Raw genomic sequence first — 61,179 nt, forward strand, 5'->3', positions numbered from 1 at the left:
CTGCAGGTGGAACAAAAAGCACAAAGACAATGAATTGAAAAAATTATTCAGTAAGAGTTCAAAGCCTGCATGTGGGATGAAAGCTGGCTTATGCTTAATAATTCTAAGAAATGATTCAGTAATACTTCATCCTGTGCAATGGGTTCTCAGTAATGAATGCAAACAGCATCCATGAAAGCCAATAAAAATTATGTATCAGTCATTCAGATCAGCTTTCTCTGCCTTTGGGTAGTTATGTATCCAAGTAGGAACTTTCAACTGGGAGAAAAGTCCTTCTCAATGATCACATGCTAGTTTAGTTCACCCAAGATACAGGTCTGCTGTTGAGGGATTTGGAGCATGGCACCACAGCTCGCTCACATGTTACCACTGCTTCTCCAGCTAAAACACATGAGATCCCATTGACAGAACAGATTTCCCTCTTTGAATGCTTGAAATCCATATGCAAAACAGTGTTCAAAGAAAACTGAATAGCTTTCAAATTTCTTGCTTTGAGGCATTTACATCATCTGATTTAGAATCTGTCTGAAGTGCCCCAGAATAGTTACTGTCCCTTGTATATTTATGTCCTTCTGCCTTAGGGCTTAATACTCCTTTCTCTGAACCCAGTGGCCAACTTTACTTTTAGAGACCCTTAATATTTATGGAAGTTAAATCTCCTATGTTTTGAAAGTTTTGATTCTATTGCTTTTCAGCTTGGTGGTGAGGAACACTGCCTAGGATCCACTGGGAGCCTGTGGTACCTTGTTGAAATTTTGAAGATATTTCTGGATTCACCAGCTTTAAAATGCACTGACATACAGAAGGCTTTCAAAAAAGAGCAGGAAGATTGTTCAGAGAATGCATAGTAGAGGGAAGGCTGGAGGCATAGATGCTGCCAAAATCTTGGGACAGCCTTGTCCTGGGGATTTCTGAGCTGTGTTCAGAGATTCAAGCACACCTGAACTCTGAGCAAGCCTGCAGGCCAGTTCAAATTCTTGTCTTAGCCAAGAAGCAGAAAATTGGACCTGTGGGAGTAACACAAGCTCATAAAGTAGAACTTGGTTGTTTCTGTACAAGCACCTTACACAATAACAGCTCCTTAAGCCCATCTAGTTCTTCTGCCTGTTCTGTATCTTGAAGTTAGTTGTAGATGCCCTAAAATGCATTACTCAATACAGTGAGCTAGATGAAGTGATACACAAAGTAAGCCAGAAGTAGGGGTGTCCCAAATCCAGAAGCTCCAAGGCTTCCTGTGATTAAGAAATCATTTCCACTTAGCTGCTATTTGTTACTTGTCACCAAATTCCAACTACACTAGGGGAAAAAAGCATTGATAATAATTTTCATTCCAAAATTGTTTGGCTGTTAAAACTTAACAGCTAAAGACAGACTAAAAAAATGAAGAGGTTGTCTATGAGTGGCTGGTTGACCCCAGCTGGACACCAGATGCCCCAAAGCTCCTCTATCACTGCCCTCCTCAGCTGGACAGGGAAGAGAAAATATAACTAGAGGTGTCAAAAACATGCCTGCATAGGAGAGAAGATTAAAAGGGTTCAGACAGCCCAGCACTTTATCCCTTGGGATTAGATAGTGCCCAAATATCTAAGCCAGAATTTCAAATGTTGCAGGGGAGGGGGAGCAGCAGAATCAGATAAAAAGTTTTAAAGACTTTACATTACCTGACCAGCTGTACCAGCCTTGCCATGCTGGCTGGAGAAATCCAGTTTTTAAAAGACCCTGAAGTGCAAGAAGCCACACCAGGTCAGTACAGAACTGCACCTTCTAAGGGAAAATGGCAATAAAATTAAACACTGAAAGGTTTCACTGAAAACCCTAAATCAGAGCAGATTAGTTTCAGCTCTTGAAAATTTGACATTTACATTGATAAGCTCTTTTTTTAATTGGAACATGTTTTGAGAGAAACATTTGGCCAAATCTAAAATGATTTTCCATTCCAGCTGCTTTACTGCCTTACTAAACAGTGACTTTTTCCAAGTTATTTCTTTCTATGAGAAACTCCTTCAGTTTCATGGGAGGTGGCCTCTTTGAAGGAAAGATCTTTGATTCTCCAGATCTTCAGAGGCAAGGGAAAACAGTGTGTCATAACTGACACCAGAGGTCAATTATTTTCTGTGATAAAGAGGAAGCATGTAAACATCACTAAAGGCCAAGGCAGACATCCACTTTTGAGCATTGTTTTCTAGAAATCATTTCAGTAGACATCATGTACACATCATTTAAGAAGGTTAAGAGATCCTCTGGAGGGAAGGAGCCACCTGCCTTGTTTGGTCATTTCATCCTGTAGCACCCTGAGGTGATCTCTACTTGAGAGTAAATCCTCCCTGCTTTGGTCACATTACACATCCATCATATCCTTGCAGCCCTGCCCTCACATCTATCCCAAAAGCCATCACAGAAGCAAGCTTTTGTTCCCACCACTCCAGGGATGACAAGCATTTCTTGAATACCTGACATAGAATTGTGCCTCACCTCTGCAGAAATTTCCATCTTCTTCCTGTTTTTAACTGTAACCTTTCACAGTTTGGGAGAAGGAATTGCAGGAATAAAGGATTGTTACCTTTGCATTCTCCTGGAATAACTGCCTCTAAAGTTACCAATCATTCTAATGTCTTCCCTTAGTACCTAAGTTGCATATGGGTGTAGTGAGAATCCTATGTATTGAATAAGTGGGTCCTAGTTGCTCTAAATGAGCCACAGCTGTGAAGTCCTTAGTTGGGCAGCAGCTGTGGCTTGCAAAGATAGCTGGGATGAAAGGGGTTGGGTCGAGAGGCCAGGAGGAGCCCCTGTGAAGCCATGAGGAACTGCACAGCAGAGGAGCTGCATGGTAGAAAACCAGCTAGAAGGTATGGACTTTAAGATGGGACTCCAGAAATATGAAATACAATAAGGTAACAACAATAATTGGTGACCCTGACGTGAGGGAGGTATGCAGCCTGAAGAGCTGTGGAAAATAGGACAGCCTGAGAGCTGTAGCAGCCTGAAGAGCTGTGGAAGATTGTGTGTATTGTACTTGTGTGGTTTGTGAGGCCTTTGAGTCTTGGGATAAAACATGTATAGTAAAGGAAATGAATATATTGTACTTGAATATCTATATTGTATTTGAATACATCTGTTAGTAATAGAAAAAAGGGGGAAATGTAGTGAGAGTCCTATGTATTGGATAAGTGGGTCCTAGTTGCTCTAAATGAGCCACAGCTGTGAAGTCCTTAGTTGGGCAGCAGCTGTGGCTCGTGAAGATAGCTGGGATAAAAGGGGTTGGGTTGAGAGCCCAGGAGGAGCCCCTGTGAAGCCATGAGGAACTGCACAGCAGAGAGGAGCTGCATGGTAGAAAACCAGCTAGAAGGTATGGACTTTAAGATGGGACTCCAGAAATATGAAATACAATAAGATAACAACAATAAATGGGTGACACCAATCCCCAACTACAGGCACATGTGAGATGTTACACAATGTTCTTGGTTGTGTCTGTACTTGTAAACTGAACAGCGTCAGGCCTCGTCCTAACAACTGGAGAATGATCATCTACACTCCTTCTTCTGGTGTTACTTGAATTGCAGCAATGCAGTTACCATGGCATTGTGCAAAAGTGATTTGTTGAAACCTGCCTAAAATATCTCCGATAGAGGATATTTATTTGCTGTGGAGATCTGTTTAAAATATTGCCTCATTTTCAGTGCAACAGTGTCACAGTCCCATTGGGCAATCTACAATTTACATCTGGGAAAGGAGAAAAAGTACCTATGATGAAACTTCCCTTTTGATTCAGTTTACAAGAATATCAGCAGAACCCCAACAGACAAGATAATTACTCTTCACAACACTGTCACTTGCATAAGATGATTAAATCCTCACAGGTAGGCATGTGGTCTTTTATGACCCATGCTGTATGGCCTCCGCTTGTGGCATATTATAAAGGTTAAAAAACAGAAGAAAATGTGTTTACAGAAGAAATGCTGATAAATGGAAAGGACATATATTCATGTTTGAAATCAGAAAATATATTATTCAGATGCTTTTGAATGCTAAATGTTTTGTGTAATTGTACATAATGTACAAGGTATATATGTATATAATGTATACAATATACATGTATATACAATGTACATGTATATAATGCACATTGCAATTATACTAATGCTGCAGGTAAAATTCTTTTAAAAAAATCTAAAACACACCAGTCCCAGTCAAAGCACCCAGACCTTAGTGAAGGAGAGCTAGCACAGCAGTACACATACATACAGAGCAGAAGTGGATTTTGGGGGGATTTAAAGCAACACTGCTGCCTATTGCCAGTAACATATACAGGAGTATGCCCCAGCTCTCTGAGTCCCCTCCAGTGCCACAGCTCTCTGTATCTCCAAGCTCACACAAATCCTTTCTGCTCAAGATATACTCAAACACAGCCAGTCTACGATTACCATTTTAGTGCTCATTCTCAAATCTCTGCTGTACCTTACAAATTTGTACCAGAGATCCTGATAGTAACAGAAAAAAGTGGAGTGTAGAGAGAGGCACTCCAGAAGAAAGAGCCAGATGTTCAAACGAGATAATAAGCAGGAGAGAGAGAAAGCAGCTTTGGCAGAAACTGCTGTAGGGAAGGGAAGGGTGGTTCCAGGAATTGGGAGTATAAATTCTGATTAGGGCTGGGCTGGTATTTCCCACTTCAACTGCCTAGTTTTCTCTTTAATGAGGAAATGGAATTTTTACTTTTGCCCCCACTCAATGAAGAATTAACTGGGAAAAAGGACTTGCCTTCATGATTAAGCTGAACCAAATCTCTATAGGTAAGCATAACCCCACTGAATGAGAGCATTTCAACTTGTACCTGATCTTACTACAAAATTATTGTCCTTCAACTCTAATTAAATATATTTATCAAGGGAAGTGCAGTGATCAATCCTTTTCAAAGAGTAAGATAAAAACTTCTCCTTTCTGAACATGCTCAAGGTAGATCTTCTCTTCTTCTATGCTACATAGTCTAAAACACTAAGCAAAGAACAGAAGATGGGAGATCTTGAAAAACAGCCAGCAACAGGCAGACACATTTCTGAATTTACACTAATATGGATGGTTTAGTTGTTGTGGTTTCCATTCACTTGTTCAAAAACTACTTATTTTAGCTCTGCTGATACATGAATGCAAACCAGTCTGTACCAGGGGATACTCACAAGTACTTTGTGTGGAAATGCCACTAAGAGGACAAACACAAAGTAACATGTCACTTTATCAATAGAAATTGCAACTACAGCCCATGTGGATTAAGGATCTGGGTCAAATTAAAAAACAAAGGAGAGCCACTAATTTGATCACAGAGCTGGAACATCTCTTATGAAGCGAGGCTGAGAACTGGGGCTGTTGAGCCTGGAGACAGAAGGGTTAGGGTGATTTTAGACCACCTCCCAATAGCTACAGGAGGCCTTCAACAGAGCTGCAGAGGGACTTTGCACATGGGCATGTACTGAGTTACAAAAATAGGACAAGGGAGAATGGCCTTAAACTGAAAGGGGTGGCTTTAGGTTAGATATTAGGAAGAAATTCTTTACTGTGAGGGTGGTGAGCCACTGGCACAGGCTGCCCAGAGCATATGCAGACTCCCCATCCCTGGCACTGCTCAGGGCCAGGCAGGATAGGGCTCTGAGCAACTTATTCTAGTGGAAAGTGTCCCTGCCCATGGCAGGGGGCTTGGAACGAGATCATCTTTAAGGTCCCTTCCACCCCAAATGGAACAATGATTCTATGACCTAGAGATCCCTTAAAATTCAGGAATTCCTTTTCTTCCAGTTGCATAAACTATAAGTGGTGCTAAATCTTATTATTTCCTGCAGGTTTTACTATAAATTGTTCCTTTTGGTGACAGAACTATTTCAAGTTCAACACAAAGAGCCAGTTGTTGAGTAAAATGGGCTTTGAAATACAGAGATAATGATCAAGAGGTAAAATTTATTAATAGATTTATGTGCTTTCATTCAGTTTAAAATCCCCATACTTCTCAAGATCAGACAAAATATATTAGCTATGGACACATGCCAAAAGAAGTACTTAATCTTTAAGAAAGAGATAAAAAGATAAAACTAGTGAGTGATTCAGGGGAAGGATGAGACAAAGGGGAAAAATTACTCTAGTCAATTAATGATACATGTTTCCTCCTTATGCCCTGCAACATTCATAGAGTAATCAGGCTGGAGAGGTCCTCTAGAGTTCATGATACCATTCCTCATCCTCAGAGAAGGTTCCACTACACCTGAAGATACACAGACATCTATACCTGCAGATGTTTAATCCAACATCACAAGACTTTTCGTGGACATTGCACAACCTCCCCAGGCAAGGAGCTGCACTGCTTCACTGTATTCCTGCATCTGCAATATGGTCCTTTCTTCCTGGAATTAAATTATACTCCCCATTTTCAAACCTGGAAACATGAAGAATACAAATTTAAAAGGCTGCTGCAAAACAAGATGGAATAATCTGAAAACTATTTCATTCTCTCTCACAACTCTCCCTAAAGCCTGACAATCTCAAATCTGCTTTAAACTCCATAAATAAACCCCATGAGTACAAAAATGTGCATATACATATACATTTTACACACACTTGCTACGTATGAGGGGTAATATTTTAAAATCACGTTTCTTTAGTTCAGATATTAAAAACAAGCAGTGTGGGGTACAGTAAATTTATTTTCAGTTTTGTTTAAATTGTAGATGCTCCTCATTTCAGACAATATACCAGCCACAGGAACACAGAATGATTCTTGGCTTGGTAACAGAATTTTGGAAAGAACATTAGATAATTAGTTTTGGTTCAATGTTTGTTGAATGAGTAATAGCCTAACTGATATAAATCATATTACCTGTGGAGTAAAAAAGTGGTGAAGTACAGGTGAGACATCAGACCTAGGTCATTCCTTTATCTCACCAGCATTTCACTCACATTTAACCACTATCTGTACATTTATTTACAGTGAGTTTTTAACACTGATTCTCACCACTGAGCTCTCACAGGTATGAAACAATCATACATGAGTTTCCATGAGATTACTCTTTACCTTAAGAGTATGAACCTCAAATGTCACAAAGGATCCCAGCAGCTGCTCAGCTTCTAGGAAATGCAATTCTGGATAAAGACTGATTCCTGCAGTACAGAAAATGAAGTAACAGCAGACTGAAAAATGTTAATGAAACCCAGGCCAACACTTAAAAAATGCCTGCTTTGGTTGCATGATGAAGTTAATTCATTTGCAATGATGTTGCATTAATGTACCAGATTCTACTGAAACTTCCAAACTTCCCCAGAGAGCTGTTCAAGAACAACTTTAACCGTCAGTTTTCCTAATCGATCTCAGCAATCTAATCATGTTTCATGCCAGGTGCCTATGTGAACAGTGATGTGCATTGAGAACTGGCCGAATGGCAGATCCCAGGGGGTCATAAGCAGTGGCACAGAGTCTAGTTGGAGGCCTGTCACTAGTGGTGTCCCCAAGGTTCAATATTGTTTAACTTATTAATGACCTGGATGAAGGGGCAGAAGCCTCCTCAGCAAGTTCCCCAATGACACAAAGCTGGGAGGAGCAGCCAGTACCCCAGAGGGCTGTGCAGCCCTTCAGAAGGAACTCAGTGGGTTTGAGAGGGGCAGAGAGGAACAGTTTCAAATGTAACAAAGGCAAATGCAGGGCCCTGCACCTGGGCAGGAAAAACCCTGGCAGGAATAACCCTGGTACCAGGCTGGGGCTGGCCTGCTGGGAAGCAGCTCTGTGGAGAAGCACCTGGGGGACAGCAAGCTGTCCATGGGCTGGCAGTGCCCTTGTGGCCAAGCAGGCCAAAGGTGTCCTGGAGTGCATTAGGGAGAGCGTTGCCAGCAGGTCAAAGGAGGTGTGTAAAGTGTATCCCAACTTCCTCTGAGGTGAAATAAACAGCATGCTAAGGGCAGTTTACATGTGCCTTCCATCTAATAGTACAAAGCACACTCCTTTAATCATATCGGCTAAAACCTAAATACGTGATCAATACTATCACAATACTTACATTATGAATCTAAGTGCATGAAAAGCAAAACACTGACTTAAACCAGTCCATCAGAAGAATCTCAAAACACAAGAAATACACTCATTTTAAGCTGAAAGTTAACCATTTCAAACTCAGTGCATTACCACTCTGCAGATCAACCACATTTAGTTTTTTACTGCTCTTGACAGCCCACAAAATCATTGTAAAATACAGATGCCTTCAACCATAAATGCAGCTCTAGATCAATATAATGAGGTTTAGACCCACCATGAGAAGGAGCAAGCTTGGCCAAATTCCTGCTCTTAAAATGCCAGTTCTGTCCACCCAGTCCCCAACTCTCCCTGTATCAACCATGATGGAGGCCAGTTTCCACTGTTAACCTCTCCCCATTCCTACAGCCCTGTGTATAATGTAAGCACACCCAAATTGCACACAGATAGTTTCTAAGAGATAACATAATGCTCCAGGGGGAAGATGCAAAAATAAAAAGCATGAGAAACTTATGGACAATACAGAAATTTGACAGCTTGAGGTAAAAAGTAGGCATTGAGAGACTTATCATTTAGTTGTATGCAAGGGCAGAGGTGATGACTACAATGTAAGTTTTTGAAGATGAAAATATCAGGAGAAAAATGCCTTTTTAAACTAAAGGCAGCAACATAATCAAAACCATTAATTAAAGCAGGTAAAATTAAGTCAGAGAGGAAAAAAGTTATCCATGTGGCTAACTTTTCTATCATCTAACAACAAACAAAAAAAAAAATCAGGCTATGAGAAACCAAGGCTTTTTACTGAAGTAATCGCAAATATTCTACAAATACAGAAACCTGATCAGATTAATACCTCTCTGGTTTATAAAACAAAGTACTTATGAACCTATGAGTCTCTTAAAAAGATTTACAGTTACAGGGAGATTCACTGATTTTAGCTGAACCAAAGTTCAGGTTCTTTTATCTAGCAAAAAGGTAATTTATAAAGGCTTTTAAAAAGCAATAAAAGGTTCCTTTAGGATCAAAGGTAACAACTAATTTATTTGCTAAATAATGACCTACTTAGGTTCAAGGGTTTTTTAAAGTTATTTAACTAAACTCTTTTTTTGAAGCATAGGAGACTACTGGCATGGCCTTAAAGTGCTTGTTATATGAAGATAAACTACTTGATCTATGATGAAACATGGTTGGCTTTCCAAAACAGAAACATCAGGATCAGGTTTTGTACTTACAAATTCTAAGTTAATAGGACTACCCTTCTGAGCTTCCTCTTTGTACAGTGGTGTGGCAAGAGAGGTTTCCTTACAGAATGACTCAGAGGAACCCAAATCAGCATTCTCAATTGTCCCAACAACAATTTGTACCATTTGCTATTAAGGCAACCCAAGAATATAAAGCCAAAGTCAGTTTTTGAAAAATACAACTGTGTGTCATCCTTCAAGAATCAGAAAAATTTGTTGTGTCCTTGTAAAGATAAGCTTTTAGACAAAACAACTTACCTCTGATCTTTTATCTAAGCAGTCACAAAGATTTCAGAAACTGAAACTCACAGTTCTTAAGTTAAATAAAAGACAGGCAGCCTTGTTGTATACTAAATTCTTATATAGAAAACATCCAGGGTTACACAATAACCAATTGCTGGTGATTTCTGAACAAATACAGTTCACAATGGACCATATTCATATTGTCCTTTGGTCAGTACTTTAACTTTCATAAACTTTTCAGTAATTAACACAAGGTTTAGGAGGTTCTGACTTTGTGTTCACCAATGAATCAAAATACAAATCCATTGGTACTGTGTCCCAATTTGAAAAGGCCCCTTTTTCAAATGAAAGTGAGGTAAAAGGTTTCTTGAAAAAAGCCAACATAAATCAATGAAATAGTCGTCCTCTTCCACGTCTGCTCTTGAGATGACTGGCAGAGCGCCGGAGGGTTTTCCTCTCCTGACGATGTCGTTTCTCAGCTTCCTGCTGTTTCCTTTGCTGCTCTGACTGGAATATTAAAACAAAAACAGACTCAGGTTCCTGTAAATTTATACATCACCTCATTGTCCCAGTATCAAATATATCAAGTCAGAATTCCACTAAGCAAATCTGGAAATGTTACAGTTTGTTGCTTTGTGCTATCTTGTGTCAGATTGTAGCTGTTAATTCTAGGTATCCTTAGGCATTACCATTCCAAGCTTTTCAAAGCGAATGTTTAACATAGAGATATAAAAACACAGTGAATAATGTATTTCAGATAAAAAAAACAATGCTTAACAATACAGTCCATAATTTATGTTTAAATACTCTTAAGAACATCGATCCAAATTTGTGGTTACTTAGTATCTACTTTGGTTAACTAGTGTTTTCAAGCTTAATCACAGAATCACAAAATAGAATAAGTTGAGTTGGAAGGGACTCACAAGTATCACTGAATCCAACCCCTGGCCCTACAGCAGCCTCCCTGGCCAGAACCACACTATGCGCCCAAGAGTATAGTCCCAATGCTTCTTGAAATCTGTCAGGCTTAATATTGCTTAATAATTCTAGAAGGAATTTCTACATAAAAGTAATCTCTGCTCCTGTGGCACATGATCTATTAATGTTTCTTTCCTTAATCAAAAACATGGTGGAAGATATTTTGATGTACCATGTAGATAAAATGGTTCGTAGAGCCACAAACTATTATTTTCTTTGGAAGACTAAAGCTTGTCTTTAAACTGTGCATAAACTGTAACTAGCAAACTTGAACTAGCCAAGCTCAGGAAACTGCCCATGTCAAAAAGTACTTCAGCACTTAGAGCAATTTCAAGCAGCCCTAGGATAACTGCACTGAGAGTGTGACAGAATTACCACTGTGGATGCAGCTGCATCCCCACTGCACCTCTTTCTGTAACCAACAGCATTCACATCAGTTCATCTCCCCCAGTCTCCCATGCACACACCACTTAAACTAAGCTAGAGGTTTGCTTGCATGGACAACATTTTGGCTGAGATGCAAACCAGTTTAACAAATATAGCAATCAGCCCATACTGGTATCAAGGCAGAAAAAGCTACTGGTTTTAGACTTTGATGAAATTTATGAACTTCCATTTTCACTGCAAGTACAGCAACAAGAAACCCCCTATTTGAAAATACAAGTAGTTTCTCCCTGTCTCCAGACCTCTTCTGAAAGAGTCTTGATGAATCTTACTTAAGCTCATGTCGACAGCTACTTATAGTATACTGAAACTGAATGACCTTGATCTGCATCAGAAATTTTAAGGTTTGGGGTTTTTAAAGGTCTTCCATACTGTCCCAGCAGTGTAAGTACTTTGGTATTTTAGAATCACACTATTTTGTTAGATCTATTTGCTATTGAAATTGAAAAATAAGCTGCCACATTGTAGGAACCATATTCCAATTCCCTGAAAACTAAACTGTGAAATATCAATGACAAATAGTTTCATCACTGGATGTGTCACTGGTAGCTGGGCATCAGGGGGCTGCCAACATACCACACCTGCAGGAGCCAAGTTCAGCCTCAGTTCCACTGACTTAGGGGTTGAAGTGACACCAACCCCATGGAAGGACAATTCTCTCCCCTACTAAATCTTTCCACCTACTCCTAAATACACTTGCCCTTTGAGGAAAGGGCAACACAAAGCAGAAGCTGACATTTCAAGTGACATTAAAATCCCTTTTATGCCTTGTTAATTCTAACTCTTCATCCTCTGAAAAGGAGTGCCAAGACCACATAGCGTGACTTCCTCCTAGTTCTCCCTGGCTCATTCCTTAGGACTTCAGAAGATATACACAAAGTCTGTTTATTTAAGAGAAGACTTGTTAAGTCTTACTTTGTTATTTTTTTGATAGGAGAAAATATCTTCACTGCAGATGCACTATTTTTCTTTAAATTAGATTTTTAAAAATCATTTCAATGCAGATGACGACTTTGTACATATTTCAATAAAGCAATATCAGTAAAAAGTCAGGAAAAGAAAATCCATACATGTTAGAAGCACTATAATTGAAGAAAACCCTCAAAGCTGTATCTTATCTGATGGAATCAAGTAAATTTGGCATTCTGAACCGCTGCAGTGTCTGTCTTCTTTCTGCAAGGTCTGTCTACTTTGCTCTCAAATCTCTGTCAGTAAAAGGTGACAGTTCAGCGTGCATCACCAACTGCAAGAAACCTTGTGGCTTTGCACTTTGTAAGTTCAAGCTACTGTAAAAAAGACCTTCTTTGAAGCCCTGCAAACCCCATTTAATGAGCTACAAGACACCAGCAGTTACAGAGTTGATAAAATTGCCAGAAAGATTACCCTACAAGGCCCTGCAGAGGAATTTGCAACTTATTCCAGAGTCACCACATTTTAAATTCCAGCAATATAGGAATAAAAAATAGATGAAAAAGGACATCTGCCAACAGATAATAATCAATAAACTAAGTAAGGTAGAAACAGTCAATAATTCTGGGGTGTTTTTTTTCCCCTTCAGGCATATCCAACATGACAATTAAATAACTACTTAGCCATTTTTGTGTTAGCCATTTCTGTTTTACCACTGAGAACAGTATTTGACCAGTGGTAAGGAGAAATGTGTTATAGCAAAGATGTTTACCTGAGGAAAACCAATTTTAACCAAAGGAAATTTTGTCAGGTCAAGTATCAATACATATGGGTTTTCAGCTTTTAAACTGGATCCTCTCTTAGTTCTTAAGTAATTTTCCAGTACAAAAATCCCTAAGTGTACTGCAGCAGTAGCACATGCACAGAGGCATTTATTTAACTGTCTCCACACTATAAATCACCTGTATGCAATCTACAAAATTCTTTAGAATGGAAAATCAAAACCCTTGGGCAAGGTAAATAGGCAGCAGTCAACTACACACTCCATATGGAATTTGACAACCAGTATAGGACCAGAGCTCATTCCTGTGACCTGCGTTACATAAGGTCAATAATAAAGGTGGTTTAGAGCTCTGTTTCCATCGTGCTGAGACCTCTCAATGTGCTGAACCAAGAGAAAGCCTAAATTGCAGCACCCTAAGTTGTGTTTGGATCTGCAGACTGAGATCTGATCGGTGCTGGCACTGAAGTCAGGCAACGCCACAAACTTGTGGTGGTACCTCTGCAAATAAACTATTAAAAGAGGCAAGCCATTATTTTCCACCAGAACATAAGATTTTATGAGTGTTGCCTGAGTTACACAGGATAAACACAGAGTCCTACCGGAGGCTTTCATTTTCTTGGCAAGAACCTGAGGAGTTGGCAGCTTATAAAGAAATGAAGAGGGACATTTGCTTGACGGTTTTACGTTCCTGTTCTTTCATGCAAAAACTTAAGTTACTTGTGTATTACCTTAAAAATTACACAGACACACACATAGATATATACACACATATAGCTCACCTTCTTTAATTTGAATGTTGCCTGTTTGCTGCCTACTGTGGTATCAGACACATTGAGTGTGCCAAGTTTTTCTTCAAGCTTTAAACGATCTTCAAGAGTTTTCCTGCAGAGAAAAACTAACATTAGTCCCTATTTTTGCCATCTTTTTACTTATCTTTTAAATAAAAGTTGATAATGCAGTCAAAACTAATCTCAATTTCTCTGAAAACTTGAAATGTCATAACTAAAAAAAAAAAACAACTCAGGAAACAGAAAGAAAGATAAATTCAAATCATTCCCTCCAGACACTGCTTTCAATAGAAACACTTTTAAAATCTATGTAAAGTTCATTGTTTTTGCTGCTAAAAATTAACATGATTCTAGTTGAGAAAGAAACCACACCCTTCTATTGCTATAGTTTTCTCTGAAATATCCAATAAAGTTGGTGATATTAAACTGCACAAATAAAAAAAGTAATGCTAGATATATTCCGTTTTCTTAAAATCTTATGATTTCTGAATTGGAAACACTTTTGAGGGAAGGAAATAAGCTTGACTATACACCTGAACGAATTAATCTCCAAACGAATCACTTCACTATTTAATCCAAGCACAAATGCCTGTTTGGACACTGTGCCCAAAACAGTCTAAGTAGTCTGCTGAATAAAAGAACAATACAAATAAGAGAATGTGATAAAGACAGACCCTGGGCCCAGACAGGAGCTCAACAGAAGCACATGCCTTCAAGCCCAGTTTATCACTGAGTTTCTGTAAGGAAACTGGTGTAGAGCCTCTCCCTAAGGCACCAAATTCCAGCATTTCTGCAGACAAGGGGGTAGGTGCTGTGGACAAAAGTGACAATTTTCAGCTCTCCTCCACTGAAAATGCCCTGCAAAAGCAAGCCACATGGATGTGCCCCAGTGGCTCCAGGTTGTGAGCTGATATTTAGTATCATGGTTGCCAACATCAGTTAAGCTGAGCTGTAAACTGCAACAGCTGAGGAGTAGAAAAACACCTTGTTCCCACACAGCCTCCAGCTCAGGGGGAAGCAGGCAGACAGGGACAGTGCTGCCTTCAGCCAGCCTCCCTAAAGGCACCTGGGAGTCCTAACATGGCTCATCCTTCTCCTGTAATGTAGGTCCTATGAGTTAAGTAGCACCCTCTGAGAATATGACATGGCTTCTATGATCACACTCTGTGCATGTGCTTAGAAAACATTCCCCTTACTGTACACAAAATTAGTTTCTTCAATTTGAGGTTCTATTAGTGTCTCATTAGCTACCTCTGAAGAGGTCCAAGAGACCTTTTCTGTACAATTTCTAAAGCAGAAAATAAATCATCACAAAAACAGAGATCATATATAAAAAAGAGTAGCCACCAAAGTTAAGGGCATTTACTGTGTATGAAGAACTCATGGCTGTGGCCTATGCATGAAGTCTCTGAAGTCCACTGAATTTTGGTTAATGAGCCATTTTATGTAACAAAGACTTTTCAGATTAACAATGAAAAATTACTGTCAAGAACTACTTTATTTCTCATGACTAGGTACTTTGTATTTTTTTCTGTAGTATATTTTTCATTGAGTACATGTAAAAACTTGTTCCATCTGTGTGAATCGGAAAGACAAGCTAAGCCTTAGAGCTAACTGTGGCAGAAGATCAGTCACTAACATTGTGGTGGGATTTCTACATTCAAGTGAAGCCCCATTTTCTCCCCTTTGAAAGTGAACTGGAGAAATATGGCTACTACCCAGCAATTATTGAGCATGACTGCCTAGACATTGCTTCAGTCAGGAGAAAAATTAAAATGAGTAGGTACTAGCAACATGCTGTGGGGTTGTGATCTTACTGAAAAAAAACCATAGGTATGGCTCTATTTATCTGAAAGTGTGCAGACCTCAAATGATAGTGAATTGTACATACTGATATACAAACAACAGCTGGGTTCTTTGTTTTGGTTTTTTTACGTCTTCCTGAACAAATTAATTCAAGGGATACATTCACACTATTATGGGAAGCGAATTCCCCTGCCCTAATGTAAAAACCAAACAAAAAAATTACCCATGCAATTTTTTTTTTCCTCATTAGAGGACAGTTTTTCAGGACATCTCCTGCTGTAAAACAGGAATATCTCTTTACCAATACTAAGGAATATCAACTATGCTTTTGTTGGCTTTCTTGGCCACCTCTGAAGACACATACATTAACTGTCATACTTTCTATAAAATATGACTACTATAGTTTTTGACTTTGACATTTTTTAACCTCAGTAACATACTCTTTAAAGGGACATCAAGTATATAAAAAAACCTCTTAGCACACAGATAAAAATCCTTTCCTTTTATGGTTTCCTTTCAAATTACTAGGTAGGAAACTTTGTTGTAGGGAAAGAAAGCAAGGATTTGCAGCTTTGTTGTGCAAGCCTAACAGTACAAAAGGGGAAAATTAAACATAGATGGATTTGAAACAAGGGGTTTTATAGAATCATGAGTAAATTTTGCAGCTTTCCTGGACAGAAAAATGTAGACTGTTGGTCTAGAAAGAAATTTATAGTACGCATCACTGCTTTAAAAGTTGGGCTTGGAGCCGTGCTGAGTCAGGAACATGTCAAAAGAAACACCCAGTTTTATATAAGTCATAAACTGTTTCCTCAGGTAGAACATTATATGATTAGAGAGAAAAAGAACATCTAGCCATTAAATGCATAGTGAAGGTATTAAGGTACTTAATTATATTGGTCACAGACCATCATCCTGTAACTTGGATATATCAAATCAAAGACAAACATGCCAGCCTCACCAGATTGTACATGCCACTACAGTCTTTCCAGTTTTCAGTATCCTACTTCAATTAATTACCTTTATGCTGACTATTTATCACTGAATAAGGCCAGCACAAAACATATTTATTTTCTCCATAAAATTCTAATATGTAAAAACACTTACTAACCAAACAAGTTAGCTCAACACAGGCTAAATCATTATGACTACCAAATGGTAACAGATATGTATTATATGAAACAGATATCAGCTGTTGATTTTTAAATTTCTTCTAAGAATTTGACGAACACCAAACTCCACACTGTGAACAATGCTTGGATGAACACAAAGGGGATCAGTGAGTATACAGCTAATTGTTTAGACAATGATAAAAAAACCCCATGTAAGTCAATTCAATGACAGCAACTCAGAAAACAAAGGAAGTGATGCTACCACATTAATTTTTTTGGTCATCCTGGTCTGTACTCAAATTCCTCTCCTTTTTTTTTTTTTTTTTTTTTACATTTTACATTACAGCCTATTTGTGCATCTACCAGAGAGGATATCTATTAGCAGCAAATCTTAAGACATTCTCCTTTCTTTACAAGCAGCCTGTTAAAAGTCTTTTGATGGTTTATGTCATCACAGATCATCACAGATATTTCTTCCTCTACAGGACAGGTCTGTGGTATATGCTTTTGCTTTTCCTGGGGTGAAGAAATTATTTTTCTCCCTTAAACCCATATAAAATGTTTCTCTTCCTTACAACTATCTTGGCTTATTTACTTGAATTTCAACACCATTTTTCACATTTAAGCCTTCTGTATTTTGAACAAAACGAAATCTTTATGCTTTAAATTGAGAGTCCTTAGAGTTTTCTTTGGGGCTCAGCAGCTGAATTTGTGCAAAAGAGCAGTATATGAGTAGTCTGCAGCCATACAGCCTTTTAATGAAATATTTCACTTGCACTAAGAATACAGTGCCATTTGACCAGTGTTTCAGGCTCCTTCCAAGTTACAGCTAATATGACTATAAACCTAATCACAATGTAAAAAATTATTTTTAACCTATAATACTTTGTCAGAATATCTGGAGTAGATTTTCTCCTGACAAAGAAGAAAAACTGACAAAATTAAAAAGTTGCTTCAGCATCTGGAACAAAGGTAAAAAGAAAAATAATCAGAAGACAGTTAATGGAAACATCTAAGGAAATTAAAAGTTCAGAATAAGTGGATATATTCAATAAAAAGAAGAAAGAAAATACCCTGTGTGAAATTACTTCCTGATAAAAACAGCTAAGGAAAATATGCCAATCAGTTTTGCTGAACTGCTATAAATCCCTATTTATAAAATATCACTATTTCTACTTAAAAGAAGTCTTACAGGTACAATACGGAAATCATAGACCATCTGACTGCCATAGGAACACTGTCTTGCTAATACTTAAAAATCCACTTTACATGATCATTCTAATTAAAAGGTTGAATTTTTATCAAGTGTTTCTTTATGTGTCTCCCAAAATTCCCACCATAAAACAACCAGACTGTAGAGTAGTCATTAGTGACATAAAGAAACAGCCCCATTGTATTATTCACTTTCTTTCCTTTGACTGTGCAATTTCATTCTAAATAAAACAGAAATGTTTATTATGAGATCCATCTAGCCCAACAACCGATTTCCAACATCAGTCAAAATTCTGTTCTGCACCAGCTGTGCTGCAAGAACTTTGAAGCTACTGTCTTGAAAGGTTTAATGAGTGTCTGTGCTCCAAACAATAAAATTCTATTAAATCTCATCTTCTGAAGGGCTCAACTCATCTCTGAAAAAAACTAAATCAATGAGATTTGCAGCCACCGAGCACCTCAAAGCCAAGTCCTTTAATTAATGTGCTCTTTCTTTCTTTAGTTTGAAATGCTTATCCATGTACCCATTATTTCAGATGACCACCAATTTAAGGAAATGAAAGAACCAAACCAAACAAACTACACTTAACAAACACCCTCCTAGCCTGGTATTTTGTATTGCAAAATGAAAAACAGAAATAATAAGTCCTGACATTATAAGGACAGTGTAGATTTTGAAAATTTCTAGATGCCATAAAAATACCCAAACAAAACAATTTTTCTTTCACCATGTTGACCCATCTTGATCCTACTCCCAAAGCAGTGACTACTCATGTAGCATTCTAAACCCTTTTGGACAGTCAGATTAAAAACATCCATAGTTAACCTCATAGTGACACTGGTGGAGAAATATAATCAGTCTCACAAGACATCACTGTTACCTGTGAGAGCAGCACTGCACTAACACTGAGTAATGGATCCCCCAGTCTGACTCAGGAGTATCTTACTAATTTTATTTGTGTTGTGTCTCTGTCCTACTTTAAATAGTGTATTTGTTTATCTATAAAACAAAGCATACAATGACTATGTCACCTTAAGTTATACCCTTGGATCACCAAATGTAGCTTTACTAGCAAGTGCTTCCATGCCAAAACACTGCGGGCCTGCACTGTAGGGAAATACTTGAGAATCACCCACCCCCACCTATTAAAATAAGAACCTTAGTCTTACTTCATTAATTTTTGTTTTTTGGCAGAGTCTTTGAAGCTTCTGAATTCCTCTCCTTCTTTAATCTCAAAAAACTGAGGTTTTAGTAATGTTTGCTGATCCTCCTTGAGCCTTTCCTGCCGCTTTAGTTTTTCCTCTTGGCGTAAAAGCTTGCGCTGTTTCCTGACCTCTTCAACCCAGCCTTTTTCATCATCTGAACTCTCAGAACTTTCTGCATCACTTGCTTTTCCTTCTGGTTCTTCCTCCTCTTCCTGCAGACAAAAATAGTATAAAATAAGAAATCATCAACTAATTTTCTTTCCAAATCATTCCTGCAATTGGAGTACGTGACAGCTTTTACACAGATACAGCTGAAGAGAGCTACAACTTTTGAACAAAAGCAGTAACAGCAAATAAGCTGAAAATATATCACAAAGTTGTTACCACCCACATATTTTATGTTTTTCAAACCTGTGTTTGTGCAAAAACAGTATTGCATCTAAAAACTAGATTAAATTTATAAATGACAATTATTGTAGCTGATAAGACATTTCTTGCATTGCCTTCATCTTTCTGGGGTGAAAATCTGAAAGCCTGAAACAGAGGAAAAAAAACTCCATAGGCTTTCTTAATCCAAATGGGAAAATATTTTACCTGTCCTTGTGCTTCCAGTTCTTCTAAGATCTTTAGCTTCCTCTTTCTTTTCTCACTTATTTTAGAAACCAGTGGGTTAAGTAGCCTAAATTCTTCACTCTGCTCATCCACTTGGAAATCTGGATTCTCAAACATGACCTTAAAGCGATCGTCTTTGAGAAGGCTGGGCAGATTCTGGAACAGGAGCAAAGCATGAGCAAGTTAGACAATTCTGAAACAGACATTAACAAAATACGTAACACTTTTTCTTAATTAAACAAAATTAATAACCAGCATATGAAATGCCAGTTGCTTTATCCTTCCAGGTCAAATAAAAATCAAGATTTATGCTTATTGTACTTTAACAAAAATTGTTTTAAGCTACCTGTAAGCAAGAGTTTTTTTAATACACAGTACAGACACTTTAAATACACAATTACTAATATTTTCAGATAAATGTTTCTCATACATTCAGCCAGCTAGTCTGGAGACATGTTGATATCTACTGACTAATCAGCAGTACCTGCAAGGCAAATATACTGCCTGATGGGGATGAGTCTACAACATGTAAAACAAATTATAAGGGTACGTATCTTTATGTAATGCTACTATTATTTTAGTGTAAATACTTAAGAGGAAATGTTGTTATACATATTATAACACTTTTTCTTCACTACTTTCACACACAGAATGTAAAAGGCAGTTTAAATCATGTCAAAGTAAAATGAACTCAGTGTAAATTATGCTGCTGGTGAATTCAGAACAGTTCAAGCTACTAATTCATCTTAGGAGAAGACCAGTTACTGTCATTTTAAAATCATTGCACACATAGCTTTTTAATAGAAAATGTTAATTTTTTAACATTGCTCAACTTATACCAGCATATTAATCCCACCACTGCACTAGGTTTTCATTGTTATTGAAGAAAAGGAGAGTGGAACTAAGGATACAGAAAACAAGAATAAATTTCAAACACAAAACCAGTGCAAATGTATAACTTTCAACCACAGCAAAAAATTAAATCCCAAAGCCTGAAATAAATTGCTTGTCATAGGACTCTAATACTGTTTGAGAAAAATAATCTCTATGTACATTTTTATATACACTCTATTTAGTCCACTTAATAACACAATCTCTAGGTACTTCAGTCCCCATCTACTGAACTCTCATTTAAGTTTCACCACCAACCTATCTTTTTAGGAGTTCATCCTTCCTCTAACCACATAAAATTTCATTATTTATCACATGCAGGCTAGTGTCTGCCTATCATGAATGCTATATTCCTGTAAGAATGAGCACCCATGAAGTGCTACCTATAAAAAGCCCACCCTCCCACTAGATACTAAACATTTACCCATTTCTTCAATTAAAAACTTCTCATAGCAGAGTAGTAGAGTACTTTTAACATCCAGAAGAACTCCTGTTGCATAAAAGCAAACAATTTTGGCTATTCTATAAAACATATTTAACTGTATATACAAAAAAGGCAATTGTATCTTAAATTTTATAGATAACATCTATCCTGTCATGGTCACCACCAAAATACCAAAAACATATGCAAACAACAGGTCTTGTTTGAACAGCTGTGGTACTGAGGCTGCATTAACCAGTTTTTGGAGTTCTGTGAAACCCATATTACCTTCACAGTGAGTATTTAATAATTTTTAGCATCAAGTCACTATATGGCTTTTTTTGTGCTGCAGCTACAGTCAAATACACTTAAAGCCACCGACCAGAATAAGTTATTTATAAGAAACAGAACCAATGGTATTTTGAATCTCTTTGGCCAAACAGCAACAATTAAAAAAAAGAATCCTGTAAGCATTGCTAGTTCTGTGCTCCCAGCTAGAGAATTCACCAAAACAAGAGCTCACCTTTTGTTTTCTTTTTTTACTAAACTGTTGCTCTTCTCCTTCTTCTTCAATCAGTTTGAGTGCAAGTTCTTTATTAACTTTTGGGAGTTTCTAGAAAGAGGAAATCAATTAATAAATTAGCCTTTTTACACATGCAACCTACATGCTTTACTTGCAACTGTTGCAGAAAAGCTCCTTGACTAGTTCCAAATATCTCCAGGTACTAGTAAAATAACTGCCCTTAGAGAAGATTTAAGAACTTGTATATTATTTTTAACTTCTAATGCATCACCTTTAGAACTTTAAAAGCAACTCTTTCTCCTTTTATGTTGAACAGATCCAATCTAGAAAGTTACTAGTTATAAACACAATACAATTTTCATGTATCTCTTTCCAGAGTATCATGTTTCAATGGCTTAAGTAATTAATGACAGAAGTAGAAAATGCAAAGCTTTACCAGTGGATTATTTGCTGAAGTGGCGAATGAGATGAGACCTGCTCTTTTAGTTTGGTATCAGCCTTTCAAAATCCCACACATGAGAATTTTGTTTCCATTCAAGAAGTTCTATAAATTACTTTGTGTGTGCAATGATGAACAGATTCAACTCCTAAGTCACTACATCTCTACGATACACTTAGGAATACATTACTCTTTATGAATACCTTTCCCCAAAGTATACCATTTATTTCTAGGATTTACCTTCAACTGAACTCTCTGTGCACGAGTTTCTTCTATCTTCTGCCTTATTTTCTCTCTTCTATATTCTTCATAGGCAAAGGGGTTGGCCATCATTTTTGCCTTTGAACAAACAGGAGGAAGTAAAAAGAAAGTACCATTAACACAGGACACAGTCCATTATCTGCATGGAGAAAAATCTAGCCAAAACAAAAACCACAAAAAGACAAAGAAAACCCACACCACATATATTTTACTGTTAAGAATAAAAATTGACAAGATTCAGCCATAGTTACCTTATGATAAAGTCTTATGTCCATGAAGAAGCCATGCATATATGCTCTGAGCAATGATGATCCAATGAGATGAGCAAGGCCTAGGAAAAAAGTTCCAGAGAATTTCAAAGAACTTTCACATATAAAGAACTTCTATTCCAAGACAGCCACTTCACTTCCTTAAGACAAACAAACACTGCCAATGCAAAATATCAATCTAACAGTCACAGTCATGACATCAAGACTAATTAAAAGTGGGAATAAGAATCGTTTTGGCCAGCAAAAAATTTTCAGCTTCTTCGGAGCAACCAGATCCACTTTTCTTGCCATAATACATGTTACTGAGCACTTTTTAAAAATTCCCACATGCACTATTCTCCATAGAACTTCACAAAGAATTCCAGAGGATGATTTTTGGGAAGTCCATAGATGTTTGATAATCCCTTTTTTAGTGTGACAGATTTTTCAATTAAAGAGTTTTGCCCTGTGTCAAACCCAACACTCACAGTCAGAGGTAAATTAAGTAAACTGGAGCAAAACATTGCAATCAAACCATGTAATGGACAGAAAAAGGACTAAGTGCCTCAAGACAAGGTTGCTTTCCTTCTCTGCTATATAATTTTCAGTATTTCAATTTCTTGAAACTATTAGCCCTAGAATGATTTGCATTTTCTGAAAATTACTACATTCAAATAGGGTAGCCTTTGGTTGCAAGTTCCAAATTCTATTTCAGCACCTCAAAAGTATTTTGACAACTAAACCAACTTTTCCTCCTATGCCTTCCATGTGGCATATGAAAGCACAACAGATTCCCAGATGTGTTATACCAATATCAATCACCTTCTTGAGATAAAAATCTGAGAAATACTAGTGTCTTGTGTTATACTGGTTGGGAATCAAAGAACTTAGAGCCATCAGTCTGGAATATTTATAACCAAGAAAACAAGAGAAAACTACTGTCAGTGAATTTCTAGCAGCCCTCATACACCACACTGAAATTACAAAAATCAGATGTGTAAATGTTCAAAAACTCAACAAAGAAGTCAGCCAAAGAGTGTATATAACTGTTTTACCTAAATTTTCAAGATCTTTTCTGGTAACGAATTTGTAATCATCATAAACAGTGCTTTCTGGATTCTCTTCCAGTTCTTCAGTCAAGTTGTCCAAGAAGGAACACCATTTCGGGGCAGGTCCTAAAACCTGTGGATATTATGGAAAGTTTTAACATTGCATTTTCTTACAGAAAGCCTACAGTTAGGCTCTTGGCTACTATGCTACGAACAACTTAATCCCACAGCACTTAGAGAACACAAACCTATTGCTTGCATTACCAACAAAGAGTACTATAGATTATGTAAGTGTTATTTTAATTTAGATCAAAGTTTCAAGTTTAACTGTTTCAAGTGGTCCCAGTCTGATTAATTTTTTAAAAGCTTAGAGCCAAACATTCTAGAAGAAATTACAAACTAATGGCACTAGATAGCAACTAATTTGTAAATTGCTGCTGGATCTTGAACTTGTTAGGTTCACTATGCAATCATGTTAAATCCTACTCTACCCTGTTTATCTTAATTATAACACCACAGATGTATTTAATGTATTTTATTTGGGGATAAACCCAGACTGTATGAACAGATAATAGAAAATATTAAGAATACTTGCATATTTCCATGATGAGGCAAAAGATTTGTTTGCCCAGTGTTAGGTAGCACTATCAATGTATTTTTCCGTATAAGTTTCCTCCAATTCCCCAAGTTAAAAATCAGCTCCCTTTACTTTTCCCTCCTGCTGTTCTGATTGAGATTCCTTTCCATCTTGACTCATGCAGCCACACTCAGCTGTTCCAGTAGTCTTATTTTAGCAGGTGAGTTAGCTGCATGGAAAAATCTAACACTGCATTTCTCTCCCTAGTGTAAATCAGCTGACATTTTAGAATGTTAAGTCACCAGCTAAATTCCAGTGGGACTTTTAACGAGGCTTCGGATTTGTTTGCTAAAAATTAATGTTAAAAACTCCAGTCAATCATACAAATGCTTGCCACACAACAGCATTTTAAGATCCTATTCAATTAGGGAAACAACTAGAAGTGATTTTATTTATTTAACATATACATAGCTTGTTTTAACTTGATTGCTGATTAACTGTATGAGATAATGCTGTTCATTTAAAAAGTGTGTTTCTTCTAATTCAAAAGTCTTATTTTGAAGACAACTACACTCAAAAAACCCTGTAAAATTGTGCTCTGGACCATAACATTTTATCTATCATATTCTTGCCTGTAACACTCAAGACAATAATATTTTATTCTAGCCCACTACTGTCTCTCTGTATTAAATACAATTTATCTTCCTAAGATCTCAGCCATAGCTGAAACCATTACATGCCAAATGAAAAGTGCACTTTTTTTTTACCATGCTGCATATTTCATTCCAATTACGAAGCACTTCCATGGAAATACCCAAGATGTCACTAACAAGAAACATTTTACCCACTTAATTAACCAAAATCTCCATGTCTGCTCCAGGAATAAATGACATATATAACATTCAGATTGACTTCTTGCCAACATTCCAGAAGCTTTTGTCTCCATCCAGATTTTAATTTTGTTTTATTTCCCCCCAACCCACTTATTTAAATAAGCTTTTATATTAAGCTTATATATTAAAAAACTTTTATATTGAAAAGAAAGCAGTCTAGATCTATTAAATGTCTTCATGTCACTTAAGTCAGTTATCTGTGCCTCATTACCAGACCATCAAAGCATGACTACAATTTTGTTTTAGATGAAGCAGTTTGTCCTTCTGACTAAAAAAACTCCCAAGCTGCTTACTAACTAAACAAAACTTCTCTTTTAATAAAATTTAAGGACAATATTCTCTCCTATATGCAAAGCCTGATACTTAGAGTAAAACCTTTCATGGGGCATAATCTGTGCCATGAAATACATGAAGCAAAAACCTGATTATTCACAATCATCTGTGAAGTGAACTGGATGATCAGATCATAGAAAACAAAGTGGGGGAAATGAGATAATTAATGGAAAAAAGTGGTGGCAGAATACCAGGAAAAAATAGAAAGTCCAACTATTATTAAAATTTTGTATCTTAACTGTCAGAAAGGAAAACCCACAGAGATATCTGTGTATGTTTATTACCTTATTTCCCCTTCTCCCACCCTGCTGAAACCACTTGCCTACCTATTCTAGGACACCTTAGTAGCTCTGCGTCATGCATTAAAATGAAACATTTTTTAAAGCTTGGGAAGAAATTAAAAAATAGAAAAACAAACAGTATCAGCCACAATGACAAGAACATAAATAAGAGAATTTTGTCCTTCTTTTGCAATAGTAATTCTTCACATAACTTAACTGCTACTGCATTTTTAACAGCAGAATTTAATGGTCCACTGCCAAACAACAGCTGTCCCATGATGATGCTAAAAGCACTCCAGAATGCCAAGCTCCAGGGCTCCACCATTCCTGCGCCCAGATACAAAAGCAACAATTGACAGGGTTTGCACTGGGCTCCAGGGACAAGGTGGGAGAAGTGAAACTGGCCTGTCTTCCCCAGTTCATGGCATTCCATACAGTGGCCACATTGCAACGCAAGTGGGACCCTTTGGAGCCACTGTCATCCAGCACCGGCACCACCTCAGCCTGGCCTGCAGTCCCTGCTAAAGCCACCAGAACAAAACAAAGCTGTGGAGTTTGTGTAGTCAAGTAATATACTGGCAATTTGGAGTGAAAAGGCACAAATCTACCACACCTCACAGAGAAAAAGGCACTGAAATTGACAGCACAAATAAGAAAATGTTATGAGGTAGGTAATTGCATGCAACTTAAGTGACAGATATAATTTTTACAATATTCATGATATGCCAAATAGGTTTCTCTGTAAGTTTTAGAAAAGTTGCACTCAGTCAGTGGGAAAATAATTATTAAATGAATGCACATCTATGCTTGGCTTTTATCCAAATACTTTTTAGCACAGGAAAACCAGACGTGAGCACCAACAGTGATCAAATTAATATTTTTTCCTGTTTTCATTATTATGCTGCTTTCTGTAGGATAACCACTTCTAGAGACAATTTCTGCCAATTGCTACTGAAAGTCAGAAAGATTGCTTTGAAAATGTTTTTGCCCATCAAGAGAGGAGCTTCCCCCACCAGCAGGGCCCAGCTGGCAGTGAGTGAGGGGATGCCCTGCTCCCCTCCCAGCACCTTCCTCCTTCACTGGAAACGGCACCCAGGAGGTACCAAAGCACAGCTGTCCCTCAGTGTCCCACCACCACACTGCAAGGCAGAGTGACAGATGGGTCACACCAGTGCCCCCTCCCCACAGCAAAACTTACCACTACCATGGTAATGGAGACACCTCACCACTGCCTTTCATCCTATTCCAACCCATAGAAAGTAAAAAAGTGGACTTAATAATTATTAGTATTGTGCCACCTAATATCAAATTTTTCTTACACACATTAGAATATTTGTCTACTTTACACATAGAAAACACAAAATATGAGGAGTCATCTAGCATGCAACTGAGCAGAGACAAGTCCGAGACCAAACTGTCAAAGAAATGGAAGAGAAAAATGTTCACAGAAAAATATTTTTTAAATATTGTAAAAAAACTTCAAAAATCACAGTTCTTTGTATTCTATTCTACAAGATGTTTGACTTCGTAATCTTGTGGCACCACAAGTCTTGCATGGTCCAGAATGTTCTTCTGGCCATGCCTAATTCCTGAGCACTTCTGTAGAAATATCACCCTGTCATTGGCCTGTAATTCTCCTAAATTTAACAAAGCCTAGAACAGCATAGGTATTATGCCCAGCCCACAACAGACGTTCCTTATCTTCATTTGAAACACCAGACAGCACTTGTACACTTTTAAACACCACTCAACAGTTTGACAGCCAGCTCTGTAGAGCTCTTACAGCCCCAAAAACCTGCCCTAATCCTAACTAGTACTAAACATGTTCAACTACTTAAAAGAAGTCCACGATATATAGAAGCTTTCATAGTCAGATATCAAGAGATTTAAATTAAACTACTATGAATGCACATCCAGACAAGTTTTGTTAAGTATCTGTTTGAAGGTTTCTAAGACCAATTCTACAGGAGTGACTGAACAGTTGCTCTTTGCTTCTCAGGGAGTAAAAACAGGTTCCAATCTGTTTTTCTGGATGTTAAACAGTAAGTTCCTGGAAGATTTCAAATAAGGCAGTGATAAACTCTTCAGCAATAAACAAGATGTCAAATATAGTAAGACCAACCCTCCCAATCTTCACTGGTTTATTTTAGCAATCTGAAATACGCAAAATGCTCACAGACAGCATTTATCAGATTTGAAAATTACTCAGTAGAATCTGGAAAGTTTAGACTGTCCAAATTTTCTCTAGAAGACTAACTTAATGGATGTGGACAGCATTTAACCACACAGTTCCAGAGGCTTTGGAAAGCAGAGGCATTATTTGCTGTGGCTGCATGAGATTCAGAAAAATTTCAGTTTCACAAAAATGAACTCTGTAAGGCTGTATCATGCCACACCATAGTGACAGAGCTAGTAACAAAAAAGCATGAAAACACATCTTATCACTGTTCTTTTGTATTTTAGAAGTAAAAGCTTCTATCAAAAATCTATGTGTTGTGGTACCTTCCACACATTTTGACTAAGACCATTACTAAATAGCAAAAATGTACTAACTAAATAATTCACTGCCATATTATTTGAATAATGGTGATTACAACAAAAATAGCACATATTTAAGGTCTTCAACAGATATCTAGGTACAGTATATTGTGAAAAATTATTAATGAGTTGGTGGAGACATTTTGAACAAGTCCAGTACATGTGAATGCAAACTGTAGCCAGGACTGTGAAAAGCAGCAAGGAGGATTTCTGAAACAGTAATGCTTGCAAAGGAATAAATACATCACAGAGACACTATAAACTAGAGCTGAGTCAGGCATCAGAAGAGTGTAACTCTTAGCAGCTTTTTAAGTGGCAATAATGGGGAACAGCAAACAACAAATTTCAGATGCAGTCTGAAATATTGAAGAAAAACATTATATAATCTGAGTGCTTGTAATGAGATGGGACTTGACTTCAGAATCCAAGGTGGCTCATCCATTCCTCCATTCCCAATTAAAAACAAAACCAAAAAATAAAATTTAAAGCACTTCAACAAGGAGATATTATTTTCTAGGCTACACTGTCTTGAAACTAAATATATTCTATATATCCAACTCTATACATATTATATATATAACTCTCTCTCTCTATATATATAAAAAACTATATATAACTCTATATATATTATATATAATATATTCTATATATCCATTCTATATATCCAACAAGCAGAGATTATTTTCTAGGCTATAATTTCTTGAAACTAAATATATTCTATATATCCAACTCAAAGACTTCACATAAATATTTACCTACAGGACAAAAAAGAATTCTTTGGAGAAGACATATAGTAACAATAAAATCTTAATTTTGTTTGTTTGTTAATGAAATGGCACAATATGAAGCATTTAAAACCTTTAACAGGATATAATTGCTGGAGAAAGCAAATGCACATCTATGCATGCATATTCTCAGTTTCAATCACACCATTTAACAGGAGAAAGATTACAAAAGGTCTAATGAGGGAGGTAAAAAAAAATTATGATCCCCAGGGTGTGAGGAGTGATAGAAATGTGCAATTGCATTTTAAACATAATTAGCTCCCTAATTGCATAGCCAAGTTTAATTAATGCAATTACATGCAATATTAATTACTATTCATTTTAAGAATATTGTTTTCAATGTTTTGTTCTCTAATTTTAAGAATTAGACAGATCTCAATATATAGTAACTTTGAAAAGTTTCCATCTAGATGCATTGAGAAGACAAGAGAAGAAAGAACACCTCATTGCACCTTGTTAACAGTTAACATTAAATCAATTGCAACTGGTAACTCAAAAAACCCAATGGATCTTTTCTAGCTTGTAGATGAGAAAAGCTGCAGCTCCCTGTTCTTGTTACTATGCTTTTGGCCTTCAACCACAGCCAGCCAAAGAGATCAGCTCGTGTTAAGAAGGAGCCTTGGGATCACATTATCTTGTTATGTTTCTGTCTACATTTCCATACACAGCAATTCCCATAGCAACCAATATGCTCCAAACAATTTGTAATTTTGAGTTCTCCATTCTTTTGTAATCTTCATTCTTCCTATGAATGCTCTACAATCAACTCCAATTATGCTCTGTTAATCTCGTAATTCTACTTAATGGACTGAAGAAAATTATTTGATTCTCTAAATTAAATTGGTTTGGGGAATAAACTCCAAACAAATTTCCCATATATTCTTCATAATTTCATGTTTTCATTCACCCTGCATCATATGGTGTGAATTTGGTGCTTTTAAAGACATCAAGTAGCTCAGTGGAGTATAGACATGACCAAGAGAGACTAAATAGCACACTGTCCCCTTTTGGCACACTACTGACAACAGCACTGCAGTTGGTTTTAAGCCCACACACTCATACATTTCACTGAACTATACAATGAATTGGCTCTTTTCACTCATCCTAACTCCAGCACATCCAGACATTTTTGGCACATTCATTAATCAGTGAGGCTGAATACCTTTCACTATGCTATGGATGCTGCCAAATCAACTATTTGGAGGTTTTACTCCTTAGAGAGCACGTTAAAGGAAACATTGCTTTAAAGACCTTCCCAGTGTTAAACAAGAACTCCTGCAGGAACTTGCATGCATCTTCTAGAAATGAGATTCTAAATCTCTCCACCCTGGTAGTTATCAGATAGTAAGTACTTCTAATTCTAAGCAGTTTGGCTTTATAGTGGTGGTTTGGGGTTTTGTTTTTTTTTTTTTTTTTTAATCACATACTCTCTGGTCTGATAAGTACTACAGTCAGTTAACCAGTCACAGGTCTGCTCTCACTGTGAAGGCTCCTTCTATCTTTTGAAGGAGACAATGGTCCAGTTGCTCATAATGTTGGGAAAAAAACCCTCAAGCAAACAAAGTTACTCCTTAAAACTGTAAATAAGGTTACCAGAATAGCTCTTTTCCTCACAAGACAGAACTAAAAAGGGACACTTCTTAAGTCACCTGTGACTTACCAGCCATGGCATGAAGAGTAGAATCTGATGCCTCCACTAATGTCCCTATCATGTTCTGACATACATAAAATAAACATTTCATCAGTGTTGCTATAGATCTGTTATTTATCAGACTCCCTACAGGTTGTAAATATTGAGATAATGTGAAGTCAGAAAGATACACTGAAACTTGAAGCACAAGAAGACACTACTTTCACACAAAGTCAACCAATCAAATGAAGCTCAAAAGGTAAGGGGAGAGTGGCTTCTCAAAGTATCTGTTACAACCATGACCTGCTTCAAGCACCTCCCAAAAATACCAGTTGGAAATAATTCAAGAGTTACCAAAAGTCTGTCTTTATTCTACACAGCAGGTTCTATGGCATACCAGCTGTAAAAAGAGAGGCAACTAGGAAAATTGCCTTAATACTGTGCAGTAAGTTCAGCTGGGACTCTCTTCACTGGTTTTATTTATCTATGGACATGTGTTGATTGTTTTTCTTTATCCATGAAAAAAAAAGTGCAGATGAGGTATGATCAGCTGATTTAATGCCTTACTGACAGTAAGTCAGGAACCACATTTTACTCTGGCCATCCACACCTTCCATTCCCTACCACATTTCACTAAGTGCTCATACCAATTCCTTTGCATAGGTCCTGGTACTCATCAAAACCTTCACAAAGTCAATTTACTGTTTAGGGACTCTGTGTCCCTAAACAACAACAATCTCCCTCACAACAATACCACCTTTATGGTTTACACAGTCTAACAAAAACCTCCATCCCATCATGACACATTAGAAAGAATAAATTCCTTGCAAAGTTCTTCCCTTGCCTTTACAACTGGGACTACAGTAGAGGCAGACAAGGAAATGGTAAGTGGGAAAATTCATAATGTCTTGGCCTTCCTTTTAAAAAAGGAAAGAAGTTCTACACAGCTTCCAACTGTTCTAATATGTTCAGAAATCTGTTTCTCAAAACATAATGGCACATATGCCATTCTTCTTACTATACAAAGGACACAGGCCATCAACAGACAAAACTTCCACTACTAACATAGATGAGAGTAACACATGCATTGGTTTCAGTAAGTACGCAACAGCCCCTGACAGCAATCTAAATTAACAAGTAAGAACCACCAAAAATAAGCCAGAAATGCCAAGTCCCAACATGTCCCCTTATCAATTTCTCTTGATGGGACAGGAAAATTCCTCAACTGTCTCACTGTGTAGGATCTTGCCTCTTGTGCTTTTAAGTGGCTGGGAACAGAGTTTTTACAGTACACACCAGATGCCAAGAAATGTTACAGCATAAATATCTTTACAGTCATTAAAACAACACATACTTGAGGATGATCTGTATTTTAGGGAAATCTGAGGAATGCTACAGACATAAAGGTAATGGCAAATCCAGCTGTTTGTCTGCCTTACATGACTGACAAACTACCAGAAATCTAGGAATGTGTGAGTTTCTAATAACTCCCTACTATTGCAGGTTAATTGCTTTTTGCAAAACTGGGAGGAAGACTTCTGAGTTTATGCAAGTACTGCCAGACAACACAAAGGGAAGGAAAAGCAACTACCTGTTGGGAATATGCAGCTCCTCCAGATAATGAAGATAAGCTCAGCATAAACCCACTTCACTGAAGAGCATAATGCTAAAGAAATTTTGCACAATTCAGGAAATAATTTTAAAGAGAAAGCAGCTTTCAAATAAATACTTGAAAGCTTTCACATACATGATAGTTTTTTTTTTTTACTTCTAAGGTCTTCTCTGACAAAAATCTTAGATCTTTGTAAATTCCACTATTTCTGCATAAAATAGTCATAACTCACAAGACATTTCAATTCTGAATGTAACACAGAAGATGACAGTTACCCTGTACTTTCAAATGCAATGAAATAAAGACTGAGTTGAAATTACTACATGGAGAAAATTCTCACATGCTTTGTCTTTTCTGATTCAAAAGCTAAAACACTCCAGTTCTTATTACATGCTGATAGACATGTAGTACATGTACAAGTACAAAACTTCCATTCAGCAATTACACCTACTCATTATCTGTGACTGCCTCTCTCTTCATTGACTGAAGCTAGGCAACTGCATCTCTAGATTTTCAGAAATCAAGGGAAGAATAGATGGATCAAAGGAAAGAACAAGTTCAAGTTAAGAAATAAAAAATATCTTCCAAATACTCAAGGCTTAAAACAAAGGGAGCACGCTCCCCCCTCAAAACATGCTTCTTAAAATAAGAACGCAAGAACAGAATTGCTTGAGAAACAGTCACAACACTAAAAAGCACATGATTCTTTTCTCAGTGGTAAGAGCAATCACCTGGTATAATTCCATACAACTGCTTCTAAGAGTTTTCTCCTGTGCTCTATGAAGGGTTTAACATAAACTATATGTATTACTTTACAGTCAGTGTGCTGCTGTCTGGTCAAAAAATACTGAAGAAATGCTGCCTAGTACACTAACAGCCACAACAGCACTAAGCAGGGTTCATACACATTTATAATCTAGACTAGTACATCATCAGCACCAGAAACATCTAAAACAAGTTTTACAGGAAGATCAGAAATTGTTTCCTGATCATCACACATTGGTGTTTTCCTTCTATATACATGTGATAAGTGGGACTGTGTCTCTCAGCCAGCACATGGGAAATGGAGGATATCCTTTGTTGGGAATAAGCCCAGTGTGTTATTTTTCAGTTTGAAAGTGTTTAGGTTAAAAGTAGGAAGCTCACATTTCTGCTTGTGAAGATAAACAACTTTTTTCCTATGCTTGTAAATACTGTGAGATAGGTAATGTATCATTCACCAGACTTTTTTTTTTTTTTTTGTTTAAAGGATTAGACTGTTCTGGATGGAAAACACAAATTTGCAAGATTGATATATCAAAACTCAAAATTAGTTTAAAGGCCCAAAGATGCACTCAAGTATCTTTTTATTAATGGAAACTTTCTTCTTTGACACTTGGCAGCCCTAAAGCTCAACCTAATACATTATTTCATAACAACCCTTCTTTCCAGTCATTTCACAGTTTTCAAAATGAACAAACTAAGATTAAGACCAACATTTTCCATTTTACATCACAACTACCATTTTATTTTACTATACTTTTTTTCCCAGAATATGAAATGCTTCTCTACATTACCTATTGTTTCAGGATAGAAAAAAATCTCTTAGCACAAGCCAGTTTCATGGTTGCTTTCTACTTTACCAAAAACATGTTAGGGAAGGGCTGTATTGAACAGGATGAACAACTGTCTTCTAGTCTTCCAGAAAACACAGCCTCATCACATGATCTTCAAGACAACACTTGAGGCAGCACCTATACAGAATGACCTAATACTGCCAATCAGAAGACATGAAAACATTCTAAAAGAAATCAAAATCTTGCACTCTACTGGAAATCTGTTCTATTAGTGTCAAAATGCCAAACACAAATATAATAAGAATTGCATTGTCTGATTCATAACTTTTACCACACTAGCCAAAAATCTGTACAGAAGGTCTCACTGTAACTGCATCTACAAACTATCTGAATGACAGCTGACTGTACAGAACACTGGCCCTAAAGGTATGAAATACAAGATGTGGACAGGTAGGTTTGTATTCCTATCATATAAAGGCCCAAAAGAGAAAAAAAGACAATCAGCAGATCCCAAATGGATAAAATGTAAGTCTCAGATTAATAAAATTGTTCTAAAAGTCTGTCATCATAGAGCTAAATGTGGAGAGTATAACACAGGGGAAAACTCCCACACTTCTTAAAGTGAATAATGACACACTGTAAAGACAGGTATCTGATGGTCATAACTTCTTGTATAGAACAAGTGAGAGCACCCTGTCACAGACTGACAGAAAATACCTATTTCAGATAAATGCTTTTTCTGTCTGTGAGTGAACTGAAGACAATTTTGACCAATTCAGCCACTTAGAAGCAGCTCACCTGGGCACCTATGACCAAAGCATGTTCATCCCTAATTTACACTCTAGAACTACTCCAAACAAATATCCAGAAAGAAATAAAGAGGATGAACTAAGATATTAAAAAACTGCTTTCACTTGTATTTCCTTCAGTACAAGCTCCCTCTACAGATTTGTTTCACCAAATAACCAGAGCATTTAATGAAAACATGTAAACTAATAGGATTTGTTGCCTTAATCAGTGATTATGTTGTTTCAGGGTTAACCACTCAGGAAAAACTAGTTTTTCCTCAGGTCTTGTAAAACAGTTTTTTTTATAAATCCAAGAAAAAAAAAATTTAAAGATAAGCATTTTTGATGCATATTCAAAACAAAAAGATGCTGATAAATGGTAATTAAACTAGACTAGAGGAGTATAAAAAAAAAAAAAAAGAGAAAACAAAATCAATTAAAGAAATTCAAGAGTGTATGAAAGGCAAACAATGCCTGGTTTAGCTGAAAAGCCACATGATTTTAAGAGGACAAAATTCATATTTCCAACAATAGGGACAGCCACATATCCAAAGTAGGTATTGTATGAGAAACCAGAACCCTTATACTCTTAGAGCAACTGAATCATTGAGTAGGCAAGAAATACTTGCTCTTGAAGCATTTCCAGTTTATAACTCCAACAGCCCTGAACTAGGGGAGTGCTAGGATATCAAATTATTTTCCAAAACCACCTGAAAAGAAGCCAGAGACGCTCCAGGATTTATTTTTCCTTGAAGAGCTTAATATCTTCACTACAGCAAAAGTACATTGCTTCTAGCCTCAACAGGGAGTGTTCTGCCAAGACTGCAGGAAAGTAAAAAAAACCCAGAACACAGAATATTACACTCAATTAATTACATGCTTAATTGCTCTCTTCTTTTAACAGCCTAATGAATAGAGCAAGTTTCATTTTCAGTATGTTCATGTAGCCGAAAGTTTCAAGTCCAATAAATGAGACAGGACAGATTTGCAACATCTGTGCTAAGATCAGACAAGTTTGTGTAACCAGAAGTAAACACTAAGAGTAAAACCCAGGCCCCTTGCTCTCCACCCAGAGCACCTTCTGTACAACCTTCAAAGAGAACCTTGTATGTTATGGAACATGACAGCCCCAATTAAGCTTAAAGAGAATCTGACTCATCTTAGATTCCAGGTCAGGGGACCACCATGTGTCAATGGAACTTCTGCTCTCTTCACTTCTTTGGCCAGGACCTGCTTGCACTATTGAATCAACTTAGGTTTCTGAGTCAGTAGTCTAAAAACTATCCCAAGGCACACACAACTTTCATTTCAACCTTCTTGAGGCACACATCAAAGTGATGAACCAGGAAGCCAGCTGGCAAGAAGCAGGTTCCAAGTGTTTGCATAAACTGCAAGTTAGCTATTAAACTAATGGCAAACAGCCTAATTCCAGTCAGGAATTCAGAGGCACTTGCCCTCATTAAATCCCAGCAAAATAAAACAAAAACAAAGTCTCTAAGCTAAGCCACTAATGTTGCCTATGTAATACAAACATTTAATTTCAAGGGTCAGATTCAATTTGCTTTTTGGTCACTCTGTACTGTGTACCTATATAAGGTATCTTGCCATTGAAAATCAAACCTGCCTGTCCTTTCTAGAAAACAAAAAAAATCACCTTGTACTTCCTCTACTTACAGCTTTGCACACAAAAGAAAAAACTGCGGTGATTTTTTACTTCTTTATAAGAAATGCAATGTTCCCAGACATTCCTAGTCTCAGCTGTCATACCCACTCTGATGAAACTTCTGCAGGAAAAGCTGATGCGTGCCATTTCTTTTACAAGCAATATTATGATACTCACTGTCAAAACTTTTATAATCCTGAAGTTAAGAGTAATTTTTTGGGTTTGAAATGGAAATTTAGCTTTGGCGTTCACAATGGAGAGAACGGGCACAGATAATTCAGTCAGACATGAGCTCAGCCAGAGCACATTCCAAGCTGGCCAGACACGAGCCAGCTCCAGTTCACCAGTCATGAGCTGTGCTAGCACAGCACTGTGCCCACACCAATAAAACCTGCTGAGAGGCTGGGCATGCTGGGCTGGGCACAGTCCTGCACTGTCTGGCCAACTCCGATCATGGACAGCGGATGCTGGGTCTGTCTGCACCCATCTATGCACACACTGCTCTGCAAGTCCCACTGCTGTGAATTCTTTTCTCCTTACATAGAGCACAGCACCATACATTTGGGATTTAAAGTATCCTCCTTGATCACAGCCATGGCAATTCCAATAGCTGTTCCAATGAGCATTTAAAACAAGAGAATAATTTTTAGCACTACAGGCCAATGATGAGCACGGGCAATTGAATTTTATTTACATAACTGTCCTTTGCACTTAGTAGCATTTCTCCCAGGCATCCATTCTGTTGCAGAAATCAACAAGACTCATAACTCAGTTCCTGTCAACATCTCAAAGACAAAAGACATATTTTTAGTACTATTCAGTCTACCTTAAAGAAACAAAGAAAAAATTAAGTTACTCATTAAAAAAATTGTGAATTCTAGTTCTTAGGAAAAGATAGAAAATGACACCATGAAAAGAGATTAAGTAATACAGTCCTTCAAAGTTTTGCTCCAAAGACCCACGTAACTAAACTTAACTCTGCCTGTGCAAAGAAATTAGTAAGTCTTCCAAGGATGGAAAAAACACATGTATTAATCATCTACTGACAGAGAAACCAAAGGACAGGTGTGCTACTCTGAGCTCAAATAACTAGTCTGGAAGATCAAGGAATAAAACTGTAACATGAACGTGTTAATAACATTAAGTTTTCCTTAATAAAAAAAGCCCTGGAGCAGTTGAAGGCTGACACAAGTCCTCCATTTCATATTTTCATAATTTAAAAGGTAGATTAAAAAATAAACAAAACAGCCAACAAACACAGATTTAGTGAGCTACATACTTGATTTTTAGGAAATGTAGGAAAACACCATTCAATTATGCTACACTGGCTGTGCCAGCCCCTTCTGTCTTGCCTGTAAAAAGGCACAGGGTAAAAAAAAATCAGACCAGAGTGAGATTTCTGTCTCTATTTCAAAGTAACTTCTCACTACTATTTAACTTTTCTATTGTCTAAAGTAAGTATTACATGTTTTGAAATGAACTACAAATTGTCAACTAAAAAAGTAACAACAGTATTTCAGGTATGTTCAACAGCCTTCAAACTCAAAGCCATTGACATCAACTGGAGAAGTTTAGCTTATTTGAAAAGCAAATTTAAACTAGCCAGTAGCCTTTAAAATAAATTTTAAATGTTCTTGTATACATCAATATTTCAAATATAGAACTCATATTTGGATTTATGCTTTTTATTCATCATTTGGGTCCATCTGTATACTCATGTCACTGTGTGTGTAAAACCCACAAAAAGGTACCATCCAAACAACGTTAGGCAGACTCAGGTAACAAAAATCAGGGGATGGTCACACAGGAAGATGCTTTAGGGCAAAATTTATGTTAATCTTCACTGGAATAACCTACATGCTGCAAAAATACTAGATAATATTAGTCAGTATTTAAGTTTGCGATATTGTCTCTAGGTATGATCTGAGATCTAATACAGAGTGCTTATAATTCTTAACTAAAAATTACTTGTCTGACTTCAGAAACACAAATTTAGTACTCACAGAGGATTCTATGAGAGATTTTTGAGAGAGCAAAAAGTAAATATTTTTTGTTTTGATTTACAGTTTGTGCAAGAATACTCAAAAATAATGCTAGCTTGAACAAGTTCTAACAAACATTCATCACTGGTGACAATCAAGACAATGAAATAACTTTTTGGCTAAGTTGGATGTGAACTGCTCATGTACTATAGCTGTCAGGTTCATGTATCATGCACACCTGCATAAAACAATCTCACTGCACAATTTTCAGAGATAAGCTGAACCTTACCTTTAGTGACAGAAGGAATGCTTTTTTGCATCAGGATTATTTAAATTGACTAACTAGTCCATTCCAGTTTTAAAAACTCATCAGATTTCAAAAAGAAGTGAGTTTGTGTTCCCTAATCCATTAATTAAAAGAGACGATAGAGGAAAAAAAATGCTTGGAGAGCTCCTCTCTCAACCTTACAAAGGACAAGGTAAATGGAAAGAAAGTGTTAATCTTCTAAATACAGCTAATATTTTGTCATAGATTAAAAAAATATATGTTGTCTCCCTTTCTCACTCAAAGCACGGAACAGTGCAGTTAACAAAATGTGAGTTGGGTAGAGCTGAGTTACAGAAACAGACAATTCACATCCAAAGAACAGCCTGACATAACTCATGCATAAAATGCCACATCTCTTTAAATGCAAAACCCTAATAATGTAAGTAAATATATCAGACTACAGAATTGTTTAGAGGTATACTATTGTGTTTAGACACACAAATACAGCATGTATATATATTCTATTCCACAAAGAGAAATGTAAACTCATAAATCTCTATCCTGAACATAATCAAGATCATACACAGTAGATATGGCAGTGGGGGATGACCAGAAATGAACTGATAAAGATGAAATTTAAATTAGTTTAAAATCGATTAGCTAAAGGAAGACTTTTTGGCTCACTTAAAAAATAGTAAAATATGTATTTCAATATTAATAAACTTTATAGTTTGTCCAAAATTAATTAAGAAGTTATGTATTTTTAGAATCTGGTCAGCTATTCTGCATGTAAAATTTACACAGGTATCCTACTATTTATCTTCTATCAGAACAAGAAAACCTCTAGAGAACACTGTAGGAACTAAACCAAGAGTGAAATTCAGGTATAATTTTCTGTACAACTCCCTTACACCAGAAGGCTTGCTGCTAAGTCTCCCTAAAACCAATCTGCAGAGATAAAACATGTAGTTAAACCTACAGTTAAGCCTTTCAAGTGGAAAGCTTATCCCGTGAAAAGCTGCATTTGAAGGGCATTGAGCAGAAGCTACAGTCAAGAGCTGTACCTGAAGTCACACAGTATCACTGTCAGAACAAAGAATATTTACTGCTATGACTATGTCACTGTACACCACATATTAAAGACACTAATAAAATATTTAACAAAGCAAAATTATTATCTTGAAAAACATAGTTCCTATTTTTCATCAGTTATCAAAAAAAGCTCCACCTGAATTTTCTGCAGCCACTAACGAGTTTTGAAACTGGCAGCAAAAAGCAAATTACAGGTTTTTTAAGTAATTCAACATGTTAAATTAAAAAATTATAGTTAACCTAAATTTACTTTATTGTGACATCTCAGACAATGTAGATGTGAATTTCAACTGAAATACCTGAATGGCACCAAACAATTGTGTCTTTAGGAGCAATATCAGCAACAACTTGTAATACTTACTGGTATATAATAGATATTCATTTTAGGGGCTTCATTGGCAGTCATTAGCATTCCTAAAAAGAGATTTCCACATTTAAAAATATTGATTAGAAGAGGATAATACTATTTTTAAAAAAAGCTCATAAAGTACATATTCTTGGCTTGCAATGGACATTAATCAAGATCTGTAATAAATTGTTGCATCAAATACCACAGAAAGAAATGTGTAATATCAGCCTAATTAACAAAGCTTAATTTTCTATATATTCATTCCCTTTTGTCTTCTATCTTAATTGTTCAGCACCACTTTGCAACCACTAAGCTCTGATAAGTGCAGGCTGCCAACTTTCATAACAAATATGAACAGTTCATCCCTTAATACTGTTTAGAACAAGTCCAGTTAGTATTGCAGTTAAAAACTACATCGGACATAAAATTGCATTATTAATACATTGGTATTAGAACATGTTGTTATTTGGGTTTTTTTGTACACACACCTCAACAGAGCCATAAATCATAACATGGTTTACACCTTCATTCATATTTCATCTGGGGAAATAAATACAACAGCAGCTTCTCAACCCAAAATGAGATATAGGACACTGTGGCTTCAAAAGGAATAATACTAATCCTATAACCAAGCAGGGCAAATGTAGAATTTGAAGTATCTATGAATATACCCAAGAAACACCACAAATAAGGGGTTTACATACTCTGAATATAAAAAAAAATACTGTAGGAATACTAAAATCTGTGGAAAATCTCCTACTGCCACAAGACTTCTTGTAAATTCAAAATCAAGAATACTCCCAATTTCCTTCTACATAAAAGAGTAATAAGAACATTTGCCATATACTTTTATGTTTATCTCAATTCAGTCTTTCCAAAGTAGCCGACCAACAGGTAATACAAATGATTAATTATGAAGAAGAAAAGTGCCATCAAATTAGATAACATTCTGATCTGAAAGAACTGTAACATATGCCACTGAGACTATGAATAATTGGGTCAATTACTACACACCCAGAGGGCAGAAATTTAATTTACACCCAAGTAAAGGAATGCAATTACCATGGGTGGAGTAATCCTTCCTACCTAATCCTTTTACTATAAATACACAATGCAGCTGGACTTATAATGTCAGAAAAAAGGGGGCTTGCTTTCCCAGCAAAGCAAAATATTCATGAAAGCTTAGTCAGCAAACAGACTAAAAAACTGTCTGGAAAGGTTTGCAGACAATTTAAGGAAAAAGCAAGAATTTACAGCATATGCTTGAATATACACACTGAGTACTCCAGTATAGTGTACAAGATACATGCTCCCCTAACAGCACACTCACTACTATTTTATAAGACAAAACATCTTTCCATTGACTGAATAGGAATCATTAGGAATAAAGACAGAAATTAATTCTGCAGATGCTTCAAAGATGACAGTGAAGTAAAATCTCTTTGAGGTTTTATAATAAAATAATCAAAGGAGGACAAAACCAGACTTCTGAACAGTATATGAGTGTATACTACAAGGGAAATAGAAGAATGAAAGTTAACAACTCTTAAAGGAGAAGTCTATTCCATGCATTTTTATTGCTTTAGCTTGTTAGTTTTAATCAATTTTTATGGGAAGAGAAACCACACCCTAACAAACTACTTAACAGCCTAGTTTGATTACTGTAGAAGGGAAATAAAGGAGAGGCTGTTTTCAGAAGTTTTACTAAGACCATCTCTGGAAAATGGTCTGCAATACAGTATCATGAATGTAAAAGAATAAAAACGGGAGTATGAAGTGAGACTATGTAGGAGCAGCAGTTTTAGAAAATGCAAATTTTTACCTTTTAATTTTTCTTACGGTAATTGGACAAGATTTCTATCACTGGAGATACTGTCAAGTTTTATTTATATTCTACAACTTAAATTGACTAAAGGCTAAATGGACTCAGTAAGTAAATCTTTTTTCCCTGCCCCCATTCTGTTCATTTGTGATCAGAGGAAGATATTCAACTATTAAGAGATCCACTGAAATTTGTCATCATGTAGTTTTCGGTCAAAGATATACAAGGGTTTGCTTCCCAGGAAAGGTACTAATACTGAAGATGGTTGGTAAAATAGTTTAATTAAAAATGCCTAGCTATGACAAAATACCACCAAAAAAACCAGTCTACAGTATACTGATCTTGAGTTTACAGGAACGGATAGAATTATAGAACCACAGAACAGTTTGGTTTGGATGACATTCCCATGGGCTCAATCCTCAAGCTTGTCCAAGTATGCCTGGATGGCATCACATCCTTCAGCCTGGTGTCATCTGCCATTTGCTGAGACAGCTCAATCCCACTGTCTGTGTCATTGATGAAGATATAAATATCTAAATAAAGCTTGTCCCAATACAGAGCCCTAAGGGACACCACCTGTCACTGATTTCCACTTGGACATTGAACTGTTGACCACTATACCTTCTGGATGAGACTATCCAACCAATTCCTCATCCCCTGAATAGTCCATCCATCAAATCCTTATCTCTCCAATAAGAGTGAAAATGGGGTATTTTGCCTTTCTGAGCAGCAGTGATACATGAAGTGGTAAAACACAAGCTAGGCAAAGATCTCCTGGCTTTCCTGTGCCATGCATCTAGAGGAGCTCTGAGAATGCTGGGGCACCAGTAAGAGCACTGAGCCAAACCATACTGATACTGAAATATTTCCACCTTTCCACAACTACAAAACCCTTTTACTGAAAGCATTTCCTTATTTTCAGATCTTCAGTCATGATTATTCCTTAAACTCTGAACAAGCATGAGGTGGTTCTAAGGCATCTTAAGTGCTGGTCCAACAGTATTTATGATGAACATGCAATGCACCACCTCTTACCCTTGATCTCTCCATTGCAACACGCTCTTGTTTTTACCCCACTGCCTCCATGGGACTATAAGGTACAACCCAGTTTTCTTCCCACAACAGTTCTTACCAAAACCATCAACCCGTCCCCCTACGGACAACAGGAAAAGCAGCACTACAGAACTGGACTGCACAATCTAGATCTCAGTCACAGACTTGTGAAAAGCAATGTCCAATAGCAACATCAGGGACATGTGCACATTCAATTCTTTGGGCTACAAGATTTGTCGTGCAAAGTCTCATGAAAATCATTTCTGCAAAAGAACACGTGTCATGTCCACATGCCACAAAGGCTACAGAGCATCCACAGCTGAGTAATGCCCATCCTCGACATATTTAAACTTGGCTTGACCTGAGCAATCTGATCAGGCTTCAAAGCTGGATCTAACTTCAAGTTGGCCCTGCTTTGAGTAGGAAATATACAACTCCCAGGGGTACCTACCAACCTAAATTACACTATGATTCCACATTGACAAATAAATTTTTTCTGTTCCACTCCCTGTGGTGAACTCTTCATTGATGCTGTGTGGATGGTAATTTGCTGCTGGGCTCTCTTCTAGATGCGACCAATAAGCTCACAGGTGAAACCTGAGTGAAAGGCTGAAAATCAGGCACTCCAACAATCTCTCTCTGCAGCCACCATGGATGAGGGTTTATCCATCTCCAGGGTGCAGAATCCACCCTGTCACCATGCAGTAATTCTCAAATACACTCACATGAACACCTACATTCAACCAGCGCACATGGCATGTATTCTGCTCACAAGGTCAAAAATGCCCACCATCTTATCAGGGAAGAGGATTTAATTGCTCATCTTACCCCAAAAAGAAAAAAAAAAAGGAAAAAAAGGAAAAGAAAAACCTCCAACCCATTCTTAACTGAAGTTGGCAGAAAAGAGAGATAAGTTTTAACTTGCCAGAAATCTCACGCTCACTTATCTACAATCTTAAATTTGAGCTGCTAGAATGAATCAAAGTCCAAGTTCCTCTGTCTTTACTGCTACCTCTCTCTAAAATTAAGATAATAGCAGTTTGCAACTCAGGCATTCTCTGTTTCCAGACTTTTACTCTGTGCCATCCTAGCGGCCCTAACTTATTTCATCCTTTTCAGTACTGCTTTCTAAAAAGGAAGTAGGTATCACACCGTACTTAAGAACTAAAGCAACTCATATTAAGTAAGAAAATTAAGTCCAGTTGCAATCTGAAGTACAACCAAAGCATATATGCGCATACAGCCATCATTCTGTAAAATAATTTTACTCATAAATTAAAGTCCCAGAAACCTTGGTTAAAAGTGATCCTCAGTTTTGATCTCTGAACATAACATTATGAGATGCAACAAATCTGAAAAAAAATCACAAAAACCATGCAAATTTGTGCACTTAGGAATCTACACTTAAAACCAAAGTAATAAACCTAAGGGATGGCACAATTTAAGTGCTGTATTTAAATCAAGGCAAGATCAAATTCTTGAAACACTTGAAAAAGAAGTGTAAATATGCTGTAAAGAGGTTTTTCTTACGTCTAGGAAGCAAGCTCTAACTCATTGGGACTTAGTCAAGACAATAGGCCAAAACTTCTATTCTTACTATAAAATGAGTCACTTCAGATATTTGAAGGGGTAAAAGAGGCCAATCACTCAATTAACAGCACTGCAGCTTCTAACTGCAAAGAGGCTCCTATATAATATAGATGCAGAGGAAACTAACTGACAAACAACCCTTTATTCTAAGTTTTCCCATAAGGAGGAAAGTAGACCTAAATTGTATCACCTAAACAAAGACCACACCTTGCTTTTCCTTTTGAATTTAGCAAGACATTAATATACTTAACATACCTGAATTTGGATAAAGGCAGACATCATTTATATCATGTTCTGGCTCCATTGAAGTAAATATCTTTCCCTGAAATTGCAGGGAGAAAATAAATCATAAAGAACTCCAAACAATATAATTAAATTCAGTAAATCTAAACATTAATAACAACTACTATAGAAGATAAGAAACATGATGGAATAAAGATGGAACAGATTTTGCAGAACAATAAAATGTTATTAATATCTGAACATAACAAAAGGAAGACAGTATTGTTTTTTATATCTGATTCAATCTCTTACAAGGAAGTGCAGACTACTGGTAATTGAAGATACAGCAATGTACAGTGGCACCCCTAATTTCTCAGCTTACACTTCTGTTTGAAAATATACGTCAGATTTACTTTATTTTATGCAAAAGTGAGGCTGAGGTCCACAAGTTCTGGGCACACTGTCAGTGTAACCCTTATTTTATTCAACTATGAATGTGGAAGCTTTAAATAATGTTACTTTGCTAAGTATGATTAGCTGAGAAAATGGATTAGGAGTAGAATTTGAATCTGGAGCTTGATTCTTCCACTTGTACTAATGTCTACATGAAATGAAATATAGCTCAGGACTTTATTTATGATTTATAAACTCATTTTTAAAGAGGTCTTGATATAAAACAAAAGCACTAAGAGCATACAGTGGTATATAGCTTAGATAAGAATTGAAGTTATAAAGGTTACTTAAAAAAGAGGTAAAAGCAGGAAACAATGTTCTCAAAATAATAATGGGAACACAGTCTGAAAAACCCAGACAAAATACAGGTGCTCTTATAAGCCAACACACAAAACAGCCAGTAAAGGAAAAGTCTTTAACAACTGGACCACATAATCTGAAGCATGAGACTACATGCCTACACAATTCTAAATGAGGGACAGGAACAAGGTAAATTTTGATCCTGTTCCTCTTTTTTTTTTTTTTCTTTCCCTGCAGCAATCCCACCTACCTTTCTGGGCCCTTCCTTTCCCTCCCAGTTACAAGCTGTTACCCCACCCACCTCTGGTCTCTCCCTGATGATTAAGAGGAGTCCTCCTCCACCCTGGCCTCCGCAGACAAAAGCCTGGTGCTCCCCACCCCAAGGCACGTCTCAGCATGGGGCCATTCTGGTATCAAAGCCATGTGCTCTCCACCCGCAGTCTGCCTCTGCACTTGGTTCCTGGCCAGAGGTAGTCAGGAACCAGCATCTGGGACAGATGGAGCCAGCTGGAACACACTCTAGGAAAGAGTCCAAAGCTATCTTTGCCTTCCAGCAGTGAGAAGCCCTCCCCTTTCCCACCAGAGCCACCTTGCAAACCTTACAGAGCTTCATTCTCAAAGAGGGAAATATACATACCTAGGAAAAATGGAGAGAGGCCACTGCAGATGTTTTAAATAATAGCCAATAATTTATTTGCTCTTTCAAACAGTAACAATTAACTGCAGAGGAGCTTACAAAAAACTACTTGCAATCACAGAAAAAATAAAAGAGGCTGTTGAAAGTTCATGAGGCAGCACAACAATACTGAAGTGACTGCCTGAAATAATTAGGAAAAAAAGCCTCTACTACAACTCTCTTTATGTTTCACTATAAAGTTAGAAAAGCATAAATGGAGCATGTTTTTCAGAAGGAGCACAATGACTACAGACATCCCCTCAAACCAAAACAAGTTACAATAGTGTTACTATGAATCTCTGGGGTAACAAAACATGCTGCCCCATAGAGTCATAGTAAGGTTCATTGACAGAAAGATAAGAAAGAGGACAGCATTATATAATGAAAAGAGTGAAAGACAGTGAAAGAGTGAAAATTAGAGCTTACAATTTCACTTAGAGGTGCAAAGGGCAAAGATAAAGACATTGCCCATTGCAATATAATCCCCTAATACAGTGTTATTAAGACACGCTGTTATTTGGCTCGCTGCATAGTATCTGCTTCAGTATCCAAATGGGATCCCGTGAAAATAAGCAGTAACTGATTTTAGTAGGTCTTTAACTAACTGATCTACCTTTGAAATTAACCCTACTTTGAGCAGGGAATTGGAATGAACATGTTTTCTCTGGTGAAAAAACCTAACTGGATGTATTCAAGAACAGTGAGAAATATAGAAACTAAGGCAATGGCTAACATACTACTTTTTATGTTTAAAACCTTCTCCTGAAAGAAGCCTCTTGGCCAGACATGTACAAACAGCTAAAAACCCCCTGAGACTACATCTTTATACCTGACAGGCTATTGAATAACTTCCCAGATGCTGATTTACTCAGGACAAAATGCTATGTAAATTAAGAGACATTAAAACCTCAACTTCTTACACTGAATTTCAGCTTAATTAATTAAGCTGCACAAAAAAACCACTCAAAAACAACAAGCCAAAATAAAATCCCCCAACACTCTCAACCCAAATAAAGTAAAATTTTAAAAATCTGAATGCAGTAACATAAAACTACTTACTGTATCTTTGTTCCACATTTTTATGATTCGAGAATCTGCAGAGATAATTAAATCCAGCTGATGCTGAAACTCAATGGATTTAATAGGCAGGCCATAGTGGTGATCTTTGACTATTAATGGATTATTAGACCGGAGATCATATAATAGGACCTTGAAGAATAAGACACAAATTAAATCTATAACATTGTAAGACCATCAGGAAGTCATGCCCATCAGATCTTCACTAAACATTTAGCTAAACTTGAAATTTTACTTACATAGAATAAATAATTTTGAATTCTGAAAACAACTTATTAAGTGAGCCCAATTTATTCTAACCTGGTATTTTAACATCAGCATGCTTCCATCTAGAAAAATTAATGAATTCAAGACCTAATCATCTTTCTAAAGACTTTTTAATTTCTATTGAAAAAAATAAACCATTTTTTTTGTTTTCAATACTCTTAGTGTTTCATAATTAGTAATATTTCACTTTCAGATTCTTGTGGTGTTGTTACATGATTTAAATTTTCAGACTTCCTTCCAGATTCAGTGAATATAACTTTCCCTCAGTGAAATACCACAGAATGTATTTTTTTATGTCGAGGAAAATAGAGAGTACAGACCCTGTCTTCCAGAAACTTGTATTTTATCTCCAAAATTTCCTATGGAACTTGAGAAAGTTAAATCTTTCACATGTAAAGTGTGAATAACAATAATCTTTGGGGAAAATAACATTATCAGTTTATTTAATCAGAAACACCATCTGCAATAAAATTTGTCTGACTTGTACACTAACATAGCAAATACAATTCTCACAAATAAATCTGTTCTTGAAGAAGCTACAGCTTTCTAAACCCATGAAAATACTGATGATGGCAGGAAACAATCCCCACACTTCCCTTTACAAATATGATGGCAACAACAAATGAATTTAAATTAGTCTTCATATCAAGATAAGACACTAAAAATAACAGTTGAAGGACAATAATTTCTGGTTTTCTAGACTTTAAGACGAAGGAGATCACATATGTTGCATTGAGATGGTACTCATAGCCCCAAAAAGCATCAACTTCCCCACACACTTGACTCAAGTCATAAGTGAACTGCAAATTTGCAGTTGTAGAGTAGGTAGGTTGTGATGATTTAAAGTGGTACCTACAAAATTCGGAAGAGTACAAGCATTTGATAAAATTACACTGCAGTTTGACTATTACTACTCTATACCTGTAATTTATGGTCTAATAAATACTTGCAGTAATAGATATATACTGCACTCAATGTATTGATAGACATGGATTGGGAATTTCAAGAGCAGGATCTCCTAAGAACTGTGGTACATGAAGTCAAATTTACCTGCCCAGTAGATGTTCCAACAGCCATATTCAAAGCCCCATCAAATTTCAGTGCTGAAATGGATGGCAAACCTTCTATCCTGCAAAGCACAATGCTTACAGTTAGGCATACTTTCAATAAAGCCTCCAAATAATTTTTTAATGTTAAAAATAGCTAAGCTAATTCTTAGCTAAGTAAAATAATTCACAGGTATCACTGAGAAATACTACTTCAAAAAGCTGCACTGTTTACATTCACAACGTGTATTTGTATACAAAACCAGCCACTACTACTTAGATCAGTGTCTAAGAGAACTCCTTTGTGACTAAGAAAATCCTTTATTCACACTAGCAATGACAAGAGAACAGGCAGGTCATTTTAAAGGAAAGTGGGATTTATTTCTAAAACAACCAAAACTTCAAAAAAAAAACAGTGAAAAGGAAGCCTTACTCTGTGTCTGCTGTCACACTGCTCAATGCACAGTCCAACAGCCCAACTCGATTTCTAGTTCTAGGATCCCAGCATTCCACTTTTCCCTAAACAGTTTAGAAAATATGGTTCAAGCTTATGCAGCAGATACCTGGTAGTCTGAAAACATTTAAATAAAATTATGAATTATCTAATCTAAGGAATAATTAACAACATTTCCGAGGTTGACATGAGTTGTTCTAATAATGACATACAGGGTGCACACATTTCATTTGTAGTTTTTTCAATGTAATCTAAATGGAAATCACTAACACTAATTTTTTTAAGATTAATAGGGTACACATGCCAGCTAGTTTCTACAGATGGCTACACTGCAAAATGAGAGAACATTATTTTTGCTCCTGTCTGCAAAATCTCAAGTGCTCAGCAACCAAGTAACTCCAATATTTTATCTGCACTATGCTCTGAAAAGTCATCTTGAGCATTATCTATATCTACCATAGCAAATGAGACCAATTAAATTAATTAGGTTCATGATTTCTTCTTTTCCTCCTGCAAATTAATTTCAAAATGCAACAAACACTACTGCCCTTTTCATAAAAGGAAGGCAAACATTTACCTCAGCCGTCCCCATAGCAAACAAGAAGTGGACAGGATTTATGTCACAGACATTACTCTCTCTACAACAGAAAAAGGAGCAAGTTTAATGACCTCAGAACAATTTAACACATTAACAGCTAATAAGATTTCTGCAATCATGTACACTATTGTTCAGCCTGGAAAAGCAAAAATTGGAGGGAGGGAGGGAAAAATGACAACAGCTTCTCATACTTAAGGGGAGCTTACTAAAAATCTGGAGGCAGAGACAGTGCTGATTACTTCAAACAGGTAAAGTTCCAACTGGATGTAAGGATAATATTTTTACGCTGTAAGGATAATTAAGCACTGCAATGTGTTAATCATAGAGGTTGAGAAATTTCCATCTTTGGAATTTCCAAGACTCCCCTGAGAAAATTCACCTGAATTCATGAGACTGTGCCCTGAACAGGAGCCTGGGCTCTGAGTCTCTCTGCACTCCTCTGCCCATATCCAACACCTACCCAAGCCCTGCCACATCACTCTGCTCCACTGTATTCTTAAACAACTCAACAGGACTTGAAGAAATCACCTCAAGGTGTGCCAGGCTCAGACTGGATACCAGGAAAATTTTCCTCCCTGAAAGGGGCTGCCAAGCACTGGAACAGGCTGCCCAGGGTAAGTGGTTCAATCACCATCCCTGAGGATAATTAAAATACATGTAGATGAGGCATTTGGGGACATGGTCTAGTGGTGGACTTGGCCGTGTTGGGTTAATGGTTGAGCTTGATGATCTTACATGTCTTTTCCAATCTAAATGAATCTCTGATTCTAATTATGTCAAAAGATCCTTATGATTACTTATGTTCTAAAGCTTACATCTCCAGCATGTTCTGTCTGACCAATGGTCTCCTTTCTCTCACCCAAGTATTCTGTTTCTCAGTAGGGCACCCAAGAGCCCTGTATTGTGACAACAATTCTTCTAAAGTACAAATATTTCTTCCTTTCTACACTACTTATCCCAGCACTTTCCAACTTCTTCCATTCAAAGCCCTCTACTTCTAATTCTGTAACTCATTCAACTCCTTCACCTCAAAACATTCTCACAACTTAAGTCTCATCTCTCTAATCCAGATTTTACTTTACACCCTTACCTCTCCCATGCCAGGATTTTCCCTTTTTTAAACTCCTGTTGCTCAGTTTTTTATTGTGCCTTCCCAAATACTTCTTCATCCATTAAGCTATTCTGCCCACCAGCTCTTGCCCACCATCAAGCCACTCTATCTAGTGAAGTCTGTCTGCCTCTCCCCACATGAAAAAAGCTCAGTTCTTACTCTGGTAGGGTTTTCAAAAGAATCAGACACATGCTGGAGATATAAAAATTCTCTCTGGGCTACTTCAAGAGCAGAAGGACAAAGACATGTCTGGGAAAGTACATACCCTGTGGGTAGATCTCTATATGATGGCTAAATTGAGTAATAATGGCAAAGTTTTAATGAAATGCTCTTAAGATCAAGTTATATAATACCTATTTAGTCCATATTAAGCAATTTTAAAACATCCACAAAAAAAATTCAATTAAACATAAAAACTAGAACAAAAAAATTACAGAACATAAAATGAAATGAGAGTCAGACTCAGCATATGCTCACTTTCAACTGTTCAAAGCATTTGGGCAGCTTTCAGTACTGGTGGTGAGCATGCTAGAAGTCTGCTTCCACCTGGTGGAAAGAAGAGAGGTCATGCATTACACAGAACTTACGAAGCTTCAGTTTGCAGGGAGTTCAGAAATCTTCCTTGCTCCAGATTTAGCCTGTACACTTCAGAACTACAAAAGAAAACCCCAAATTACTCTTGTGTCTAACTAATACTGAAAAACACTGCTGTAAATTTAGAGGCATTGTAAAGATTCTTATTACAGTCTAATTTCAAATATACAATTTTCAGAATTCACAATTTACAACAACACAAATAAATACTTTGGAGTTCAAAACACAGAGAAAAATGTGCATGTTCACCATTTATTTATTATACTTCAATATCCTACCAACTACTATTTTTCCAGGCAAAAGATACATTAACTCATTTCTCAAGACTTTTTAATTTCCTGTGATTTAAGTTACATCTTGAATTTCTACTTACTTTGCTTGAACCCTAAGAATCTAATTTTATTTTTACCATGTCTTTTCAGAAACCCAATTATGTGATTTAACTCACACTTCACAGCAATAAAAGACCAACCAGGATAGGAAAAGTTATTTCATTTTCCTGACTTAAATGCTAAACACTTTTTAAAACAATACACTGACCTGCAGTTTTTAATACAAATTTGCAAATATACGATTTACCTGGTTTAAGAATAAAAAAAAAAAAAAAAAACAAAAAAAAAACCAGCTTAAAAATAGCATGGGAAACTGAATTAAAATTAATTCCCACATTTTCTACCCCTCACCATTTCCCTTATTAATTTGGAAGGAATTGCCGCTTTTTCCACTTTTTAGCTTCTCTAATACTTTAATGTTCATTTTATTACTGGAAAACACTGCTAACAAAACTGAAACAAAATAGTCCACTTAATACCTTGCTCCTACGAAATACAGGTCACATGATGGGTAGTGGTAAGAGAAATCTCTACCAAATTTTGGTATTCTTGTCTTGTAGTAATGGCCATGTTGTGAATGAAACTCCACAAATCTGCCACACTCTAAGAAGACAATCTGAAAATAAAACAGAAAGCATTGAAATATACAGAAACAGACAAGTATCTCCCCAACTTGTCTTTTAACACAAACTTCAGTGATTTTTTTTTTTTCAAACTCATAAAGGCTTATCACAACTTATTCAAACAATTTCTACTAAAATGACAGAATCAACTAGTACTTCATCATTCTCACTAGCCACAGCAGAGTTTTGTTAATATACTTTATATGAATATTCACAGGAGTAAATGAGACACCCTGAAAGTGACTCTGCAGTCAGAAGCAGCACAGTTACTTCACACTCTGCTGCACCAAAATTAACATTTCTATTTCCTTCAAGACACTGCAGTTAGTGATTTCTTCCAGGTACAAAGCTGTGCAGACACCAGTACATTCACAAGGACTAGGCAGATGAGCTACACATCCTGATGCACAGCAGCATTCCAGTAAATGACACCAGCGATCTTTCTACATTTTTGTTCTTTGCCAACTGAATAAGAACATTGTTTCTTTCTGAAACTTAGACAAACATCTCACTCCTGGAAAAACCTACAGGGAGGCATTACTAGAGAGCTCAACCTATCCCAGTAAATAAAACAGGCCAGGTTCTGCTGTTACACTCCTTATGGCAGGTTAACATGGCACATACTCACAGGAAGGGATTCTTCGCCCCCTCCAGAGACAGGGTCACCCCCATCACGTGCTGCACCTCAAACCATGGCACTGAGCAATGGAGGAACAGCTGGCCTGGCCCAAACTCATGCCATGCATGATAACCCCTGCCAAACCTTCGTCTCTGAGCCTCATCCCTATTTAGCTTGGATTAGAGAAGTGATACTTTAGTTTAGCCTGTGTAGTACATGCATCTTCTAAAAACAATACATAGCAAATATCTAAAATTTTCCACTGCTGAATTACATAGCTAGCAATGCAAATAAGGATGAGAAACTCAGGGAAGTGAGGTGACTTTTAAGTTTAAAGTTAAGTTTAAAGTTTAAGTTGAGTTTTATTTAAAGTTACTTTAAATCTGTCATCTTTATTTATAAATCTGTATAATTGTCTTACCGCCAATAATTTTCTATTTAAACACAAATTTCTATAATATTAGACTTGAATATATTAATGTTCTCTTCCATTAGTAGAGAATACAGCTCAGTGTAAATTGTGTTTGTCATTTCTTCATACTAAATTAAATTTGGTCACCACCAGAAAATTCCAACAGTAGCAAATGCATTGGCACTGGTGCGTGGCAAAAATATTACGTGGAAACACAGGTCTCCTGGCAAAAGGCTGTGGGAAAAAATACACTACACTCTCTCCCAAGCCTAAAACTTAGTCCAAGTCCAAGACTTTTAAACCTAAAACTTAGAAAGGCACAGAAATGTAACTGGCCTTTTCTTTCATACAGATTCATACTCATCTGTATGAAAGAAAAAAAGTGCTCTCATTATGAAAATGCGAATAAGCCTCAAAGAAGCCTTAAAGGGATGGCAGGAACAGATTTGGAGAGACACTATTTTCCCTGGACGCTGAGAGCACCAAGAGGGCTACCAAGACTGACAAGGGACAGAATCCAGGACAAAAAAAATCCCTCTTTGCAACAGCAACAGTAAAAGCTCAAGATTTTCCTGGGCAGGAACTAAAAATTCTTTATGACAAGATAGAGCAGAATTGCAACAATTTATTCAGTAAATCTTTGGAACCACCATGCCTTTGGATTTTGACAGAACTGTTCAAGCATTAAAATGATATTTTAAAGACCCATTCCAATCAATACTTCTATGATTCTAAAAATTTCAAGTGTAATTTCTCGAGTATCATTCCCTCTTTCTAACATGTCCACAACACTATGACAGCCACTTGAAGTTTATTTTTCTTTCTGATGATTTCTTAAGTTTTAGTAAAATAAAATTGAAAACATAAAGATTACATGAAGTTGAAAAAGTAGGGCTTCAGCCTGAAATATAGTACCTATTTCAGCTGAAAACACACACACCTTTCTGTTCATAACCAGTCAGAAACATTTGGGAAGACAGCATGTTCCTCAGTCTCCCAAATGACTATTTGGTATGTAGAGCCAGAAACATCTTCCACTAGACAGACAAGTGGGAAGCCACTGTGAAGTATCAGCCATTACCTTCTGCTACTTGAATTCATGCACTTCCTTGGAAATCTCACAGGAAAAATGCAAAAAAAGCTACAAGGCTAGATGATCGTGCCTCTGATCAAAGAGCAGTATTTATTAAAACAAACCTATACCTGAAATGGTAAGGTCTTTTCACAGAAAAAAAAGCATAAAATAAACACTTGGGTGATTCCTTCAGGTACAGCACTTCATTTAAAAATAAAACTAAAGAAAAAAGACATTACTTCTCTCCACAATTTTTGCTTCATATGCTCATCGTCATGTCTATAACAACAATGACAAATCAGGTTGTTAACTTACTCATAGCTATCTCACCTTTCAAAAACAATGTATGTGTGCATCACTTGGCACAAGGGATTGTGACTAAATGTTAGCTCAGGAAGAACAGTTAATTCCATTTTTCACATTATTTTGCTTGTAGGATAGATCACTATTTGAGGTTTTTCTCTCCAACACACAAAAGATTTTAAAAGTTGTAAAGTAAATTATAGTACAAAGACACAAAGAAAACAAACAAAATTTTAAAGGCGCAAAAATGTTTACCCTGTTTGCTGTTTTTAAAAAACCGTTTTTCTTCCAAAAGCTGTGTTGATTGACTGCCTTTACTATATATGAAAATACATTTTAATATACATACTAAACAATTCTTTTATTTATACACTGAAAACTATTAAACATACCTTTGAGTAATCATCTGATAAAATCTCAAACGTAACCACTAGAAGAGAGAGCAAGAGAATTTTGTGTCAACTAAGCAAGCAGTTATTTGCAAACATTGGCATAATCCTGAAAACATTTAAACTCATGCTAATCTTTAGTCATGTAAGTGTTCCCCACAGGTGTCAATGCATAATGCAGGCATTAATCTTTAGCAAGATCTCTAATAATGTAACTTGATTTGCAAAACAATAAGTAGTTTTCTAAAACTTTAGAAACATATGAAGCATCCTGTAATCTTTTTATTGTTCTTGTATACTTGACACGTTCCTCAACACAATGCTCAACCACGTAGTTTATCGGTGTGGGAAATGTCTAATCAAATGGTTTTCAGTAAGTGTGTGGTCCATGGAGCTTGGTAATCTATCAAAGATGATAAAAAAATCAAAGAGTTTGGACATATATGCATAAACTTGCACATGCAGTCCTTCCAAGGGATAAGCACTTTCACAAAAGAAGTTAAGGCTCAAAAAAAAATCACAAATGTGAAAGCTACTACACGCGTTGAACACTACCATATTGAACTTTGCCTAGTTTTAATTGAGCTGAGTTGGGAACATTAGGGAGTAGCTGCTTCAGCTAAATTAGTTCTATTTAAATGAGATAACTCATTTAAAGTTACCTGAAGTGACTCTATGCTAGACTTCAAATTAAACATACTTCTGCAGTCTACCAAGATGCCAGTTCAAAAAAATTTACTTTAATTAGCAGCAAGCATTTATAATTACAATGACTTCTACTCTTTAAAAGAGAGTTTCACTCTTGCCATACCTTCCTCTCCCCAGCCTCTCTGAAACCCTGCCTAACACTGTTCCTTCACCCTACATGACTTCTTGTAGTCCTGAGGCAGAGAGCACAAAAACACGTCCATGCTCTTATTACAATTTTTATTTCTTGCATCACTTTCACATACATCAAAGTTCAACCAGTTCAATTCTTCTGTAATGAATGTGCTCATCTCCTCATTGTTTTGGTCACCCCTACATCCCAGCTTTCAGTCATCAGTCTTCAAACAGAAAAACCTGAAATAACAACACTCCCACCACCCCTGCACCCCCCTCCCCCGGCAAAAAAAACCCAAAAACCAAAAACCAACTAAACAAACAAAATAACCTTTTAATTGCTGAAATTTAAGCACCCTAAAAGCTCAGAGCTGTAGCAGCTCCTGCCCTCCTCTAACTGCCAGATGATTCTCCCTTTCCCATTGTCTAGATGGCTCCTTATTTTCCTCACCATAGCTGTTCTCCCACCAAATTAGTAGCAAATAAGGTGCAATTAGGGCCTTGGCCATGCTACCATCTACCCTAAGTATTTGTTTCCAGAGAACAAACAGAAAACCAAACCAGCAAACAAACAAACCAACACCCCCTCCCAGAAATTCTCTTTACTCTGTAACTCACCTACTGAGCTGGGCTCCAGAGAGAAAACAGAGCAACCCACAGTGTGTTCTCCCACCTTACTGCTTCACAGAAGAGGTAAGAAAAGGGAGATCTTGCCACCAGCCAGCCACTGAACCTTTGTGACATTCACCAAACAGAACACAGACTTCAGCCACATTCACTCTCTGAGCCCCACACTTTCTGCCTCAAGGTAAATTTTACATCCCTCACACCCTCTTTTCCAGGCAAGGAAAGAACTTTGAAATCAGAATAAAGGGGAAAATTCAGAGATGAAGACTAGATGGTTTTACTCTAGATTCCTGCATTCCCCTGAAGTTCATTCCATCTCCTCAGCACAGAGATCAGAATTTCTGCTGGAGTCCAACCTGAATTATGTATGACAGACATGTACTAACATGTACTATTATGTACTAACAGCCATGGCTTGTACTAACCTTCGGAATCTAAGCATCTTTCAAATTTCTGGGATAACTGATAGGTATCAAAACAGCGGACCCTGGGCTTGTAAGTTCCTGAAAAAGTAATTTGATGTTTGATTAAATAAGAGTTAAACAAAAAGATAATGCAAAAGCATTTTTTTCAAGTACAATGTGTTAGATATACAGGCTTTACTGTGTTTCTACTATAAGTCTTCTGACCTTCCCAAAGTCTCTATGACTGGAAGAGCACACCTCTTAGTAACACAACATTACAGCCTGGTTTCTGTAAGCACCCTACTAGTACGCAGGTTCTCCTAGCTACCAGATATGTCCTACAGAATCTAGTAACACCTTCCAGTAAATCTGAAAGACCAAGGCTCTTTATGTTATTAACACCTATTAAAGTACTCATGTTTGGATCCCATTTTGACAGTCACAAAATGCAGATTATCCTCCTCCTATAAAACAATACTCAAACAATGATGTTCAGAAGTTATTTAACATACACTAAAAGTAATTCAGGACTTAACATATAACTGTATTATAGATGGATTTGTTTTATTAATTTTTTATTTGTATTATAAACCCTGGCAGCAGGGGAGTTGGATTAGATGATCTTCAATAGTGCCTTCCAACCCAAACCATTCTATGATTCTAAGAATGTATGTATTCTAAAGAGAAGTGTTCCACAGCACCACTCTCAAGACAGCTGTTCTATCACATGTTAAGAGTATGCTTCCAGCAGAATGTTCATTTCCACACTTTAAAATGAACTCTTAACAATTCTACCTGAAACACTCAGTCACTGCACCCAAGATTAGCTAGGACTTTTGGCCTCTGTTAGAGAGACTGTTAGTTAACTCACCAACTGCCATAATATACTGTCCATCTCTTGATACCCTAATCTTTGTGCTAATAGTGGGCATTTCAAAGTCTTGAATAAGTTCAATTCTTCTACGGATATCTGTAAAGAAAAAAAATTGTAGAATTAGCACAATTCTATCAGTCTAAAAAATTGTAACAGTTTCCTAAGGAAGCATGTTGAGTTAATTGAGTACAGGGAATATCCTTTACAGATATTTTAAGTACCACATTATAAGCAGTTTAACACAGTCTGCTAACCGTGAGAAGCAGACTACCCCTGTGAAAAAATAAATTAGAACTGCAAAGTAACTGTGTAACAAACCATTATACAACATAGTAGCAAATACTCATTGCACACTTTCACAATTAAGGCCTTGTATATAAGGTATTCCATACCCCACTACCTCTATGCATTTTTTTCTTGGTTAAGTTTCTTGTATAACACTTCCTGTGAATCCAAATCCTTTTTTTTTGTGTGTAAGAAGCTCAGGCTAAAATGATGTAGTCCTGCTCCCTAAGATTAGCACAGCATCACAAAGAAGTTTATTGTCTGATTTTAATGTAAGGGACAACATGGAATTCATCCATCGTGTTTCTGTTATAATCCACAACCCAAATATTTAATGTCTAAAATTTAAAACACCACTGATGATACAGTGTTCAGGTGAAGCTATATGAGAAGTCAAAATAACTATCTGTAGTTTAATTCTGTAGTTTTTATATTATGACTTAGGGATAACTTCTGTGTATCAGTCAGTGAGGAGTCTCCTCTGGGCCTGCACGTTATGTATGTGGAGTAGCTGAGTGCGAGGGGGAAAACTCACCCACATCTTTCTTCTGTAAAGCTCTTTTCTTCCTGTCAGAGAGCCACTGCAAGCAAAGGCATACATGAGTCTTGAGCTCATTATTCATACAGGAACCCGAGAATCAAAACTTACCCAACCATTTGAAACATAAGACATTTAGGCCGCTAATTCTTTTCTTTTTCTTGATTATCATACAATTTCCCTTCCACTGATAAATTTAACCATTCCACATCAAGAAAACGTACAAGGTCGTGCTGCTTACGGGTCTGTGGACCAGCACCGCCACAGCCAGAGGTTCACTCATTTAAACTGCATTTCTACACTCATTTAAACTGCCTATCTAATGCAAGAAGCACTCAGAGCTGTTTCCCGGTAACGATCCCAACACAAGCGCACATGGACCGGGGCAGTCCAGCCAGGCCGGGCCGGGGCTGGGCCCCCGCGCCGGCACCGCGCGGGTCCGGCTTCCCCCGCGGGACCCGGGCCGGGCCGGGCCCGTTCCCCACGCCGCCCTCACCTCCGGGAGGCTCCTGCCGGCGCTCAGGCTGTAGATCTTCACCTCGTTGAGGCTGGAGACCTGCATGGCCGCAGCCGTGCCCGCCTCTTCCCGGGCAGAGAGGAAGCGGAAGGCGAGGCGCTTCCGCCGGCTCGGCCTCACCGGGCGGCGTGCGGGGCCCGTGGGGAGGGTGGCCCGTCACCGGGGCTCTGCCCCTGCCTCACACCGGGAAGAACGGGGGAAGCAGAGCAAACCCGCGGGACAGCGAGGTCCGCTGGCTCCGCAGCTCACAGCGAAGCAGCTCCGCTGCCGCCTCGTCCCTGGGCGCTGGCCGCGGTCCCGGCGCTGCCGGGAGTCGGGATGGGGGAGAGGGCCGGAGCCGGGGCGGCCGTGAGCCCTCTCCGCAGGGCCCGGCCTGGGTCCGGACACAGAGAGCCTGTCTGTCCGTCAGGCAGCTGTGGCGTCATGCTCCATGGTCTTCATGTGAACTCAGGAATGCAGGAGTTCTTCCTGCAGCCTTGGTGGAGGAGGTTAATTTTCTCACCCCGTGGCAGACCGTGTCCCTTAGCCATGGAAAACAGTGAGTGCGGGATTTGCTGAGCAGAACCTTGACAGCAACCGTAGAAAGACACATTCTTATTGCTTTGTAGCATCGCTGCTGAAAAAAGAAAAAAAGAAAACCAGTATGCAGAATTCCAACCATTCTTGTTCCAATTTACAGGATCAAAAACAAGGACTGAAATAATGTATATCCAGTCCATATGCGTGTTGAAGAAACAATGAAAATCGCAACTAAATTTTAACAATGCATATCTCTGGCACTGAAGCAAACTGAAGCAGTTCCAAATAATTCTTATGCATGGAGTATCACAACAATGCTGATACCAATATCACGACTAAAAAGAGCTCTGTTAGAGCTGAGATTCCTGGGAGATGAGCACACCTAAATACAGGTACCTGTAAGTTTAAGCTAGGTGTTTAAGCTCCCATTTCAGAAAGCTAAGGCTGAACTTGCTTATATGTAGGTTGTCTAGTGACATCTGAGATGCCATGTGGTATCCAGGGCACCAGGACGGCACTGACACAAGACTGATGGAAAATCCAAACCCTTCTGTGGTGTAATCTGCAGGCAGGATGTGCAGGGACATCTCTGGTGGCATTAGAAGCTCACGCAGCTGAATCTCATCCCTAGTAAATGCAGTTAATTAAGCCTGAGGAGTGTGATGCAGCAGCCACTGAATGTTTTCTGTGGGGTGAGTTAGATCAGGTTCCACAGTCTGATTAGAGCACCATGAGCCGTTAATAGACATTTAAAGCTGAATTGCTGAATTCACTTATCCACAATTCTGGGTATTGTAAGGAGTCCCAGACACCCATGGGGGGTTGGTTAGTGTGACTTGGAATGTGCAGCAGACCTGTGTTATCTTAGAACAGCAGCTTGAAGGCACAAGAGGGTATTCCAGGGCACCTCAAGAGGCATTCAGCAGAGTCTGATGTCTGAACCTACAAAGAATTCCTAGAGGTCTAGAATGCTGAAGAGAGCAGCTTTCTTTCTAGTGTCAGTGTCATAATTGCTAGGAAATTAATTCTGGTTATCTGTTGGAGAAAGTTGTCTTGGGATATACTTCAAGTGGGGTATTTCAATACCCTTAATCATTGTCTGGAGGCAGAGTTTTGCTCCCTTGCTGTGGCACCTGAAGAAGTACCCACAAATACTGAGAGGCAAAGCCACAGAAAAGTTCATTGCTTTGGTGGATCAAAGGGAGCAGAAAGACACGTGATGATCATGAGGGAATTAGACAGCCCTGAGATCACATGGCACCACATGTGGGGCCAGCCAGGGAAATGAGCTGGCAGAGCTGTGTTACCACCAGACTGCAGCACAATCCTGGTCCCACAGCATGTCTGCCTGCTCCTTCCCCTCCACCTTCACTGCTGCCTCATCCAGACTAAAAATATGTAATGGGGTAAAAAAAAAAAGTTTGAAAAGTCACAGTAAACTGAGAAAATATGATAATGGAAAACATTCAACAGGGCATTGCTTAGACATCAACATCATTCTTGTTAGTTTTCTTTTAAAACAATAAATAAGTAGCATAAAATGTTTCACTCTAATAATAGTAAAAAAAGCTATACAAAGGGGGAAAAAATGGCATTCCTGCTATAAAAATGTTAAGGAATTAAGTAGTGTATATTGCAGAATCCAAAAATCCAACAACCCTATGGCTTGGATTTTACCTTATTTGTTATAACAAGCATGTGTACAGAAAAGCAAGAAACTTTTCTCATCTGTTAGCACTAGTTTCAACTTACATGATTCTAAATTTAAGGAGATTATGAGAATGTAACATTTCTAAAATTAATTATGCAAAGCATTTCCACAGCTTGAGACTGCAACAGGGATCCAGTTAAAACTGTTCTTGGTTTGTGATGGGAAAGAACTGCCTTATCTAGGTGATCAGCTCTACTGTACCTTTCAGACCTGTAAGGTGTGGGTAAAGATAGGTATGATGTAGATACTTCAACATCAGTTAAGTATGTTTTCATTATTAAAATGTATAGTTTAAAGAAACAAACAAGAAGGATTAGACAATAATTACTTCTTCAGTGAATGCCATCTCACAG

General features: G+C 37.4%; 1 protein-coding gene across 4 annotated transcripts; it reads right to left on the reverse strand.

The window, feature by feature from the left end:
• Positions 1 to 5,923: 5,923 nt before the first annotated feature.
• NOL10 (nucleolar protein 10) lies at positions 5,924 to 58,662 on the reverse strand. 4 transcript variants are annotated; one of them, XR_010027056.1, is made up of 23 exons: positions 58,576 to 58,662; positions 58,077 to 58,122; positions 57,254 to 57,352; positions 56,404 to 56,481; positions 54,533 to 54,570; positions 51,588 to 51,724; positions 50,770 to 50,835; positions 49,051 to 49,111; positions 48,453 to 48,538; positions 48,024 to 48,102; positions 46,689 to 46,838; positions 44,234 to 44,300; positions 39,526 to 39,578; positions 23,173 to 23,299; positions 22,121 to 22,200; positions 21,849 to 21,947; positions 21,170 to 21,259; positions 19,317 to 19,490; positions 18,687 to 18,934; positions 13,378 to 13,480; positions 9,499 to 9,990; positions 7,052 to 7,137; positions 5,924 to 6,415 (listed from the first exon to the last, which is right to left on the reverse strand). XR_010027056.1 is itself a non-coding variant. In XM_063150831.1 (21 exons), the coding sequence occupies exons 1-21, from the start codon at positions 58,639 to 58,641 to the stop codon at positions 9,871 to 9,873; spliced, it is 2,067 nt and encodes a 688-aa protein (XP_063006901.1). In that variant the 5' UTR covers positions 58,642 to 58,662; the 3' UTR covers positions 5,924 to 9,870. The 4 variants fall into 4 exon arrangements, 1 of the variants encoding a protein (XP_063006901.1); XR_010027055.1 differs by having other exon boundaries at positions 5,924 to 7,137; XR_010027054.1 differs by having other exon boundaries at positions 7,052 to 9,990.
• Positions 58,663 to 61,179: the final 2,517 nt, after the last annotated feature.

Source organism: Melospiza melodia, chromosome 3 (assembly GCF_035770615.1).
Source record: "Melospiza melodia melodia isolate bMelMel2 chromosome 3, bMelMel2.pri, whole genome shotgun sequence".
Taxonomy (NCBI): domain Eukaryota; kingdom Metazoa; phylum Chordata; class Aves; order Passeriformes; family Passerellidae; genus Melospiza; species Melospiza melodia.

What these genes read in the sequence shown, in the direction of transcription:
- NOL10 (XM_063150831.1), bottom strand. Translation starts at nt 58,641, where the DNA reads ATGCAGGTCTCCAGCCTCAACGAGGTGAAGATCTACAGCCTGAGCGCC. An exon ending in AAAAGATCTTGAAAATTTAG is followed by an intron (nt 22,201 to 23,172) that starts GTAAAACAGTTA and finishes CTTTTTTCCTAG; the next exon opens with GCCTTGCTCATCTCATTGGA. An exon ending in ACATAAGACTTTATCATAAG is followed by an intron (nt 21,948 to 22,120) that starts GTAACTATGGCT and finishes GTTTGTTCAAAG; the next exon opens with GCAAAAATGATGGCCAACCC.